This window comes from Cucumis sativus, chromosome 4 (assembly GCF_000004075.3).
Source record: "Cucumis sativus cultivar 9930 chromosome 4, Cucumber_9930_V3, whole genome shotgun sequence".
Lineage (NCBI taxonomy): Eukaryota > Viridiplantae > Streptophyta > Magnoliopsida > Cucurbitales > Cucurbitaceae > Cucumis > Cucumis sativus.
This window is the reverse complement of record NC_026658.2, coordinates 22590291-22651238: the sequence shown is the minus strand read 5'-3', so window position 1 is coordinate 22651238 and position 60948 is coordinate 22590291. Positions and strand designations below refer to the sequence as shown.

The following is a 60948-nucleotide window of genomic DNA, read 5'->3' as shown; positions in this document are numbered from 1 at the left end:
ATCATAACCCTAACCCTTCCATAACCCAACCCTTCCCCCAAACGGTCCCATATATGTTAATCACCTCTATAGTACATCATTATAACTTGAATTATATTCTCAAACTCTCTGACTTTCATATTTTTCGATCTCTAACTTGGACATTAGAGTGTGTGTTTTCCCAATATAAAAAATTGGTTAAACTTTGCCAACAAAATATTAACCTTAGTAAATACTTAAATTCACTCGCACACAAACAATTGTTATGAACAATATTTCTCAACCGCCATAGAAAAGGTTGATTTTTAGGGGAAAAAATAATACAAATTCAAAGAAGAACTAAAAAAGAGTCATGAAAATGAACGATACTTTCTTAATTCAACGTGGAGGATTCCACGTCGAAAGCATGGACATCTCACAACCTTTAACATAAACAATTACTTTCTTTGTCAAAATATTTTGGGACGAATTCTGATGTTATCTAATATAGTACCAAATTTCATCAACTCAAACAATAATTCAGTTAAAAATACTGAGATCTTACCAAAAATACGGTAAACTCAAAGTACAATATGAAAATGATAAACTCAAAGTACAATATGAAAATGAGATCTCACAGTCAATAGAATATACCTAAAATAATATTTTTGTTTCAATTAATTTTGAAATGAAATCTCTTCGATATTCACAAGTTTTTCAAATTTGATAAAACTAAAATTTAAGAATAAATTCAATGTATCTTTTTTATAATATTTTTGTTAAATCGGTATTGAATTTATTAAGAGCTTGTTAAATAACCACTAAACTAAAAAATTAAAGAGGATACTTTTTGATAAATTTCATAATGTAAATAACTAAGTAAAAGTTATATTCTTTTTGGCTATTGATTATTTTGATTATTAAGAGCTTATTGGATCGGTTTGTGATGACGACTAAGTTGTATGTCAAAAAAACCAGCTTTTGGCCTAAGGACCAGACTTGCCTAGTTCCTGTTGCTTCTTGGTGTGAGAATGCTCATGATCTTATTTAGTTGGTTTCCTTTCATCTTTCTTTTCTTTGTTTTGTGGTGTTGTTTTGTCTTTTTGTCTTGTTACTGTTCTTAATTTCGTTGCTTTGGTTGGTGTTTTTTCTTTTGGTTTTTTTGCTTTATTCATGTCTGTGTGAGCATTTTCCGTCCTTGTGCCTTGACCTCAGGCTGTGAGGTCCTCCTTGTTCTTGTATAATAATATAACATTTTTTTAAAAAAAAAAAAAAAGAACAAGAGAGTTAAGTTGTTCAGGTCAAGTAAAATGTGTTGAGTGCCTTCAATATCAAAACTTGTGTAGTGATGCGGTAATTGCAAAGTTTAGGATTTTTTATGAATAATACTTCTAATGATTTTTTATTAATGAGTAGAAAAACCTTTTTATAAGCGGCAAGTTTACAAGAGTTGTTAGAAGTTAGTTATTTTAGAACTAACTTAGAGATGAGTTAGTTATTTATATTACTAATCCAAGATACACAAGATTTAACTAGAGAATAACTAATCTTGAGATACAAGAATGATAATTCAAGCTGATACTCAAGAATTAGCTAAAGAAATACTAAAGAACTTAAAAGAAACATCAAGAAAGGAGGATGTTCTACATCAAAACCTTCCCGTAGGAAAAAACTTGACCTCAAGTGAAAATTAGGAAGCCAAAGAGAAGGAATCTGGGGCATGGTAAGGAGATAGGTCGACAACATTGAATGATGGGCTGATTCTCATGTTTCCTAAGAGATTTACTTGGTGAGCGTTGGGGTCGAGTCTCTCCAATATTTGAAATCGACCCATGCGCTTGTTGATCACTTCGGAATGATGACCAACAAAGAATCTTTATTTTCGAAGGTACACCATAACTAGGTCACCCACTTGATATTCCTTAAAATGTTTGTAAGAGATAGCGATTGTTTTGTAGGAGCCAATAGAAAGCTCTAAATGACTCTTGACTTCTTGGTGTAGCTTGGAAATACGTTCAGTTATTGCTTCAACCTCCACACTGACATCAACAACATAGGGTAGATTAGCTAAATCAAAAGTGACCCGTTGGAGACTAGTATATACAACCTCAAATGGAGACTTCCCTGTTGAGTGATTTGCCATGTGGTTGAAGATGAATTCTGCTTGAGGTAAAGCTAAGTCCCATTGTATAGGCTTGTCCCCACTAAGACACCGAATGAGGTTGCCAAGAGTTTGGTTGGTCCCTCTGTTTGGCCATCAGTTTGTGGGTGACTGGCGGTACTAAACAAACTGACGACCAAATAGAAGGTTGGTGTCGAATTTCTTCTATAGGGATCTCCAAAAATGACTCAAAATCTCTACATCTCGATCCGACACTATAGTTTTAGGAATTCCATGTAATCTAACAATTTCTAAAAAAAAATAAGTTAGCTATATTCAAAGCATTAGAAGTTTTTTTTACAATGGATGAAATGGGTCATTTTACTAAAGCAATCTACTACTATAAAAATAGAATAATGACCCCTTTGAGTTCTAGGTAATCCTAACACAAAATCCATAGATAAATTATCCCAAATAGTAGAAGAAATAGGTAAAGGAGTGTATAAACATGTATTTTGAGAATTACATTTAGTTATTTGGCAAATAGAGCATATTTTGATGAAGCTAGTAACACCCCTATTGAGTTGTGGCCAAAAGCATTTAGAGCTAATGCAGTCAAAATTTTGTCTCGGTCAAAATATCCGGCTAAATCCACTAGAGTGTGTTTCTTTAATTATTGCCTCTCTTAAAGATTTATGAGGAACACAAAACATCACTTTTGAAGAGAAAATTATTAACAATGTGGTTATCTTTACAAGGTTTATGATTAGAGCAATTTTCCTAAATACTTCTTAAATTAGTGCCAATATGGTACAATGTAGGAAGGTGATCAAAGAAAGTTATTTGAGATTAACGGGTGGTGAGAAGTACACCTTTTTTACTGAGAGCATCAGCAACCTTATTAGACTTACCCCGAAGTACATTTAATTACAAAATTGAATCTTTGTAAGAATTGTAACTAACGAGCATGCATTCTACTAATTATTTTTTGAGAATTTAAAATTTTGAGAGAAAAGTAGTCCATAGGCAAAATAAAAGTATTAGCAAGTAGATAATGGTCCCATTGTTTTAGAGCACGCACAAGGGCACACAATTCTTGTTCATATGTACTCCAATTTTGTCTAGAAGTACTTAGTTTTTCACTAAAATACTCTAAAGGGTGACCTCGTTGACTAAGGATAACTCCTATACCTAAACCCGAAGCATCGACAGTGACTTCAAATGGTTTATCAAAGTTTGGTAGTTTTAAATCAAGACGCTAGCTAAAGCTAATTTCAATTGACAGAAGCTGTCTTTTTCTATTTATCTCTATTAGAAACTGTCTTTCTTTAAACAATTGGTTAAAGGTGCTGCAATAGTGCTAAAGTTCTTTATGAACCTTATATAAAAAGATGCTAATCCTAAAATGCATTGAATATCTTTTGGAGATTTTGGTTGAGGCCAAAAACTAATAGAATCAATATTTTTTGAATCAACATAAACACCATTACAACTTATGATAAATCCAAGAAAATGAATGCTATAACACAAAAATTCACATTTTAAAGGTTAATTTGTAATTCATTTTCTTGTAAGGCTGTAAAAAGTAGTTGGATGTATTTTAGGTGATCTTTCTTAGAGGAGCTATAGATGAGTATGTCATCAAAGTATACCACAATGAATTGATTGAAAAAGGTTGTAAGATTTGGTTCATTAATCTCATAAAGGTGTTAGGGGCATTTGAGAGACCAAATGACATAACTAACCATTCAAACAATCATTCATTAATTTGAAGGTTGTTTTCCACTCATCTCCTGATTTAATTCTAATTTGGTGGTAGTCACTCTTAAGATCTACTTTGGAAAAGATGGAAGCCTTACCTAATTGGTCAAGGAGGTTGGATAAACGAGGATAGGGAACCTATATTTTATTGCAATTTTGTTTATAGCTCTACAATCCACACAAAGTCTCTAGCTGCCATATTTTTTTGGAGCAAGTAAAGCTTGGACAACACAAGGACTTAGGCTAGGTTGGATATGATCTTTGCTAAGGAGTTATTCTATTTGTTCATGTAATATTTTGTACTCTCTAGGGTTCATTCGATAATGTGGTAGATTAGGTAAGGTACTATCAAACATTAAGTCTACAGTGTGCTGTATATTTCTAAGAGGTGGCAGTGAAGTAGTTGGTTCCATGATATTTCTAAGAGAATTCCTTTGAGGTATTCGAAAAAGCTAGTGGTAGTTCCAACTTCGATTTTGTGAGGAGATTACAAGAAAATAAAAGCATCGAATGTGAGTTTTTTCTTTTGACCTTATCTTTGTTATTTTAGGGTTTTTTATGCATGTTAATCACTAAACTTGTTTAGTTCCAATTAGAACAAAATTTGATCCCAATTCTGCTACGCATGTCTACCGTTTCCATCAAATTTACCGTTGGATAACAAAATTTCTAGTAGCTTTTACTCTCTAATGAATTTATTAATTTTTCTCATTCCCCTTGTTAATCTTCCTAGAAATCTCTCTTGTACCTTTCGAGTGAAATTGAAATCCCCTCCCAAACATCAAGCTTCTGTACAAAGGTCTGAAAAAAGAGACAACTCAGACCAAATTTGGTTTCTATCTTGATAATGTGTGGGTCCAAGATGTGTAAATATACATCGATAAATAAAATATTGATTAAAAACTTATCGCCACATAATCTACAAGTCAACCAACAAACCTGTAGTCGATCCAACCATGGCAAGACACCTAGATATACGATGAAGAATAGCTCACACATGATCAAAGAATCATGCAGCCAAAACTAGCTCATGCATATTTAATGTTCGTCACGATAACAACATTCATCCAATCTGACCAAGATAGCATACTAAATACACGGCCCAAAATAGCTCGCACGTGATCCATATCCACAAGGAAACACGTGGCCAAACGGAGCTCACATACTTAGCACCTACCACGATAACATCATCCCTTAAATCCAACCATGAGAGCATTCTAAATATACCGCCCGGAATAGCTCACACGTGATCCATATTCACAAGGAAACACATGGTCAAACGGAGCTCACGCGTACTTAGCACCTACTACAATATCCACCTCCATCTTCGCTCTTATGTGCACATAGAGTCACCTATCATGGGTTAAACTAGCTCGAAGTCATATCACACTCCTCCACCACATCCTCACCTAGGCTCAGGTTATCGGATCTCCAGCCACGGCCTCTTTCAGCCCTGAAACCCCCTGACGACGGTAGATGGTGCTATGAAAACACATTCGCATAGTTTATGGATAAATCACCCTCATTCATAAATCACATATTTTATGCTTAAAAGCCAAAGATGATTAGAAAACACATTTTCATAAAGTAGTTCTAAACATACATATTCTTGAACCCATCATGAGTAAACACATCATTTAAGTATAAATGAAAACATAGTTATAAAAAGTTTAAACAATGATAGTTTCCAAGCAATCTCGTAAAATAACATGTATAAGTATAAAGAAAACTTGAAAACGAGTCACCCACAACCAATAATTTGATCCCCGCTTTTCCCACTTCAATTTGGCCTAAAATAATGATCAAAGTCACATCAATATCTTTATATGATACGAGGCTACAACTATTTGCGACAATACTTCCTAAGGCCGCTAAAATCTATTCGATGCTTCTAAGGTCCTTGAATTTACAAAGGGCCTAGGATTAGCCTGGATTTTCCACTTTGACCCTTAACGTCAACTTAAACTCTTAACATCATAAACACCCAACTTAAATCGAACTTAGTGAGGCTTTTAATCTCATTCGCTCTTATACTAAATATAAGTATTTTGAGAGATTTGGATACATTTCCTCATGAGTAAACAATTTTAACTCTCTTTAAACTCACCTAAACCATTTATGTTTCGAGTTTTATAGAGGTAAACACCTAAACGAACTCTCAGGTTAATGGAAAGCCCATTTCGACCTTTAACCATTCAACTCTAGAACTCAAATATCACGGTTAAATCCCATTTTACGCTTAAACTTAATGGGCATTTAGGAACTCGAACAAAACTCACTTAAATAACTTCAATGAAAGAAATATTCTCTAGCAACCTACAACTATCGAATTCTAACATCCAAAAAACCATGAGTTGTTCAATAATAGCACTAAACTTAAATAGATACAGAAGACCCAATCCATAATACTTAGATTCTTACCCAAAATTATGTCCAACCCCCAAATTCAAATCTTCTTGCGACTGGATAGCAGCTAAACCCTCCGAGGAATCCAAATCCAACACCTAAATATCGTGAGTAATATTATATTTAAGTCCAAGGTGAAAGGGTATCTGGAAAACTACAAGAAATCCAACTAGATCAGTTGGATCTTACCCCAATTCAGGGATCCAACGTTCGATCCACGACGTGAACAGCCAGGTGACGCCAAAGAGAGCGGCGACTGCTAGGGTTTGATCATCCGAACGGTGGTGACTGGTTGAAAATTGCGGTGGACGACGCGGTTTAGATGACGAATTGGCCGCTTCACGTGAGGACGAGATCGACCACGTTCTGAGCAGTGATTGGTGGGGACGCAGCGTTGGTTCGTGCAGCGGCGTCTAGTCGAATCGAGTGGTGAAGAGATAGAGAGGGATGCCGTAGACTCGTGCGTCGTTGGCGGCAGAAGGAAGGAAAAATCGTGAGGAGGGAGATTGGGTCGCGAGAAAAATCGAGAAGTCCGGAGGGGGCCGACGCGCGTGAGAAGAAGAACACACCTTTCCCTTTCCTTTCTTTCTTTGCTTTTTCCTTCTTTTTTTTTTAAATTTTAATTTTAATTTTAAAGAAACTGATACTAAATAAAATGACCATCAACCCCCTAACTTAAAACTACACCTCAAAATTGTCATTTCCAATATTATTATTAATGGTACTTTGTGAAAATAATGATAAAATAAAAGGGGGAAAAATGAGGGTTGACGAGTAAAATCTCATTAGCTTTAAAATCTTTTAAAATAATAGTTATAAAGAAAAATTATCAATTAATACTCATACACCCGTACATAGTACAAAAAAAAATATATTAAATTAATAATTATATCAATTTAAATATGAAAACTTCTAAAATTTATTCATATTTTTCATGATCTTTTATTTATATAAATTTCACGTGAAACTTCTAAATATTTAAAGTTTAGATTGATATAATTATTGTTTAATTGTTTTAATTAATAGAATACTCAAACGTTATGTTTTTATGGTTGTAATCTTACATTGTAACCGTTTTTTAGACTACTCTTTATGTCTATCTTGATACATAGGTCATACATATACAAATAATCACTATTGCGATCTTTCATAGATAAACTGTAATATAATTTTTAATATTTTTGTCTATTTTGCTATATTTAAAATTAAATTTCAAATAGGACTGCATTATTATTATAAGTTTAGTATTTTAGAATTTATATTAAAATTTTTTAAAATTGAGAATATTTAAAAATAATAATTATTATGATCCAATTTTTTAAAAAATAAATTGAAACTGTATATGTAATTTTATTTCTCAAACTTTCCAAAATTTTATTTCCTCTTTTTTTTTTTCTATTTTATGTTTAAATGATGGGATAATTATAATAAATAAAAATTTTAAGAATAATAACGAAATATATAGAAACCTTTAAAAACCAAAAATATCGCAAAACTTATTGGTGCTTTACAGATTCTTATGGTTTATCAATGACAAATCAATATTTGCAATATGATTTATGAGAGGTAAATTTTGACAGACTTTTCTATATTTGCAATGTTTTAAAAATATTGTTATATATGTTAATATTTTGAATTCAATGTCTACATTTGCAATTATACCCTTTTGATTCTTGTATTTTTAAAATATTCATTTTGGTCCTCACATTTTGATTTTGATTCATTTTGATCTCTATCCTCTAAAAAATATTTACTTTTGGTCTTAGTACTTTCAAGTTTGGTTATATTGGTTCTTGAACTTTTAAGAATAAAGTAAAAATGGAAATGAATGAAAAAAAATTGTTAAATTTTGTTCAATGCAACGACCAAAATAAATTTTTTAGAAGTGTATGGATTTATAATAATAAATAATAGCTTATTTACTTAGCCTAAAGTTTATTAAAGACTTCCACCCTACCACACACACATATATATATATGTATGTATATATTATATACATGTACATATATATCTACATGCACACACACATGTATAAATATAATTTGTATTATCTCTAGATACTTTAATAATATAGACAGGGTGGAATGCTATCTCTTATCCATTACAAAACATATATCTATATTTTCCAAATATTTTTATAAAAAATGATATTATAATATATTAGTAATTTATTAAAGTCATGTCAATGAAAATATCTAAATCTCAACTTGTAAAACTCTTAAATAAAAATATCTATAAAATGTTGATGTTAGATGAATATTTTCTAAAAGAATTATTAATGTTAAAAATTACATTTAAATTAATAAATAAATATTTTTTATTAAAAAGAAAGTTTAAATTTGTTATTATTAGTAGGAAAATTGCAATGGATGACTATTTTAACAATGATAATTAAGGATATAGCAACATTTTTAAAAAATTGTAAATATAACAAAACTATCACTAATAAACTATCGCTGATAGACTTCATATGGTATATCAGTGATAGACCAATATTTGCAACATGGTCTACCAGTGATAGACTTATATCATTGATAGAATTTGACAAATTTTGCTATATTTGTAAATTTTTTAAAATTGTGTTACATATTTAATTAATTTGAATTTAATTGCTAAATTTGCAACTATCCCTAGTTAGTATTTATCTTCATATTTTTTTAATATTTTACTTATATTTCATTATTCATCTCTTTAGCTTCTATGTCAATGTCAAAACCATACATATATGGAAATGTCAAAAGAAAATTTAAAACATTAGGTTACTAATTTATGTGTAAATAAAAAAAGAGAATTGTCAAAAATAGTAATTTTGACAAATATTTACCACATATAGCAAAAGTTTCAAATTTTATCAATAATAGATATTAATATGCTTCTATCAGTAACATTAGAAAACTGATAGAATCTAAAATTTTGTTATATCTGGTAAATATTTTAATTTATTTTACTATTTTAAAAAATGTTCAACTAAAAAATAATCACATCATTAAAGACTAAAAAAACGAAAAGAAAAGAAAATCAAAGTATGCACATTTATTGATACGTAATTTCTCCATAGATTGAAGTTTCAAATTTTTCGAACTCTCTTTTAATACCTAAAAAATTACAAAAAAAAAAAAACAAAAAAAGGAAAACCAAGACTTGGATAATACGAAAACAAGTCCTAAGAGTATGTCTAATAGATGTTGACGAAAGATTTTATAATTAAAATTATAAGAATCGATATTTAAACATGAGTTTGGAGAGAGTGAAGATAGTTTTATCCACTGATATTGTATTATTTTAGTTTTTATTATATATATTATATAAAAAAGCATAAAATTGAAGAAATAATTAGGATAAGCCAATGAAATGAAAGAAATGAAATAAAATTTGTGAGACATATTTTGTAATATCAAAAAGGAAGGAATTGAAGCACAAAAAAAGAAAAACAATTTTGGTTTGTAAACAAAAATGAAAATAAAATAATATAAAACATATATGAGGTTTAGCTACTTCTACCCATATTCTGTACGGTATGTCAGTAAAAGAAAAGAAGTGGGGAGTGAGTGTCATGGTAACTAATGATTGGGGGTTTAGATTCATATTCAGAAATATTTCTATGTGTCATCAAATGCCTCTTTCTATTCTATTATCAGCCACTGATGTCTATTCAGTATTCTCACACAACAACAGCAACAGCAGCAGTCTTTCTTTTTCTCTCACTTTTCCTACTGACACTTGAAATTTTCTCTTTTTTCTCCTCTCCATCCAAATACAAAAATATGAATAGCAGCTAAACATCAGTTGGCATCCACTAATCAACCCAAGGAGACAGTGTTTAGAGATAAGGTGTTACAATCAAAGATTAAAAAAAAAAAGAAAAAAAAGTCAATAATAGACAATCAACACAAACATTAAAGAAAAGTTTTACTACGTCTACGTCTATGTCCACTAAAAGAGGGAGATATTCATTTTCTTTTAAACTAGAGTAAGAGAGTTTATATAAAATACTCTAAGACTGTAAAGCCAAAGTCATAAATAATACAAGTACACGAATACAATAAAAAATATCTTCGTATTTGGTTACTTAAAGGTCTGATAATAGATTCAAGACATTTCAACGTAAGGATAAACCAAAGATTTAAGTTGAGTTTAGCCGTCAAATCCAAGACTAAAAGGCAAAAGTAAAGGCAATGATTGAGGAACAAAGCTCCAAAGTAATGGAGTTTTACCAAATTGTCACTCTAGTTGGTTGGTTTTTATTTTTAATTCTTTTTTCCTTTTCTATCAAGTGGGGTATGTGAAGAAAATGACCAGCAATTTGTAGGGGGAAGAAGAAATTAAAAGCTTTGAGTTGTGAGTGGGGACATGAATGGCCATGAAAGAAGAAGACATACCATCAAGCAAGTTGGCAAAAGATGGGACCAACTTTTGTGAACAAGAAAAAGAGAAAGAAAGAAAAAATCAATCTCTTTCCAATCTCTTTCAAACTCCCAACAATCAAGAAAAAGATAGGGATAAGATGTTAAAGCTCAATACAGAGCTGTCAATATGCTATACCCATTTATTGAATGGTCCTTATTTGATTATCTACAAATATGTCTAAGTCTAAATCTTCTCGTAGGTCCCATCTCATCATTCTATCCCCACCCACTCTCTCATTCTAGGTCACCCAACCCTCTGTATGTACATAACAGGAGAATAATTTCCTTTTTTTTTTTTACTTGCTTTTGCTTTTCTACCTTTTTCTTTCTTCATTTATTCACCTAAAAGCTTAAGCTAGTGAATGAACATAAATTCAATATCATATCATTTAACAAAGTAGATTAAACAAAAACACAAGTTCAAAGATTCAAGAATCAAGGAGTAGACATGTAAACAGCAGCAGGATAATATCAAAATCAACTTATTTTCAATTCATTGACAGTTTAAGAGATAGTACATACAAATGAGCTTAAGCTGGACAGAAACAAACTAGTTGATCTTATTTCGTAAAGCGTTCTTTGACAAAATTTTTTTGTTAAATACCTTGAATTGCAAGATTTGAATCTTGAGTTTTTAGCTGTCTCAACAATATACAGATTAATGAAGCTTCTTCCATTACTATTATGTAATATGGTAATGAAGTTGGAAAGCATATAAGCTGTGTACTTGGAGGGCAAGGAGGCAAGAATCTGTATCAGATATACACAAAGAACCAACAATCATGGTTTCCACCATATCGAGGAATGATGCTTCGCAATAAACCGAGAAGGAACCTTAGCTAACTGATAAACATGGATAATTTCACTTGTCAACCTGTTAACATCAGCAAAAGAAAAAGACTGTCAACGACAGCTACGTGACCGAGAGACACACTTGCGGTATCAGATTCAAAAAGAGGGAATGCAGTTTTAATTCCATAGGGTATTTGTCTTTCAATTTGGCCACCGTGCATTTACACTCGAAACTACGACTTGTAAAGAGAGCCACTAGTAGGGAAGGAACAAATTGGCCGACAACTATGCGAAAATTTTTGAAGGGTAAAGATTTAGATGACTTGGTACCCTTTTGGAGAGAGAAAAAGGTAGGTGCCTATTTGAGAAGATAAGGCATCATATGAACTCAGTTATTTCTTGTAACCACTCATTATGTCCAAGATTGGTAGAATCAGCAAAAAAAGGTTCTCAAACTTTCAACATGATTCATCCACTTACTCTCTCTCCCCCCTTATGCCCCAAACAAGGGACAGGCACTCTTGCGAAGATGTTAGATTTGGACAATAACTAAATTATTTTACTACCGACACATATAAACATCATTGATTACTATAAAAGAAGTCGTATCCAAGTCAGATTAATATTAATCACTTGTTAATGATACAATAAGAAAGATCCACAAGACTTACCCAAATTTCCATTTACAATATCATTGGTTATAGATCCTCCAGCAGTAGGACCACTAGCAGGGCCAGGTGCTGCTGCAGGTTGACTCTGCAAGACTGCTGAGGGACAAAATCTGAACACATTTATGGGCTGAAGAACAAAACAAGATAGAATTAGTCAGAATTGTTAGTAGGCTTTTTTTACAAGAAAACATCCAAAGGAAAAACTCCAAACACAATCTGATTTCTAACCTGTGAGGTAGGTTGCATATGATGGAATCCCATTAGACGAGCATACTGCTCTTGCAAAGCGGGATTCTGCATCTGATTTTGATAATTCATCGGGTTGAACATTTGCGGTTGGCACATCATAGGTTGGTTTGGTGTTGGAGCCACTGAAACTGATTGATCGACAATCGGGACCCGAGGTAATTGCATTGGGTTGTGAATTGAAGGCATTGAAGGTTGGGCCATACCCATGCCCATAGCCACTCGAGACATGTAATGTTGAACGCCGGGAAACATCATGGGCGCCATCCCACTTCCCATCCACATTACCTATTGAACATTAAGCAATTACAAAAGAAATTTGTGGCTTGTATTGTATGTAGAAAGATCAGTAGATTTTGTGGAATTCTTGGTTAAACTCATACCTGTAGTTGTAATTGAAGTGACTTCAAATATTCAATAGCTTCATCTAGCATTGAAGCTTTGTCAGTCTGTGACAAAAGGACTAATTACTAAAGAGTACAAGATTCAGGTAGACTGAAAATTTTGAAGTCACGCAAGTTGAATGAATTTGTTTCAATCATTGTTAGTTCCAGCTTGAAGTTGACATATATAAATTTATGACAAGTAAAAAGAAAAGGAAAAAATCCTTTACACGTTCTTTCTCGATTAGATCCAACAACTATTACTAAGGATAAATCCGAAAAGTTCTAGTTAGACTTTTCTATTATCGCTAATAACGTTGTAGCAAAATTTAATCATCAAGAAATAATAAAGAATTAAAAAATGGAAGACTAGATGTGGTATGCAAATACCTTATTACAGTGTGGAATGAGTTCTTGCAGTGCTTTCATCTTTTCATTTATCCTTTCTCTTCTCCTCTGCATTACAAGCAAGCTTTTAACATAGGATTCAGTATAGGAAAAAGATTGACAAATGGGGAACTTTTAATATCCTACCCTTTCTGAAAGGTTATGCACTTCAGCAGCACGGGTCCTGCGAGAAGATCCAGATCGTGGAGCTGTCTTGTTTCCCTCAGCAGATTCGAGTTCAGCAGTCTACAGAAAATGTTAAGTTGTGTTCACGTCTAAAAAGTATAACTAATGAGCCTAGCAATAGAAAAAAAGAATGCTTGATAATTTTACCTCACTTTGGCACTCGGATTCTTCTCCGTCTCGGCCTTTTCTTTTGTTGCCGTTACCTCCAGTAGATTGTCCAATTGTTCTACTTCTGTCCATACTACTTCCCGAACCGCCTGAGGATGAAGTGGCAGTTGGATCCATGGTCTCAGTTTTGTCCCTCTCACCTTGTGCAACCATCTTTCTATTATCTTCCTTGGAGAAACCAGCAGATAAACCAGCATTTCCAAAACCACTTGTTGAAACTCGGCTCAAATCCAGGTCATTTGGATTAGGAACTTGATTGCTACCACAATGGCTCGAACCAACTGTCATTCCCGAACAATCTCTTCCCTCTCCCTGTATCAAGTTTCCAGACTCTCTCCCCCCATTTGATGATCCCAGGTCACCCTTCAAGGGAGGCACAGGAACTTGAGAAAAATTCACCAATTTTCCTAAATCTCCTAAATCCTTGTTCTGCCGTGACGAATCTTGAAACTGAAATCTCGGAGGAGGCATAGTGTTCATAGGGAACTCTGCAAGAGATGCAGGCGGCTTCGAGTTTTTCTTCACAAAATTCCCAAAAGTAACATGAGTAGCAGTATCAAAGGCACCAAATCTTGTTTGCTTGTCATCTTGGAAATGTTTGATAGGCTGCTTAACAATCTCAATAGGATCAGCAGGTGGTAATTCGGAGAAGAAATTGGAACAAAATTCCTTCTCGAACGAATCATCAAGCGGATCTTGTATCCAAGAGACTGTCTCATCATCTTGAATCAAATTGCTTGAATTTCCACAAGACACATTACTCCTGTAAAGTGGTTGATTCTGTTTTTGAAATTGCCTTACTTCATTAGCAATTAAACTTGATTTTCTAGCTTTTTGGCTTTGTAAGACCACTTGACCATTTCTCCATAAAAGTTCCACAAGATCATCATGTTCAGGTCTGCAAAATCCCCATCCAAGCTTAAAGAAAAATACACAAAATACCAAGCTCAAGAGTATACCAATATTTTCCCCCTCTCTTAGAAATTTGAAACAACTAGATAGAGAAAGAGAATGCAAAAAGAGGGAGAGAAAAAGAGAGCCAACCCCATTGATTTCTTAGCTGGGGGAATGTCACCCTCAAAATTCCAATCAGGAAAGCAATAATTCATGGCTGCTTTGACACAGAATCTCTGTCAAAATGAAACAATAAATAAGATAAAGAAAATAACCCTAAAAATCACAAATTAGGAAAATATTCTTGTTCTGTTACAACAACACCAAGCTTTAATCCATACTTTGAGGCTTGAAAAGTAGAAAACAAGAAATCCCCACAAATTATTATTCAAAAAAAACTACAAAATCTAGGTTAGCAATTGACCAAGAAAAGAAATAAAATAATTAATAAAGAGATTTGCTGTCCCCATTTATTAAAACCCATGAAATTAAGCAAAAGAGTGAGAAGAAAGTCCAAATAAAGTAGTATTTAATGACACTTTTAATTAAATAATTTACACAATTGACTCTCTAAACCAAACAAATCATTAGAAAACACCATAACCATATCAACCCTTTCAAATAGAGAAGAGGAAACAGAATCTTGAAGAATTCAGAACACGAAACAGAGGATTCAGAGAGGTTGAAAAACAAAACAAAATTTTCAAAAAAGGGGCAAAAGCTGTCTGTCTAAATTGGGTAAAAACACATACAGAAACCGAAACAGAAACTTTCTTCCCCAAGAACCAAATCCATTATTTTATATTATCACCACAATTCACAACGACTTTAAAATAGATAAAAGACACAAAAAAGGGGTTTCAATGGAAACACCAAGCAGAAAAAAGAAGGAAAGAAGAAAGAACCCCTAAAAAAGGGAGGGGAAGCAAAAAGGAGAAAAAACCCAATAGCCATAAACAAAAAAAAAAAAAAAAAACATGACGAAAAGAAACAAAAACCTGAAGAAATCCCAAATTTCAGCTGGAAATTGAAGTGACCCTTTACTTAAAATCTGTTTCTTTCTCTTTGTAAATGAGCAAAAAAGAAAAACTCAAACTCCAGAGCAAATGCAATGGAGGAGGAAATGAGCAATGGACCAAAAAGCATTTAAAACCAATGGTGAAGGAAAGGGACGTCACAAGCAGAGGTCAGAGCAAAAGATTCGGTACTATAAGCAATACCAAGTGAGCTACACGGGAGGACAGGTGGCGAATTGTCAATGCGTCTGTGATTTTCTTGTAGGACCAACAGGTGAGCTTCAAGATCAATTTCCATGGAGGAAAAGCTAATTTATAAATTATAAGAATAATAATAATAAAATAAAATAAAAAATGTCTTGAAGAGGAAAATCTACATCTTCAACCTCATGGAGGGTGCAATCTGAAATTAGACAGAGGTTTGTGCCATGTGTGCAATGGCAGAAATAGTTTTTGTGTTAATTTTTTTTTTTTTATATATTTCTCAATGATGAGAGAGAGAGAGGGAGGGGGACAAATGTGGTCAGAAGAACAGCAATGACAACTCACCCTCCTGATTTAGCCTATTGGGAAAGTTATGTTATCTTTTAGGCTAAAGTACAAATTTTGTTTATCATTTTTCCTTCTTCTTCTTCTTCTTCTTTTATTTTTATTTATTTTTATTTTTTTTATTTATTTAGATTTTTAACCTTTCCTTTTGTAACAAATAAAATTGGAGATAGAAACTTGCATTTACTTAAAAAACAAAATATTGCTTTAATTTTTAGTTTTAAAAACTTTACTTAGAAAACCATAGTGTGAAGTAGAAAATTAACTAAAAAACCTACAGGTGAAATTAGTTTTATTTTCATGTTATTGAACTTTTAAAATAACAAATAAATTTCTAGATTCATAATTTTATATCTAACATGAAACTCATTTAGAAATTAGTGAATCTAACCAATAAATAACCAAATTTTGTATGTTAGGGATATTAAACATTTTGATTAAGAAGTTTATTCAATAAAAAAAATGAAAAGTTCAAACACATACTAATATATAACTTTAGTAGACTGTTTGACAGGAATTCTTCTAAATTATAATATGTTATATTTCGTAATCCCCAACTATAGTAATCTTATTTCTAACATATTTATTACTTTATATTTATCATTTTTTATTTGCTAAATTTTATTATTATTTTGCATTTATCACTTCAACCACAAACTATTATAACTAAATGGACTAAAATTACATAAAACTAAAATAACTAATTCATTATTTCAAACATCTAAAGTATAAATAATTAGTCTATTTTGTTATTTTTTACAATTTCTTTATATAATAATATATTTGATATAAAATTAATTAATTAATTAAAGATTAATATTTGAAATTTTTTCGAGAATAATAAAAGAATACAAACTATTTATATTTCACGACAAAAAAAACTACTGCATACAAAAAGTCATTAAACTTTGTTTTGGTATGATATAAACAATTGATCCATTTTGTCATTTTTATAATTTTACTTGATATAATTTTTATTGAAAAACAAAATTAAAAAGTTAAATAAGATATAAATTTGTAATTTGCAATTTATACTGTTTTGTAATTGATGACAATGATGTTAGTGCTATAAAAAGGTGATTTAAGCTTTACAACATACATACATATATATAGTGTTAAATTAGGCTTTGTGGATATTAAATATGAGGGAGAAAAAAATGTGATCATTTAACTTTTGAATATTTATGATGTGGTATCACAATTATAGTGTAAAATTATTTGTCACAATTGATTTGACTTAAGATTTATGTGTTGGGAATTTCTTTCAATTGTTACTAAAATTGTATATATAATCTATGTAAAAACAATTTTTTTTATTTACCATTTTCATACATAAAATTGAAGTTGTCCAATCCTAAAGTATACCTAACCTAAAATTATTTTTGAGTCGTTATTAAATAAAAAGTGTAAGTTCATAATTATACTCTCTAACTCGACATCAATTTGATAGGAAGAAAAAAAAATCATGTCAATTTTCTTAACTATAAATTTTATATAACAAATTTGAAAACAATTTGTTAGTTTTCAAATCTTGGACTGGATTTTTAAAATATTTAGAACGAGGGTAAAAAATAATGATAAAATTATAAAATAACAATAAAATTTTAGGATTTATCGATGTGAGTGTCTATTATGATATTGATATACTAAATAAAAGTCTATCAATATCTATCATTGATAAATTTTGAAATAATTTATATTTTTTTAAAAAAGTCTATCAGCGATATATGTCTATCAGTGATAATTTTGCTATATTTGCAATTTTTTAAAAATATTGTTATATCCTTAATTATTATTGTTAAAATAGTCATCTATTGCAATTTTGTTAGTTTTACTATTTTGTAATATTCGTCCAGTTTACATTTAAGTATATGAATCAAAACATATAAATATATATAATTACAGGAGCAAAGAGACAAGGAAGATCATAATAAGTAAGAGAGGAAATTAGCATTTAAAGCTATAGTTTTCAAATATGCAAAGAACATGCTTCCCTCACCTTTATTAGGTTTTGATTTTTGCCACTTCTTTTCTACCATCGATGATATATATATATATATATATAAACAAGTTCAACCAAAAATAGAAAGAAAAAAAAAAGTTTCACCAACTCCAATCTCAAGCAGTCTCAATCAATAAGGCTAAGATTGGTAATGTTTTTCATGGAGATTATACATATCAACCTAAAAAGTTCAAATGATTTTAAAGTTGTGAAACGTTTAACTTAAAAGATTATAATAAGTTTAGAATCTATTTAGTTTATACATTTCTTTCTTTTAGAACTATTCAATAGAATTTTTTTAAAAAATTAATCAATATATGGTATTTTAATTTACTAAATTTTTGAAAAATTAATTTAGATTTAGCGTAGGGTGAAATCTTAAAATATTTTATATATATTTAGAGGATCTATAGCTTCTAAAAATATCGAATAGGTTAGGTACGTTGGAGACTTATTAGACACTTTAAAGTTCATGACATATAAGACACAAAACTCAAAGTTTATAAATTTATTAAACACATTTTTTCTAAAGTTTAATTTACAGACCAAATAACACAACTTCCTAAAAGTTTCGAACTCAGTTTTATAATCATTTCATTTTTAAAAGTTGCATTTTTTTTACAACTTCTTAAAACCTAAAAAAATTACTATTTTAACGAAAATTCTTAACCATACTTTTAGGTAAGAAACAAAAAAAATTGTGTTTTTTTTAAAAACATTTTTAAAAATAGTAAAATAAATTAAAATATTTTAGCTATAGCATACTAATCACTACAGTAAAATTTATTAAAAATTATAAATATTTTTATCAAATTTGCTATTTTTGAAAATTTTTCTTTTCATTTTAGTTTTTATAGTTTTTAAATTTTTATTAGATTTAAAAAAAAAAAAACAATTGATAGTGATATTTTATAAGGTCAAAGTTTATCTTTTCATAAAAGTGTTAAAAATTATTTGTAATCTTCAAAACCGAAATTATAACTTAAGTAATACAACTATTTTGGGTTATTATATTTTTATATTAATGAATCTGTACACATTGATTTTACCATTTTATATTAAATTAAAATTTTATGAACTTATTAGTTGAACTAAATTGTTGTTAAGGATATTTTAGGAAGATTAGTGAATTGAAATGTAACATTTTTTTTTTGTCATTCTTGTTTTTAGATTTCAAACGAATTTTTTTCAAAATTAAAATACACTAAACGTATCTAACATATCTAACATAATGTTACATACATATACATACATACTTGTGTATCTCTTAAGACTATTAAATAAATAAAAAAAAGTGGCTTTATGCTCTTCACTTATACACTCCTATCCTTTTTTCACCCTTTGTTTGTTTGCTTCTTTTTCTTTCCTTTTGTTCTTATATTTTTGGAATATATATATATACTTTTCTTTATTTATTTTCATACCAGATATTTTTTTAAACAGTAAAATAAATTAAAATATTTACAAATTTAGCAAAATTTTAGATTCTATCACTAATAGTCTTCTATCACTATGCATATCAATGACTATCAGTAATAGATTTTGCTATAGGTTGTAAATATATTTTAAAATCTACTATTTTTAAAAATTCAAACTAAAAGAAAGTATTAAAAGATGAAATTTATTATATTTATCTATATATATTTTAATATTTATTTACAACCTATTTACAACCTATATATATTTTAATATAAAATGCCCATTTGGTTAAACTTCCAATTTTCTTCAATTTTGGTTAATTTTGGGAGACAGATTTTGCAAGTGAATATTTAATGAAAATATATGGCTAAGAACATTTAGGTAAAATGATTAAAATAGCCATTTTAGAATTCAATCATCAAAATCAAACAAATTTATAACTTTATAAACTAAAATAGTCATGAATAATTAAAAAAATATTTTAAACGACAAAACTTTTAAAAATATTTACAAATATAACAAATTATCACAATTTGTATGTGATAAACAACGATGATCGATCAAAATAGACTATCTTTCTAATAGACATAAATATTAGTTTATTGCAGTCAACATTAAATAGTCGATAACAGTTCCTTATACTTTAGTTCATTTTAGTATATTTAAAAATAACCCTTAACAAAATACTCATTAACATGTATATTTTTAAAAGCACAAAACTTTGCTTTCTTGGCTGTTTTCCCATTTATTAAGACTGAGATGGGAAGAAAATACCAAAATTTTAACAAGCCATCAAGAAAAAGAAAAAGAAAAGATATTTTTCTTTGTGAAATTGAAAGCAAAGACAAATAATTTTAAAGTGCTTTGATTGACTACCATAAACAAAAATTAATTGTTTTTCATATCAATAAAATTGTTTTTCATATCAATAAAATGTCAATTTTATATTTGAAGTTGTATAAATTTAAACCATATCAATTTAAACTCAAACTTGGGACCATGTTTAACTCAAACTTTGGAAACGATTTCAATTTAAACCTTGAACTTTAATAAGTATATCAATTTAAACTTTCAACTTTTATAATTATATCAATATAAATTATAATTTATTATTTATTTGAATATACTTATAAAAATTGATATTTATATAGTTACGAAAAATTAAGGTATGAAGTTCAAGATTTAAATTGGTAATTTAAATTGATATAATATGAAGCTTTTAAACTCCAAACTTCAACAAGAGTTCAAATTGATATTTTAGAAGGAGAGAAAGAGAAAGAAGAAGCACAAGCCAACAAACTATCTTGCAAGAAATGTGAAAGGTTGTGGAATAAAATTAAATTCTAATACAAACTTTGATATATATAATATATATATTCATCAATTAATTTAGAGCTTCTCAACAGGGAAACCAACAACAGGTTTGATTTCTTTGGCCAAGGAGCGAAGTTCATTGATTTCTTCATTGGAGATTCTCCAACCCAATGCACCTGCAAATTCAATAGCTTGTTCAGCAGTTTTTGCTCCCGGGATCGGCACGACGTTTTCTTGTGCTATTAACCAGTTCAACGCTACCTGATCATAAAGAAAACATTCCACTTCTCACCAAGATTCAACATTGTTATGATAAAAGTGAGATAGAGAAGAAGAAATCAACTAGCATAAAAGTCTATTTGATCTTTCCTACTCTAAACTATGCACAGCAGACTGCAGACTTTGAAATCGTGTCATAATGAATTGGAGTTGCTCAGATTTAACAAACACAAATGAAGAATTTTAGGGCTGATAGATTTTACTAAATACTGAGACTAACCACCATTATAAACAACCTATATGCATATAGAAGAAACAAATCTTGGGTTGTATGAATACTATTTTTTTCCCCTTATAACTTATAAGGAATAGAAGTTCAATAGTGATTTGAATTTGAAGTTTGACGTGATAGAAATTTCAAATATGCATAATATAAGGAGCTGCAATTGATTAGTGTTTGAGAATGATTTTGTCATTACTTTTAATGATTCAAAATCAATTTTGAGAAAATGAATATTACATCTAAAAGTGTAAATTTAATATTAAATTAATTGGGAGTGATTTGGTTTCTGAACTCGACAAAGGTGACTAATAATTTTAAAATCACCTACCAAAAGTGTACTAATTTCACATTGTGGTTTCTAACTTCAACAAATTAATGGCTTACAGTTTCATTAGATGAAATATCAACTTTCTTAGAAAGTGTGGGGTTGGGGGTTGTAGTTGCAAATTTAGCAATTAAATTTAAATTAATTAAATATATAGCAAAATTTTAAAAAATTTACAAATATAACAAAATTTATCAAATTCTATTAATGATATAAGTCTATCAGTGATAGATCATGTTGCAAATATTGGTCTATCACTGAAATACCACATGAAGTCTATCAGCGATACAAGTCTATCGGTGATAGTTTTACTATATTTACATTTTTTTAAATGTTGTTATATCTTTAATTATTATTGCTAAAATAGTCCTCCATTGCAATTTTCTTTTTCCTATTTTTACTGCACAATAGTAATTAATAGCCATGTTAGGAATACAAAAGGTATTGTAACATTTAAAAAAAATTGTAAATATAGCAAAAATAGCTTTGTATCACTCATACACTTGAGGTGATAGATCAATATTTGAAACATGGTCTATCGGTGATAGACTTCCATCATTGATAGAATTTGATAAATTTTGCAATATTTGCAATTTTTTTTAAAAATTGTTATATACTTAATTATTTTGAATCTAATTGTTAAATTTGCCACTATCAATTTTTTATTCTTTTAATTAGGCTTACCTTAGCCTATAAATTATTTACTTTTTTAATATAAGAACAAAATATAGTGGTTTTTCTCTCGGTACTCGAGTTTTCACGTAAATTTGTGTGTTCTTTGTCTCTACTTTCAATAATCTTGTATACTTATGCAAAACGAGCAATTACGACATATTTCAGCACAAAACCGAGAGGAATGGAAAAGAAAGAAGAGGAAACAATCATCAATAACTAAAACTGATCTCAAACTAACGTTCAACATAAGAGGCAAAAGACTTACCTTAAAATTTTAACTCAACAGGGAAAGTTAAGGAGCTGACCTGTGTGGGTGTTTTATTGTAATTCTGTCCTATGTCACGGATCCGGTTCAGAAGAGGTTGGAGCTGCATATTAAACGAATGCTTAAGAAACAGAGTGAAACGTGTTACGGATTTGTTTAAAATTTTAAGCAGCTCGACCTTTGCTAAAAACTCTGGAGTATATATTCGGCCTCGAGGACCAGTTGGAGGATTTTCAGGAGTGTACTTTCCCGTGAGAACGCCTGCATAAATTTACATAACACGTTACTCATCTCTGCACTAGGAGTATCAATCTCAGAGAAGGAGGATGGAATAAACAAACAAAACAGCCAAGTTAACTTAGAATTACATAGAAAACTGTATGCAATATGGAAGCTTATTTCCTTTCAGTCAGATGCATAAATTGACAGGAATAACGTTAAGTCAAGTCAGCTCAAAGGACAAAGAGAAACCATATGATATTTGAGACAACCTGGGCGGATTTACCTTGAGCAATAGGCGAATAAGCAATTAAGGTGATTCCAAGTTCGTCACAGGCAGTCTTCACACCGTTCTCTTCTGGTAGTCTGTATATAAGACTATAATTGACCTGGTTTGAAGCTAGTGGAATACCTCTTTTCTTGAGCTGCTCATAAGCTTCTCGAAGTCGCTTTTCTAGATTGTGGAACCGTACAGAGTGTTTCAGTTCAGGAATAAGGAAAAAACACTGAGAAAGAACAGTTCTATTCTCTCTCTCTTTCTCACACACACACAAGTTTTTACTGCAATGTTGGCACAATCAGTTATTGGAATTTGGAAAGACAGAATTAGAACCTACCGCTGTAATTTGAAACACCAACTGCCTTCACAAGTCCCTGCTCAACAGCATCTCCAAGACCATCAATATACCCTGAAAAAGGATATATTAATGAACTAAGCTTCTTCTTAATCTGAACGACATAAAAACATATGGCCCACAATCTTTATGGAGTCAAATGTTCAGAAATTCAAGCTTCAGGTGTGAAGAACCTTCATTTCCCCATACTCCAGGCCTGAGAGCCAAAACCAACGAGTTAGGAACTACGTAATCAAAACTACTAGTAAAAGAAGGCCATTAGAAGAGTCAACAAGCACAGACCAATGAAGTTGATACAATTCGACCGATGCAAGACCAAGGCGAGAGAGGGAATCCTTAAGTGCGGATGTGACACTTTGACGACCAAACCTCCATGGCAAAGCAGCAAATTTTGTGGCAACTTCAACCTCAACTCCTGGATCCTGTGCCTTCTTTTCTTTAATATATCTGTAGCAACATTGGGAACTGGAAGTCTTAGGATACCTACGAGTCTACATAAGTATAGACTATAGTCATATGCAAGGAGGGGCAAATAGGGGAAGTACAGAGGAGTTAGTTAGGAGAGAGAGATTGTATATTCCACTATCGAAAAGTAAACGGTGAAGGGAGAGGTCTCATTTTGAGAAGTTATTAGTGATAAGAGTGAAGCCCTCTCGAATAGCCTAGGCTGAAACATAAACTGGGGTAGCTACTAGCTTCTAGTCAACAGTTCTGGGCCTTCGGGCCACTTTATTCAAATACAATTTGTAATCTCGTTTAACAAATACATAGCTAGTAGTTGTTTTTAAGACACCGAATCATATCCAAATGTACCTTCCTAGAAGAGTTTCTGAATTTATAGCACCTAAAGCAAGCTGCCAAAGAATAAGATTAATGCATTTGAATTAGCCAAGATCTTCTATGGAACATTAAGATAATAAGTGAAGATAACAGTGTATTTATATCCCACTGAGGAGCCATAAACTTCAGCAGTATCAATGAAAGTAATGCCACTGTCAACACTGGCATTAAACGCAGCCTTAGCAGCCTTGGTCATCACATCTGAATTACCACAAAAAGAGAAATCAAACACGAATATACTCTACCACTATTGGAAACAAAATTCAATCAAAATATTAGTCACCAACGCCTAAATCAAAATTAGAAAGGAAAAAAGAGTTGAACCACAGTGATCTGAAGACTTTACAGAAAGATTTTATGGAACATGTGTTCAGATCACTGGGAAGAGGAAGAACCTTATCCATGGGCTGTTCTATAAGGTTTATCCCAAGCAAGTGTTTTAAAAAAGTAAAACCAATTACCCCTTACTCTTATCAAAGTTCTTACAGTGTCAACTCCTTCCATCAATATCAACAAAATTTATACAGAAGGACTTTGAAGCACTTTTTAGAGGAGTGTCAATCAAGTGTTCTTCCAAAAAGAAATATTTTAAAGTGATTTCAAGAATGTTCGGAGTGAATTTGAAATCACTTTAATGTTTGGTTTTACACTTCAATTCTCATGGCATCAAAATTGATTCTGAATTGTAGAAGGCACGTTTAGGAGTGATTATAAACCTAACAAAAAACGATTTCAATAATTTGAAAACCACTCCCCCTTGAGCACTAACAAAGAGAGATAAAACACATTGGCTAAAAGTGGTTTTATTATTTTTCGAAAGTGAATCCAAAAATACTTTCCAGCGCTCCAAACTCATTTCTAATGTCATCCTACAAATTATAGGAAACAAGCAGCTCCAGTATTTGATATACCATCAAACAACTAATGAAGAAAAACGAAGAATCAATATCAAAAGCAATAATTCCACATTCCAATTCATGGAACCTACCATTCCATCCAAAGTCATTCCAGTAGCTGTTATCTCCCCAAGACCAAGCTCCAATTCCAAGCCTACTGACTTTGAGTTCCGAGCCACCCAGTTTCACCTTCTCTTCTTGTGATGTCAATGTGCCAAAATCCTTAGACCCCAGAGCCCTAACTGTGAAAATTCCAGTGCGATTCAATGGAGGAATTGATAAAGAAGAAACGGAACATAAATGCACCGCCATAGCTCAGGCAGTGGCAAAAGGTGAAAGGCAAGTGAATAGAAGGTTTGAGAGAAGCAAATTAATGGCGGTAGAAGATGTGAGCGAAATATGAAATGAAGGAAAGCGGTTGGCCCAAAACCACATGATTGTCTGTTGGAAGCAGGAGCACGAAAACGCTTTGTAAAATGTCATTTCAAATTTGGTTAGATGACGGTTTCCACTTTGTTTCGTGGCTTTAATCCTTCCATATTATTTTGCATTTCTTTTCCTAACGTTTTACACATGTTACTTCCTACAAATATCCAATTCTCAATTTAATTACTACGAACATTTACAAAATATACCAAACTTTTACTATCAATAATAAATAATATTTAATATTATATTAAATATTGAATATGTTTTACGTGATGATATGATTAGCAGAAGTTTCTAATCATGGATTGGGTTGAAGACATTTTAAACTCAACCTTTGAGTTGTAAAAGTTGTGGACTCAAATATCCATTATTAAAAGATGAACAACTCAACCTTGAAAAATTAAATTAACTCGGGTCATTTATGTAATTTCAGTTTTAAAAGAAAAATAAAAAATAATATGCAAAAACTTAATTTAACTATTTTTGTATACATAATTAATATTAAAATCTCAATTTCTATTTATATAATCAAAAATTTTCTTTCTCTTTAGAAGAAGAATTTGCAAAAATAGCAAAAAAAAAAAAAAAAAATTATGATAATAGAACCTACGTCGCAATATTTTTTAAATTTGTAAAAGTAGCAAATTTAGAAGTGATGACCATTTGATAGTCGTATGATTACCGTTTGACAGTCTTTTGATATCACTAATTTTATCATATTCGCAATATGCAAAAAAATTGGTGTCATTAACTATTTTTTTCTAAATGTTTTGACAATTTGATGCAACTTCTCTTAAAAAAACTATTTTTAGTAGTTGACCTTCGAAAATAAATTTTTAAGAACCATTAATGGAATTAAATAAAACTAATATATATATATATATATATATATATATATATATATATATAATTTTAAAAATAATAAGTTCTGTAAGTAAACGGATGAATTAATTCAACTCATACACTTTTGTTTATTTGAACTCAATTCAGTCTAAATAGATTGATAATCCATTCCAAATATGGCAAGAATTGGATTGAGTTGATCGATTTTTTTCAGTCATCTAATTTTTTAAACACCTCTAGCTTTCATGTTGCTATTTTATTATATTTAAAAACGAAAATTGAATGATTATGTCGTTTAAAATAATTTTTCTAAAAATTTAGATTTAGATATTCTTTTAAAGTTATTTCTACTAAAAGTAAAAACTCAACGACCAAAACGTACGTTTTAAAACAAGAAATTAAGAACGACGTGAACTTATTTATTTATATATATATATAAATATAAAAGTAGACTTCATTAATACAAAGAGTCCAACTCAAAAAAAGTTTTCTATATACATACATAGAATAATAAAGATTGAAACAAAGTAATACGAAAATAATTTGATCCATAGAACTCAATTATCGTCAACAATTCTCTACAACAATTTCCTTAATTGTCTAGTGAATTCTCATATACATAAATTAATTGGAATCATTATGTTATATTACTATACCACAATTTCGTCATTGGACTTCCATATTTATTCAAATTTATTTTCTATATCAAGCCTATAACTTTAGTTTCTATATTTTATATAATAAATTTAATCTTTAATTTTGGCTCTTGAAATTAAAGAAAACCATCAAAAAATAGTAAAGAAAAAAAAAAAAACTATTTACATGCCTTATAAAAATTAAGTGTAATGGACTTTGTAGTTTTCTTTTTCTATTTTTGAAAAACATCATAAAATTAATTCTTTTATTTATTATGACAAAACATAATATGTGAATACATTTCAAACTATTTCAAATTTTGTTGTAAAAAAATAAATTATCTCACGGGATAGTTGCAAATTTAACAATTAAATTTAAATTAATTAAGTATATAGTACAATTTAAAAAAATTTGTAATAGCAAAATTTGTCAAATTCTATCAATGATATAAGTCTATCACTGATAGACTATGTTGTAAATATTGGTTTATCACTGATATATCATATGAAATCTATCAGCGATACAAGTCTATCAGTGATAGTTTTGCTATATTTGCAATTTTTTTAAATGTTGTTATATCCTTAATTATTATTGCTAAAATAGTCCTATATTGCAATTTCTCTTATTTTAAATAACAAAATGTTTTAATATATTATCACGGTTTATTTATAATAAATAATATAGATTACTGTTTGGGTCTATTATCTTGGTTTATCACGATTTATTATCACCGTCGATAGAATGTGATATTTTAGTTCATTTTGTTTATTTTTAAAAATAATCCTTCCTCAACGGTAAGATTAAGATTATTTTATTAAGTAATGCATGAACTTAATTAAAACTGGGTACATATACTTCAAATTATAGAAATCAAAATTGTTGGTTTTTTTGTCATTAAAGAATTAATAAGATTTCTTTTTATTATTTTGTTAAGAAAAATATTATTAATTATATTAATAGATAAAAGATTATCCTTCTTATTATGAATCTTTATCTTAATCTTCTTAAAATAAGATCGGAAAGATATACTGGTTTTTTCTTTAAAAATGGTGAAGCTTCTGCATGCAGGGTTGACGATTTATGAACTTTTTATTCAAAAAGATAATTTTTGTGGAAGTATAGCTTGTCGAAGATGTACGATGATCACCTTCTGTGATATGAAAGTTTAATAAGGAATTATTGACTATTGTGACCACAGATGAGTTGATAAGAAATATGAGAGAATGCTGAAATAGTTACTGCTGTCAATAAATTTGGGGAGAGTTTGAGTTTATCTTCAAGAAGATTCAAGCACATATTCAGGAGAGCATACCTTTATTTAAGCTTATGCTTTAATTTAAAAAGAATTGTTTGTAGGGATAAGTTGATAACTTTTTTAATCTTTAATAACATTTCTTATTTGAACTAAGAAGCTCTTCAAACAAAAGTGATATTTACCGAACTGGGTTATCAAAGTCTAACCCAAGTCTTATGTGTTGTTTGTTTTTCTGTTATCTAGTTATTCTCATAGTTAATTACATAAGATATAACTAAAGGTTATTATTAATCGAGATAGTTGCAAATTTAGCAATTAGATTCAAAATAATTAAGTATATCGCAACATTTTTTTTTTTTTTTACAAATATAGCAAATTTGTCAAATTCTATCGATGATATAAGTCTATTACCAATAGACCATGTTGCAAATATTGGTCTATCACTGATATACCATACGAAGTAAGTCTATCACTGATAGACCATACGAAGTCTATAAGTCTATCAGTGATAGTTTTGCTATATTTGTAATTTTTTTAAAATGTTACTATATCCTTAATTATTATTGTTAAAATGGTCCATCAATTACAATTTCTTATTTCATTTCATAATATCGATAAATATATCAAATGAAACCTTTAACTTTTAAAAATGAAAAGGATGCAAATACGACTTAATCTAATTTAGAGTCTTTCAAAAGGAAGACCAAAAAGAGGTTGAAGTTTAGAAGCGAAGGAGCGGAGTTCGTGTATTTCTTCATTGGAAATTCTCCAACCCAAAGCACCAACAAATTCAATGGCTTGTTCTTCATTTTTGGCTCCAGGGATTGGCACCACATTTCCTTGTGCTATCAACCAGTTCAACACCACCTAATCAATAATTAAACCAACAGTACAGGTTACATCTTTATGAAAATAATATTTACACACACAAACATTAAATTTTGGAATTTGAAACTATCTTCATTGAAAGTTATAAAATGATAATCATCAACAAACTTTACAAAACTACCCTTTCTTTCTCTCTCTTTCTTCCTGATCTTTGCATATATATATTTCTCTTTTTCCCTTCCACCCTCTTCTTCTTGATCTGTAGCGAAATCAAAAGTTTCCCCTCCCAACACCCACTCCACAAGCTTTGACAAGCCCTTCTTCTTCTTCTGCCCACTTTTTCTTCTCTCTCACTTTACTTTTCTGTTGTGTTGCATGCACAGTGCGCAAGCACCGAATAACATAACAAGAGAAAGCGAAGCAAGAGAGCGCATTCGTGCTCACTTGATGGTTTCATTTTTAGTAATTTCATTCGAATTTAACATCCACAAAGAGTAAAAGATGACTATTTGGATCTTCTACGAAAACCTCTAAAGTCTAAGAGTGTCATAAATTGATCTCCCCTATATTTAATCTCTTTACAATATTTTAGATACCACGATGAATTAAACAATCTACTTCGTTACACACTAAAACATACCATTCAGAAAAGTTATCAAATAAGCTCTAAAAACGGATATGCTAAAGGTAGAGATAACACGCATCAACAAAACAAATAAATAAAAAAAGAACAAACATAGTTAATTGTATATACAAAGGAAGTAAAGTAAAGTAACTAGTGTGGGGGATTTATTGTACTTCTCTCCTATGTCCCTTATTAGATTCAAGAGTGGTTGAAGCTGCACATGTAAATTAATTAAAAGGTTTAGTCACAAATAAATAGAAAATGCCGTGGTACCTTCTTGTTTAATTTTGTTTTGTTCTTCGTAGATTTAAAAAAATATTTTTTTTTTCTTCTAACCTTTGCTAAAAACTCTGAAGAGTAAACTAGGGATCGAAGGCCAATTGGAGGATTTGTTGGTGTGTACTTTCCCGTTAGAACGCCTGTGATTAAGAAACCAAGCTTTCAATAAGAAAAATATCTAAAATCTAAAAATGAAAACAATTCAACAAATAATTCATTTAGACGATCGTTATAAGATATGAATCATGTTCAATCAAAGAGAAGGACAACAAAACAACGGTTGACTCACATGTATAAAAATGACAAAATCTTTTAATCATGGCAAAATTCAAAATTATAACTTTTTCTTTTTACTTAATTCTCATAATACCATATTAAAATTATTTACATTTTTTAAAAACTTAATTAACTAATGTATTTTAGGTTTTTCAATATATTCTTAAGAAGAGGTTGAAGAAAGATCCCAAAGTTTCCAAATTGTAAAAAGAAAAAGAAAAGTAGAGACAATTGTTGGTGAGGTATATATCTCTCCTTTAATTAGTAATCTAAATATATTTGCCAAATAAAAGTGAATAAAAATGTGTATGTGCATCCAAACAATATTTGGGTGCATTTTCGGTTTGTAAGGGTAGAAAAATTTAAAAAATATTTATAAAAAAAAAAAAAAGAAAAAAAATTGTTATTGAGAACTCCAATCGAACCACTAACTAAGTTCAACTGCAAAAATTGAGTATCTTAAATCACCAACTCGATCCAAAAGTTTAACCTAAGTGGGTAAAGGTGAATTTAATTCTATATAATCCAACAAGGTGGAAATGAATATTAATTTGGGAGTAAAACAATAATGAAGAAGTTTGACCGACCCAAAAGACACTTAAGCTAGTGGGTGAATATGAATTTAATATTGCATCAATCATTGAAGACATTCAAGCCACAACCGGTCTATGGACAAGCCGATCTTCACTTTTCAAAAACTACTCGTCTAATACTTTTGCTTTAAATTTACATGCTTTCGTTTTGGGATAATCGGGCTGCCCTCTAGCCTTTCTATTCCCCCGCTTCTTATAATCACCTTTTATTATTAATAAAGTGGGACTATAGCTGATGCTATGATATGTCCCCCATGTGGAGATATCCTTGCATCAGCTATCCTAAAGTATCTTTATAAAAAAAAAATCAATCATTGAAGATGCGACTCAGAATATACGTGAATGAAATAATTTTCTATAAAATACATTTAGTGTTAGGTGTGGAATTAATTACCTTGAGCTAAAGGTGCATAAGCAATCAAGGTGACCCCAAGTTCATCACAAGCAGCCTTCACACCGTTCTCTTCAGGTAATCTATATATGAGGCTATAATTCACTTGATTTGAAGCTAGTGGAATACCTCTTTTCTTTAGTTTTTCATACGCATCTCGAAGTCGCTTCTCTACATTATAGAAAATGAATATAAGACATAAACACAACATGACATGCATGCATGCATGCAGTGGAAATTTATAGAAGAAAATAGGATACATATACGACCAGAACTACACACTTTTATTAACAAATATATTTCATTTTTATAGGACAACAAAAATTATAAAAGGTTTGCCATCACATTATTAATTAAGTTTGTATATATACCAAAATTAAGATTAGAACATATACCATTATAATTAGAAACACCAACACCCTTCACAAGTCCTTGCTCAACAGCATCTCCAAGACCATCAATATACTCTGAAAAATGATTTCTTTATGAACTTAATTAGGCTTCTTCTTCACAATCATATGGTCATTAAATCCTTCAAAAGAAAAAAAAAATTCAAATAACTTTCAAACTACTTTGAACAAACCTTCATTTCCCCATATTCCAGGCCTGAAATTCAAAGGGATCGATGAGTAAATAACTACAGTAAAACAAGAACATGAGAAGAGAGTTTAAAGAGCAGCGCATACCAATGAAGTTGATACAAGTCAACCGATTCGAGACCGAGACGACAAAGTGATTCTTTGAGAACACTTACGACACTGTGACGACCGAGCCTCCATGGAAAAACCGCATATTTGGTAGCAATTGTGATCTCAAATCCAGGATCCTTTCGCTTTCTTTCTTTAATGAATCTAAAGAAAAACTTGGAATTGTTTTTTATTAGAAGGATTTCGAGCAAGTGGCTGCCACTAATGCATAACCTTAGGGGTCGTTAAAAAGTGACATACTTTTTGCTTTGTAGTTTATAGAAACATAATTAAGCATTTGATAATTACTACAAATTCGTTGATAAAGTTTCTTGTTTTTTGTTTCTCATCTTTTAAGAGAAAAAATTGCTTGATAATTGTTTATGTATTTCTTAGTTCTAAATTATTAAGAAACTAAAAAGAAAAATTGTTATCAAAATAATCTAGTCTCTTAAAAAGATAAGAAACAAAACGAACAAGATAAACATAAATATTCCTAAACTGATTTTATGGGTGTTTAGAACACTGATGAGAGTTGGTTGTTATAGTTAATTATATGTTATATATGATAGTTTGTGTTTAGAGTGCATATCATTTTAGTTTTGGAAAGAAAATAGGAAATGTAGCAACAAAAGAGAAAAATATAAATGATGAGTAAATAGTAAATGTTATATCAAATAGTTAAAAGTGTAAAGAGAATTAAAATAGTAATATTATGCAGTTAATTATAGATTATTATAATAGTTGTAAACACTAACTGATATTGAAGTCTCAAACGTATGCAGTGTGCTGTAATAGAACAATCCACCCGTTTAAAGTTGTTTTTCAAATATTCCCTTAGTGTTTCAAACAATACCTTCCTAGAAGAGTTTCTGAATTTATTGAGCCTAACGTGTACTGCATAAGAAAAGGAATTAACGATTTCAATTAGCAAATGTCACTTTTGGAACATAATTAACAACACAGACCTCGTTTGTTAACTATTTTGTTATTAGTTTTTTTTTTTAAAAAAAATTAAGTTATAGATACTGCTTCAGCCTTCAGCTTTCTTTATTTGTTATCTACATTCTACCAATAGTTTTAAAAAAACAAGACAAAAGTTGTTTTGTTTTTTTTTTTTTTTTAATTTGATTAAGAATTTAACTATTATGTTTAAGAAAAATGCAAATCATTGTAACAAGTACAACAAAAATAGGCATAATTTTTTTTTAAAAAAAGAATAAAATTGTTACCAGACGAGAACTATATTAACAAAAATAAAATAGTGATATATCTCACTGGAGCGCCATAAATTTCAGCAGTATCAATGAACGTAATGCCATTGTCAATACTGGCATTAAAAGCAGCTTTAGCAGCTTTCATCTTCCTATCTGAAGTCACACGCCAAGAAAGAAAATTTCCAAACATCAATTATTCAATCCAAGTATACGTTAGCAGATACGACATTAATCACTATCTTAACATCAATTTTGGCTTTGTAGTTTATAGGAACATAACAACTCTCTCTCCTTTCCTTTCATCATTTTCCAGGAAAAAAAGAAAACAACAATTTCTGTATTACCAATCTCAATCTCTTCTTTCTCTACATTAACTTTGGTAAGAAATTTTGTTTAACCAAAATAGTTAGTGAATAGAAAAAAGAAATCAAAATACACATGATATATTATTATTTTGAGAGAGAAAGAGCTAGAGATGAAATGTACCATCCCAATCAAAGCTATTATTATTCCAATAGATGTTATCTCCCCAAGACCAAGCTCCAATTCCAAGCCTACTTACCTTCACTTCAGAACCCCCCAACTTGATCACTTTCTCTTCCTGTCATTACATACATACAAAATTTATATATACCACCAAGCTTTATAACATTAATTAAGCTTCCATTTCCTAACCTTTGTTTTGGTTTTTGAGTTAAAAAATTCACAAACCATTTACACTCCATAGTTGTAAAAAATAAAAAAAGAGTATTTTAAGCATAAATAAGAGATGTTAGATTATGAAGGGCAAAGTATTAAAGAAATATATTACCTCAAAATTAGGAGCCACTGCCCTCGGCCTCACTGGAGAAACTCTATTATTGCCTTTCCCACCATTTATGGAAAAGAAGCAGCAGCAGCAGCTGTAATAATGGAAGGCCGAAGCCATGGTTCTACGGCGGCGCCACCGCACGGTTTAAGAGATAATAGAAGTAATAATAATGTATTATTAGTTTCAGTTTGTTGAAGAAGAAATTGTTATCATATATCATTGTTTTGGATATTTTTTAATATTTGATGGAGACGGTTGGAAAATACAAAAAATAAGAAAACGTGGAGGAAGGAGAATGGTTTGTCAAAAAGAAAAACAACTAGAAGATCAGAGGTTTCATTTAAGACACAAAATTATCTTGTGGTATTTCTTCAAAGGGATCTTTTCTTCTTCTTTTTGTTTTTGATTTTTAATTTTGATTTCGATCACAAATACCCTTTTGTTACGTGGTTTCATCACTACCCTTGTTTTAGTTTACTTTTCTTTCTTTCTTTGAGAGATGTAAAATAAAGAGGATTTGATCACCTATGATATATTTGGCATACCTTATTCCTCTCTTGATCTCCATGTTTAGTTGGGTTAATGATCAATCAACCAATTCGTTGAAAAGGAAGGCTTCAACTTCAACCTTGGTCAAGATTGAACGTAGCTTGGTTCAAGTCTATGATCTAAACTATTTTATTTTCCAAGGCGAATTTGGGTCCAACCTTTATGGTTTATGACTTTGAAATTCTGTCTTTTTCGTGAGACTTTATAATTTTCCAAACTCTTTTAGAGTTTCTTCTTTTTAATCTTTTAGTCCAAAATAATTCACAACATCCATTTTAGTATTAAACTGTTAGTTGGTTGATATACATTCGTTTTAGTATTATTAAGTACATGAATGATATAACTTAGTGTATCAAACATATAATATGTATCAATGTTTACTAGTGAAGTATATTAAGTGTATCAACAGAGAATCTCAAGTGTATTTTAATCAATTGAGTGTATCGGTAGATATAGAAAGTGTATCAATACATCAAGGGTATCAAACATATGAACTGTATCAAGTGCATTGAATTTTTCAAGTGTATCGGTGAAGTATAAAACGTTTATCAGTAGTGTATTTGGTGTATCAAACTTATAGAGAGAGTGTATTAAACTCATCAAGTGTATGAACAAATCGTAACAAATGTATCGACAATGCAACAAACGTATTATGTTTAGTGCATCAATGTATTTAATTGATTGAGTGTATTTGCAAAGTTCAACAACATATCAAGTATATCAAACAAATTATGTGTATCAAGTGTTATTTAGTTTATCGAGTGTATCAGCAAGAATAACAAGTGTTTAAAAAACACATCAAGTGTATCAACAACACATCAAATAATGCGTAAAAATGTTTATAGTTCTAGAGAGTAATTTTGTAATTTTGCATTTTCCAAATGTGGGGTAGACTTGAATTTTGTCATTTTTGGACAAAAATGATATGTCCTGGACTTAATTTATAAAACTAATTATGTTATATTTGGAAGAGCTCCTAATTTTTTTTTCTAAATTAAGGACATATAGTTTTTTTTTTAAAAAAGCTTGGGAAAATGTCTCAACAATATAATATTGCAATACCTTTATGAAATAATAGAATAAGTATTAAAAAAAAAAAAAAGCTGACAAGGTTTATAGATAATTCAATAAATTTACTCCTTATAAAAATTTGAATTTTCTTAATTAGTTGAAAAATTAAAAATTTTGGAACAATTTACAAATAAACTAGCAAAATAATATAGTTAATATATTACATTATTAGATCTGAGATAACAAATATAAAGCTTAATAGTTAATATAATCGAGTTTAAGAACTAATTAAACTGCAAACCTATATATACACACACACACATTTATGGAAAAATATAAACTTAAAGTGAGTCTATTTAAATAATCTTTTGTTTTATGGTAAGCTGATTGACTAATCATTGAGGTTTGATTTCTTGTGTGAACTTTTTAGTCAGCAAAATATAAAATTGTTTACTTGAAATTTCCCTTAACTAAAGCCATGCATGCAGTGAAAAAAATCTCAAATAATGTTGTTGCTTTGTGTTATTTATTTTATTTATTATTATTAGTAAAGAGAGAAAATGGGTAAAGTTACATAATGTTTTAGATTATTATATAAGTTTTAAGAGAGATCAAAATAATTTACAAAACTCCTTTTTTTCTATTAAAAAAAATCTAGTGAAAATCATCGTAATTTTATACTTTTTTTTCAAATACATACTTTAATTTCAAAATGAATGGATAGATAGGTGAATATCGAAATTAAGAAAGATTACTAAACATGGAAGTAATTTAATTAAGTACTTCTTTTATGATTAAGTAGGATGTATAAACAATATATATAGTAGGTAAGAAAAGGGTATATATTAAACCCTCCAAAAAAAGAAAATTAGGGTTACACAAGACCAGTGAGAGAAACATAAAATAGTAAGAGTTTTTAAACTAACATTTCCTATTATATATCATCCCATCACCATACCCTAACTAGTATAATATTTTTGCCCAAAACCCAAAACCCAAAACCCAAAAACCCCACTCCTCCCATAATAATGCAAGTGTTAGTAATAGTTAATAATCAAGCAGCAGGCGCAACATCAACTCTATCGTCGTCGTCGTCGTCGTCACCGCCATTTTCCCAATACACACAACGACGACAAACGGCTCCGTCGAGGTGCTGGGAGAAAGGAGAAGAAGGAGGAGCCATTTGCAAGGCAATTACTACCATAATTTTGGCAAGAGGGAATGAGAAGAAAGGAAAAGGCGGATGGATGGATGATGAGGAAGAAGAAGAAAGGAGAGAGGGTATTTATAGGGTTTATGCGTTTAGGAAGGGACAAATCTAGGGAATGATTTATAGTAATGTAGTTTGGAATCAGAGCAGATTCTTGTAAAAGAGAGAGAGTGCTTTTGTGGGTGGTGGAGAAAAAAAATGTTTGTACTTATTTGTTTATTTGTTGTTATTTTGATAACAAATTTAAAAGAAAAAGAAAAAGAAAAAGAAAAGAGGGTGTGAGTGGCTTTTATTTGTTTAGTGAAAGAGGAGATAGAGGAATGAGGAATGCATATGGAGGGAAGTTGGACTACACAATTATACACGTGGACGTGTAGTCCATGCACACTCCTAACTCTTACTATCTCGTGTGCATCATTTTACACCTTGGATATATTTCTTTTTTAATATATGTATATTCTTTTCTAAAATAACTCATTTAAGAGATACTTTGTCTTTTGTGTCAATTTTCATCCATTTAATCACAAATTTCATATCCTCTATATATTTTAATAAAGTTAAAACGTAGGGCATCGGTTGGATTTCGTGTAGCTTCGGAGACTCGAGTCTCGTCAACTTTACGTTTGTTGTATGATGAATAATTGTTATGAATAGTAAAAGAACTTAAAACTATTTACACGTAAATAAACTTAAATGAGTTATAGAGAGTTATACTATATATTTGAAAATGTATCATATATATATAATTGGAACTATTATTAATCATGCAAAAATATATACACAGGTAGAGTGAATTATCATACAAATCTTTTCATTCTTTATTTATTTTATTTTGCAGATTTTTGTATATTTTGATATGCTATTAGTAGTAGCATAGAAGTTGGATATATAATTGGAAATGGGAACCATATAGACAACATATATTGTACATTAATTCTTGGTTCCATTGGTTGGGTCACTTGTTCTATTAGATGGTTAATATTAAAGAAGTAGCAATAACCTATCATTTTCTTCTTTGTTTTCACTCCAAATAAATCTACACATTTCTAAATTATGTTCTCTCTTTTATATCTTTAAATTGGAAAGCTGTAATCTAACCTTTCCCTTTTCAATTTCATTTACCAAACTGTGTGACTTTGAGTGCTTTTTCTCTCTATCTCTATCTTTTATCCTATTATTTTGTTGTCAAATTAAAGATATATGACTGATCCAGCATCTTTGGAATGTGGTATTGTGAGAGTTATGTGTTAAGTTGTTGGATATAAAATGGTATGTAACTTTTCATGCACCTACATTGTGTCTTCTCAATTATGAATGGTTGCATCATTTCATGAATAACTAAAAATTTTAAAAATAATATGACTATTTGAATTAAAAATTTCTAAGAAAAAGACAGCAAAGTAGTCAAAAAAATTTTTTTGATAAAAGATTAATTTACACGTGAATTTTTTCAGATTTGTGAAAGTTGAACAATTACAAATATAACAATTAGATCCAAAATATTAGAAAATATAGCAATATTTTTTTAAAAAAAATTACAAAGATAACAAAACTTGTCGATAGTCTATCAACATAGAAGTTTATCACGTATATACGGTATTACAAATATTTACTTATCATATATATACTTGTAATTTTTTAAATATGTTGCTATACACACACAATTATTGTATCCCTAAAATTGATATCCATTAAAACTATCCAAAATAAATAGGAATCTTAAAAAAAAAAAAACTAGTTAGGTGAGGTATAGCTAGTTTTTTCTAATTCATTATATTATTTAAATGTAAAATTACAGCATATAACTCTATAATCAATCACTAAAGGCAAAAGGGGAAAAACAAATATTTATTCTCATAGCCACTCTTAAATAGTATAGATTTATATATAACTACGTTTTAAGAAAGTGAATGAAGTGAAGTGTCATGCTTTCTCGAAAAAGAAAAAGAAAAAAACTGTCCTGCTAAATTTTAGATTGAATAAAATGATTTATATGAATATGGCGAAGGTAAAACCATAATAATATTTAAACGTAGGTTTTATTATATTTTCTCAAATTCCAAAATCTTAAATAAAATGTCAATAGTCCAAAGTCTAAACTAAATAAAATGTGATGATATAAATACAATTATTCTTTTCTTCCATAGTTAATTCTAGCATATTTTTTTTCTAATAAATCACAACAGTTATAACACAAAGATTTTTTAGTTTCCTTTCCTTCAAAATATTATAGTATACAGAGTTGATTGAGAAATTGTATCCATATTCTCTTTGTTCCTATCAAATATTAGGTGGTGCAACTCATGTAGGCAGCGCAATAGAAGCAAGATATTGAGGACAGTGATGGTGGTAAGAGTCATTATCAAAACCTACAAATGAAGAGATTAAAACCACTGCTTACACCTTCATAGTTATGGTTTGTATATTAAGAGGTAATGTTATTCTTTTTGAAAAAAAAGGAAGTCACCCATAAAAACAAACAAATCAAGTTTGAGGAAGGTCTCCAAATACAAACTTTATTCAGAAACTAAGATAAAATTTAAAGCAATGACTACAAGACATTAGATATTACCTTAGAACAAGAGATGGGACACTCTTTCTTCATAATGCAACCAGCAAGACCCAGCTTTTATAAATATGAAAATGAATTTGGACAGGAAAAAAAAAACTCAAGTAGATGCAATTAGAAGAAGTCAAACAAACAACGAAGTCAACTATGGTAGATGATAATTATTTTCACTAAATTTTCTATGACGTGATAACAGCAATTTTATATTCCAAATCCAACTGCCTATCAAGGAGTGACTTGAGCCTAAAGATTTGGAATATTACCATGCCCTTTAATTGAGCCTCGTGTGAAAGACTTAATTAATTCTAAACAGCTGGATTGGCCATTGGGCAAAGTCCAAAAGAAAATGGAGCGTTAGAAGTGCAAATAAATCCAACGTATGTAGAAATGATAATAAGTATATAAATGAAGATAATTATCGCCATTGGTTTGAGATTTTCTGGGTGGTTCCAAATGCAAAGTTTATACATGAATGGAACAATATCATAGTATTGTAGAGACAGATGAAAGTTCTGTTGTCCTTATCTCAGTAGAGTTGAGCACAAGAAATAATATGAGGTGTGTACCACTTTTTCCAGAAGTTGCCTATTGTCATCTAGTCCCAAGTTAAAATTCAAGGGAGGTTTGGAAGGAAGTGAAGAGCAATCCAAGGAGGGGTAGGAATGAAAAGTAATATAATAACACCTTAAAAGAAGATAAGAAAAAGTAAAATGCTTCCAAGTAATTCATTGAAGATCAAAGAAACACATTTAAGTGCAGAGAAACGAGAAAAAACCAAGCTAGGAGTAGATAATACGTTTGATAATTCCAAAGGATCTCAATCAAGTTTCACACCAGAAAATGAAGCACATGAAAGCATATTTCAGTGCTCACTGCAAACAACAATGGATAATAGCTGCCGAAGCATTGAATTATTGCTCAGCAAGCCATCTCAAACCCGACAAACAACCATAGTATTCTAGATGCCTAAGCTACCTAAGATCTGTGATGCATGAAGTAGGCGAAATAAAGTGAGACAAGTACCATTGAAATAACTTATTCATTTAAGAAATAAACTTCTTGATTCAGATTTAACATGAATCTTAGAAAAGTGACTGTAGTAAGTATTTACAGGAGCAACTGTCAGAGAGGGAAGAAAAGAATAATAACCGGGGAATGGCAGTGAGTCCTCTCATTAAGTTCCAGTTCCACCATTGCAATAGTGGACACCATTACTGTATGCATTATTCCGTTTTATGTTTAGTCCCTTTAACCCCCATATTCTAATCGTATGGTCATCACTGGCCGATGCCAGCATGTGCGGGTTTGTAGGATTCCAGCTCACACAATTAACTGAACCAGAGTGACCAGGTAACGATTCTATAAGCTCCCCGGATCCTCTGTGCCATATATATACCTACAGACAGCAAGGAAGAACCATCAATTAGGGCATAAAAAAGGGTATTTAAACAGTTTAGGAAAGGAGAAACTCAAGATCCTGAGGAGATTTACGTTCTCAATTTAACTACGTCACCAAAGTCGTTCTTTGTTCAACTAGCATCGCTCTATTCAAACACAAATGCACAAATACAGACTTCTCCCTTGTAAGGAAGCTGTCCAGATTTATACATCTCAAAGAAATTTCTTTTACAACTAAAAATAAATCAACATAAAGCATCCATGCTTCCGCATCCCCAAGATGTTTAGTGCCCAAACATTGACATGCTGCTGGCATACTCATCCAAACATAACGTTGTAGATAAAAATAAAATAAAAATCTAGGCTCAATATAGAAAGGAAGTATTCACGATTTTAGAAGGACAAAAGGATTTGCACACCTGTGAATCCTCACTACCACTTGCAATAAAAGCTTCCTCAAGTCCTCCAAAACAAGACCGGATAACAAACCGTGTGCGCCTATGACCTTTATACTTTGATACAAGATTAGGTTCACCTACTAAACTCCATAGATGGATTTCTTGATTCAGAAGATTAACCAGCAAGAACTTATTATCCTTGGACAACCTAAAAGAAGTTATTATTTGATCTTCTTCAATCCATTTATCAATTTTTGCCTCCCTATCGAGAAGCAAAATTGCATTTTCTCTGCATATAGTAATAATTTTCTTCCCATCATCTGTTATTTCTAAATCTGATATCTTCAAAATCCGTTGCCCTTTCCAAGAATCTAACTCTTTGCCATCTAAAGCCCACATGCAGATACTTTTGTCATTAATACCAGCTAGTATAGACTTCCCATCAGGAAACCATCCACAAGAAACCAACCTAGCGCCAGCCTTTTCATAAACATGGAGGCACTTGCCGGAAGAAACATCCCACAGCCTAATAGCCTCCTCCACCCCACAGGTTAGCAGCTGACTATCGTCGGGACTCCATGAAACCAAGGAGACAGGTTTTTCGTGACCAGATAGTTTATGCTTTAGAGAGACCTTACCATTGGAGTTTACCTACAGAAAACAGGTACCCACAGATTAGATAGGCACAGAAGATACCAAATGTGGCAATGATTCACAGGGTACTTGGTGATATTTGAATGCATGAGATATTGGCCTGAGTCGCATGGTTAAAACACCTCGTGATAAAGTTATCATATGGAATTGAAATGATGTTTTGGTTTGGAAAAGTTGAATGTTCTCTTATTAGTAGGAAAAAGGAAACCACTTTTGGATCCCTCTCTAGTCTATCCAAACTGGTACATACTTTGTTGCAAAGCAAATGAGACAGTACAGTAAATCATATATTTTTCGAGCAATTTTCTCCTAAAATATAAACCAAGTTACTACTTCAATTAGATGCTTTTAGTTTACTCCAAGAGATGTCTATTGTCAATTTAGTTAAACAATATTTGATAAAATGCAAGACCTTTTGCCGCAAAGCATCTTTCAGCGGAGGCGACTATCGGTGTGAATTGAGTCTAAAAAAAAATTAGAGACACACAAGTCGCAATCTAAACTCAAATTTCCCCATGCCACAATCATATGGATAATTAGATGTAGACTGAAAGACTACATAACTCAAATACAATAAACTAATCCAAAGTTTATTTCCAAATTGGTCCAACGCCCAAAGGAAAGTCCAGAGACTACAACAAAACTACTGCATAACTTTAAGCCACACACCAGTCAATGGCAAATAATGGCATAGTAGATAGAACTGAACCACCAAAGATATTGTCTTCAAATTTTCCAACAATGGCGAATAATGGCATAGTAGAAAATTTCAATCACCGACTTTAATGACTTATGTCTTAGTTTCAAGCCATACAAATGATTCAAATATTTACAAGGGCTATTGATGAGTGGATGTAAACCCAATCTGAACATATAGATTATTAAACCACCAATTCACCCAAAAGCTTAAGCGGGTGGTTGAAGGAAAATTTAATTATATATCACTAACACTTCCCTCACTTGTAGACTTGAAATATTTGAAAGGTCCAACAAGTGAAAATCAATTTTAATTGGGAAGGAAACAACAATGAAGAGGCTTGAACACTCCTCCCTGAACGACCTGTTCTGATACCATATTAAACCACCAATTCACCCAAAAGTTTAAGCCGGTGGTTGAAGGCAAATTTAATTATATATCACTAACGTAGATAACTCTCAAGTAAAATTGGTTCTGAAATTAAATTCTCAAGAGGAGAGTAAATTTTACCAAACTTCATAAGCTTGATGTGTGTAGTTCTAAAGAAAAGGGAGAGGTTTGTTGAAACACCTAATCAAGAAATGGTCATAGAACTAACGACTTCGATGAAAGGATATCTTCTTCATGTAGCCTTCATTAATGTATTAATGAAGTTACCTCTCTTGGAAACTATACTCTTCACGTAGCCGTGGGGTACGTTTTTCATTTCCATTCATCTAATCACCATGGACCCAGTGGTCAATGAAGCAAGAGAAAAAAATTAACGTACCCCAAGGAAATTAGTTCAAATCCTATGTTGGCCACATACTCGAAGTATTAAAATCTAACAAGTTTTCGAGTAATCAAATATCATAGAGTCAACCAGTTGTCACCTTTGATTAGCTTAGATCTATCTAATGTGTGCATCAGTTGACCCAAATACTTACAAATGTTCAAAAATACTAATCACAATCATAATCACATCATTTGGGTAAATATTTCTCAACTGGGATGGTAGGATCATAAAGATTTCTGCAGGTCAAACCATACAAGCGTTTGCAAGACCATCAGAGCAAATGAAGAGTAATTACAACAATCCAAATGAACATAGTTCACTTAAACCAGAATATTGATAAAGTGATAGTGATAGTGAGTATACCTCCCATATGATTGCAGATAGATCACTAGATGATGAAGCTAAGTACTTCCCATTATGAGAAAATTGCAAGAACCAAATTTCATCACTATGTGCTTGTAACACCTGCACGAGACATAATAAATGCAAAAATACTAGATTCAGCCAAACAGATCCAAATACATTTGTAGTATTATGACATGATATGATGATAGAATCCAATTTGTTAAAGAACTGTACTTCTTAAGTAAATAACTGATTAAATATCAAATTCAGCGGAGAGCTTCCCATGCCACAACTTATCTCTTCTTAAGTTGAAACTCATAGCTTCTTATATGATAGGAGAAAAAACAAAACGAAAAAGTATTAAGAGCTAGGATGCATGTGCATTGTTTTTGCTTGAAGTAAAAACAACCATTTCTCACCTGCAAAGTTTGAGAAGGTATCTTATTTTTCCCACAAGTATGATCTGTATACAATGACATTTCTTGATCTGAAGCATTGTGATAAACACAAGAGTCTCGTTGCAACAAAAGAGCCTGTTCGACTAAATGTTCCAACCTATTTTCAGGAATCATAATTGCCGGTGGAAGAAGCTTCTGCAATTCCTCCAGCAATTTTGCCCGAGACTTAGCTCTCAAATGCTCTTCACCAGGTGAACCAATTAAACCACCCAGTGAAGGAGACATGATGAAGGATGAAAGTTCGTGTATTCTATTGTTGTTAATAGAAAGGGGAGCTATCTCAGTCCTCAATGTCTTCAAAGCTTCCATGACCCTATCAGCTTGTAAAAGCTCCAAATATTTCTGCTCTAGTATCAAAATGGAGGCAGATTTAACCATGCTTTCATTTGATAGACCAATTTTACGTAATGTATTAATGCTTTCATCCCAATTTCCATCAAGAATGTGTTGCATAAATATATTTACAGTAGAAGAATGCAGGGGTATTCCGGACTCTTCCTCAAGGAGAGCGCTGCTCTTCTTGTAACCAAGGGAATATAATGCATTAGCAATTATTCTCACAAACTCATCTTTTCTAATAACTCCTCTCGAACCAATAACCTTGCGATTATCTCCTTCAGACGGTAGGGGTCTGGCCATCAATTCCCTAGAAGAACCCCCTACACGCTCTAAAATGGATGAACCGTTGGAAAGACCCCTTAACTCTGTAGAGGCTACTTTCATGCGTTTCAAGGCTGGTTCTTCATCCTCCACACCTCCCATGAAAGGTTTAGCTCAGTCCATATATATCTACATAATTGAACAAATGTCAAATCAATTTCCGTTTTACTTTTAAACAATCAAATTAGCTAAATGATTCCAAAAGAGCACATTCCTAAAACTAAAAGAGTCAAAAGTTTGGACCTAGTGCCTCTTCCATAATAAAGAGAGAAAAAACTAATAACAGAGAACATACGAACATATGAACATGAACATATGAAAACAAACACCCTCTCTAAACGTGAATATTCATCAATTTCCAAATATGCTATCATCAGATTTCAAGTTATTGGTTTTCAGTTGAGATTTCTACGACTGTCTGAAAGATCAACGTCCTATCAAACCAGCATAAACCATTGATCTTTTAAAATGGTTGCTTGCCAACTGAACTGAATAATACAGCTCCATCAAGCCTTCTTCACTAAACTGCAACTATTTGCTGCAACTGCAATGCAATGATTTCAAACACATGAAAATTACCATGTTCACAAACAATCATTAAAAGGATCCCATCTTAACAAAAAGAGTTAAACTTCCATTTCATTCATATAATTTCCCCTCAACAACTTCACTTCCAATAAGCAACAAATATCTCAAACTACTCCAATACATTTGCTCAAACAATTCAACCAATCCATTTCCACAAACAAAATTACAAAAATACAAAACACAAGAGAACTCATATGAAAACACTATCTTAAGCAAGCAAGCAGCAATCTAACATGCGGCAAAAGGCCCAAAGTTCTCATCACTTTGACTTAAAAACAAACATTATTTGAAGTTCATCAACTAGATTTCCTGCATTTCCAGTTGGCAGTGCAATAATAATCAGTGAATCAACTAATCACAACAAATCCAAAATCCAAACAACAACAAAAACAAGGAATTGAAGCACCCTTCCAAATCAATAAAAGAAACAATAATGGGGAAATCCTTGCCTAAGAATTACACAACCATGAACCAACCAAGTAGATTATCAACCAACCGATGATCGAAGGCAAGATTCTGGAAAAATAAAGCAACCCCAGAAAGAAAGAAAAAAACAATAAGAAAAGGAAGAGGAGGGGGAATTTTGAGGAGGAAGAGGAGAGAGCAATAATGGAGGAAGATAAAAGAAAGGAAAAAAGAAGAGTTAAGAAGAAGATGGAGTGAGAAGGGTCAGACTCAAAAATGATAAAATATTTATTGGAATTGATGAATTGGGTTATAGTTATAGAATGAAGAAGGAAAAAGGAAGAGTCGGTAGCATTTGTGTGGGTTGGAACTTGGAAGAAGAGAAGCTCAGTGGATTTGTGTTTGGTTAGAGGAGGAAACCGCTTCAAAAGGTTTTCGTATAGAGCGAAAGAGAGAGTTGAAAACACAGAGAAAAATGGAAACATGGCCGCCATGGGAGGCCTGCTTCGTTCTTGGTTTGGGCCTTCACATAAATGGCCGAAACGAAAAACTAAGCAACTGTTCTATTCTTCCTTTATAGCTTTAGATTGACATTCGTCACTCTTCTTTTTCATTATTTCGTTCAAAGCTTTTCGCTTTAACCAATTTAAATTTTTTACCATTACTTCAAAACTTCTAAAATACTTCATTATTTATCCTTTTTTATTTTCACTTTTTTTTTATTTTTTAATTTATTGATTTTTTTTATATATTTGTTGTATTTTCAAATCTCAAATTTCATATATTTAACTCCAAAATAATTTCTTTTTTCTTTTTATTGTTTAATGCATGATATTCCAAATTAATATTTGATTACTTGATTTGGTTTAATTTATATACGTTCCTAGTTGAAAGTTAATCACTTCTTCGTTAAAATTTAAGTACATACTGAATATATTGATACTGAAAGTTGTAAAATCTTCGCGCCATCATAGTTATTTTTTACGCAATTTTTTAAATGACTTACTTACTTTCTATAAATTTAAACTAAAATTTTAGGTTTTGTTTGATAATCTTTAAATTTTATATGTTGATATCTACTTTTTATTAATTGTTTTCAAAAACCTATCCAAATTTTGGGGGGAAACTGTAGTTTTCATACTATAAATTGAAGTGTTTAAGTAACAAATCTTTAAACTATAATTAAGAAGTTGGGAGGAAATTAGCATAAATTTAAAAAAAAAACGATATTAAATGGAGTCTTAAATCATTCAACTTTAAAATTATGTACTTGATATAATATATACACACGTGCGTACGTTTAACGACATGACTATAACTCAATTGGTTAAAACATATATTTTTTACCAAGATGTCAAAACCTTGAATTATAGTTTTTTCTACATCATACAACTTATCGATAAAGTACTTTTTAAAAAACTTTCAACGATACCTGGGTATCTAAACTTTTGATTTGTGTCGTTTTGTGTCCATGACTTATTTTATATTTTCTAAACTTCCTATCCTTAGTATTTATATTTAGATATTGAATCTTTTTAAACATAATTCAATTATATGTATAAAAGAAAATAGTGAACATGGCATTAACTTTGGGATCATTCCCACATTTAAGTTGAATGACATATCAAATATTAAATATAAAATCTATCGTATATTTGATAACATTTATGCTTTTGTATTTATAAATACAAGCGTTTAGTAATTTTTATGATTTTTTGTTTCTTGGTTTTAATAAATGTGTAGCCAATTCAAGTTTAATGTTTTTTGTTTTTTGTTTTTTATAGTTTTATCGACAAAGAAAAAAAAGGATAAAATATTTATAAATATAGAAATAGAATATGTCGATGATGGTCGATCATTGTCTATCATACAATTTTACTGTACTAGGTATGATAGGGCTGGAAACGGTTCAATTCGGTTTTGTATTTTTTAAAAAAACTAAGAACTATTCGGTTTGGTTCAGTTTTCAATTTGGTTTTGTTCTTTAAATTAAAAGGAGTTTGATTTTTAATTATGTTTTACTTTTATTTTTTAAATATATAAACATTAAAATAAATATAGGTAAATTTTCATAAATATAACAAAACACCAAAATATTCACGGTCTAGTGTAACAAAATTAAAAAGTTCATGAAACTGGTAGAAAATTTTCATAAATTATAGATTTGCTTTTAGTACTGTGATCGATCACTTGTCTTTCTTCTTCTTCTTTGCCATTTTCCATATTTTCTTTCTTCTATTTTTATTCATCTTCTTTTTCTTCCGTTCTTTATTCATATTCTGTTTTTTTTTACAACTTATTTTCTATAATATCAAGATCGTTTAAATATCACTTTGATATGATCTAATTGATCGCTTACCTAATCAACAGATCGTTTAGATTTGAAGCATTTTTTTCATCGTTAAAAAGAACTACACGATTGTGTATAATTTCTTACACGATTGTGTATCCTTTCTTACACGATCACGTATCATGATCGTTCAGAAGAAGAATTACAGAAAGCATTTTTTTCATCGTTAAAAAAACTACATGATTGTGTACCATTTCTTTCACAATCGTGTATCTTTTTCTACACGATCGTGTATCTTTTCCTACATGATCATTTAAAAAAAGAATTACACAAAACATTTTTCTCATTGTTAAAAAGAACAATCGTGTATCATTTCTTACACGTGATACATGATCGCGTATCATGATCGTTTAGAAAGAAGAATTACGCACGCACATGTAGTTGGTATTGATATTACCTATACAATCTCGTATCATGTATGATTGTTTAGAAGAAGAATTACACGCATGCATGTAGCATATTAATCGCGTGTTGGTTGAGACATTTTTTGTATTTCTCATTGTAGACATGTGTGCTTTTTTCTTTTTTAAATTTGTTCTATATACAGTAAATATTTTGCCAATTTGCTATATTTTTTTTTTAATCCTATAAATTTTAATACACGATCTCGAGCATATCATGCATCATGATGCCCCAAGATGAAAGAATTCTAACTTTAATTCATTTGATATCGAACATACAATGTACAAAGATGACTTAAGATGAAAGACAGAAGTGTAGATCTACACGATATCGGCCCTTAGTTACACTGAGATGTCCCAGGATGAAAAATTATGCCTTTAATTCATTCGATCTTGATTATACAATACTTTTATATGAAAGAATTCTTTATATTAGTTATTGAATGTTCAGCTTTAGTGGCACCAAAATGACCCAGAGTGAAAGAATTCTATCTTTATTTTGTTCGATCTCGGGCATACATTGCCTCGAGATTTTTCAGGATGAAACACTTTTGCCTTTAGTTATTCAATCTTGGGCTTTAATTGCACTAAGATGGCTCGAGTTAAATAATCGCAAAAAAATATAGAGATAACCGTGAAAATGACAAAATAATATAGTACAATTTGGAAAATAACAAATTTTAAATATAATTTGATTTTTAGCAAAATCGCATGAGGTAGATTTTTTTTGACAAATTTTCAATCAATTTTACCCCTTGATAGTTTGAAAATCATTTTTTTCAATTAGATTGTATTTGTGCAGCGTAAAATAATAGAATATAACACATAATTACGATTAAAGTGTATTTGCATATCATTCAATTTTATAATAAACATTAAATAGATATTTATGTTTCAGATTGATCTCATTTAACCAATGTATGTTAGATTCATGCCTTCAATTTATAAGAAAATATCATATTTGTACATCAAAAGTTTAACAAATTATTTTTAATAATATCTATTTATTTCATACTTTTTAATTCACACCATAAATTCAAATCATTGATAATATTATTCCTTCAAGGTCCGTTTCATAACCTTTGTTTAATTCTTAATAACATGTTATTATATCTTATAAATACATAATTTTTCATATAGCAATTCATTATATAATTTATTTCATCGTACGTTTCTTAAGGTTTGGTTAATTCTTACTAATATCTAAAGATATCATACAAATTCACAATTTTTCATATTCATCTTTAATTGTTTTCGGATTATATATATTGTAATAAATATTTATTCTACACATGTTTTGGAATGCTTTGATGGCAGCTGTCGACTTTATTGTTCGTCTGTCTTTCAATTACTTTACATTTATCCTCTATCGTTTCTTCTAATGGCAATGCAACGTGTGAAGTCTCTTTTTTATGGTAGATGAATAGAATTTTCTCAATATATTGACTATCATGTGGTTAATGTATTTGTTTCATGCTCATCTTCATTTCAAGTATTCTTACAGTGCATTCAAGATAGACTTTTTCCATCTTTAGATATTTTTGTGTGTCGCATTAATCTTTATTGGAACGAATGCAATAGTTCAAACCTTATTCAGATTGTTGAAGACAAAGGCGTTTGTCGACTTATGTTGATTATGTCGAAATTTTCTGACAATGATTTTGTTGTGGTTGTTGATTATGCACCTGCTGGGTCGGTAAAAAATACAACGTGTTTGAACAATGAAGTAAATACACAGCAACCTACACACAATGTATCAAAAAAAAAAATTTACCGTTTTATACTATTTATGTAGGATAATACGTGTTTTTTTGCAGTGTATTTGCATGCAAATAATGATGTCAAATATCACATATAGTGTATTTGTAAACTACAATCAGTTTTGGAAAATATTAACTATGATATTTTCAGGATTGATAAAATTTTTCCAATGTCCCCTAAATATATGTCTATAATTCATAATAATTTTTTGAATTTTTAGTATTTAAATCAAATTAATTAACATTTATTTATTTAATTCATAAAAGATGTTTAACAAAGATTTCCCTAAAAAATGCTAAAAGATTTTCAAATGTTCTTTATTCATTAGATTTCATAATATTTTGAATTCAAATATTATGAAATCTAATACCTAAAATAATGACAATCACTAATTGAGTATTTTTCGTATGATTTATATTTTAAATTATTTTAAAAAATATATTAATTAATAAATAGTACGTATGATTAATATAAAAAATGGTTATGAGAAATATTTCATCCCTCCAATCATGCTAATTATGATTATACACTTATTTTAGTTGATTTTTATTAAAAAAATAATTTAATGTGCCTCTTGTATCGAATAATTATTTTTTCACTTCGTGTTTTTTAATTATGCTAATATTCATATTTATTTTAATTAGACGTTTTATTTCCAATCACCCTTGCTATGCATGTCTAACTCAAGAAGTATAATATTTGTTTTACAGATACGGTGTATTTGCATGATACAAATAATGAGACCAAATATCATACCGTCACAAATATAGTATAGTTGCAAACTGCAATCAGTTTTGCAAAATATTAACTAATTTATGATATTTTTGGGATTGACAATATTTTCTCAATATCTTTTAAATATATGCCTATAATTCATAACCAATTTTTAGATTTTTAGTATTTAAATCAAATTAATTAACATTTATTTATTTAATTCATACAACTTATGTTTAATAAATATTTCTCCTAAAAAATTGGGGGATTTTCAACAATTCCCCAATCTAATCCCTAAAATAATGGCAATAGCTAATTTGAATTTGAATTTGTTATATTTTAAACAATTTATTATATACAATAGTTTCAAATATTTTATATTTTAAACTATTTATTAAATAATACATAATATATATTTTTAATAACAATTTGAATTTGAATTTTATAATTTAATTATAATATTTTTACAATTATTTGAATCTTCATCTTTTGGGTTTTATTAGAGATTGAGAGAGGAGAAGCCGATTAGACAAACACAATGAGAGAGATAAATTTTTTCTTACAAACAAGAGATGAGAAGAGCTCAAATGAATCTCAAATGTACGAAGAACTTGAAAAACTCACCGATTTGAGTAGACGAACTCATTGATGCATATTTTGCTAAGATGTATATAAGTTTTGAATTCTTTAGTGTAATTTCATGATTTTATCTTTATTATAATATCAACAATGCTCCCTTTTGAATTCTTTGATGAATTGATGGTTTCAAATAGTTTTCAAGCTTTCTATAGGATTTCGAATGAAAGAAGGAAGTAAGCGGTCGAAATCCAAGAAAAAAAATGAACACAGGAAGAGATTTTAAATTTTGAGATTTCCATTAATAGCAACTTTTCTAATCTTTATGTTTTTAGGGAAAAAAATTTATGTAGCATATATGTTAGCCCAAAAGTATAAATCTCAAAGAAAATATAAATCACAAAGGCATGTAGAATTTATGAAAAATGATCGCGAGTGTGACTTTTCTTATTTTGTCATGTGTCATAAATATTTTAGATTTTGTTACATTTACATAAATTACTCAATATTGAAACTATTTACAAACTAGAATAAAATCTATCAACCTCTCCTGAGTCCATTTAAAATTTTTTGTTATATTTTATAGCTTTATTTTTTGTTTGTTATCCATAACAACTCTCCTATAATTTATTAATTATACAATATGTCAAAGTCTAAGGTTCAAGACATTGATGGATAACACAATTTTGTCATAGTTTACAAATGAAATACATTCTGCCTCACACACACACACACGAACCTGCAGTGTCTTGGATTGGATCTCATCATATATTAAACTTAACATTTGTTTCGAAGATTGTTAATGTGATGGATGAAGGAATCCATTACGATGCCACGAAAACCTATCATACTTCACACACTCAAAGCTTCAAAAATATGGACTACAAACATAACCAAAAATTGAGTTGTAAATTACTTGTAAAATATAGCCAAAAAAAGAGAAAGGGTGTTGAATGAACTGAGCATTTTTATTAATGGAGAATGACTTCATGATGCACATTGAACAACTTTGAATGTCAACTTGGGAAGAAGCAACTGAAGGAAGTATTTACATAATAGCAGAGCCAACTATAAAAAGAAAGAAAAAAAGAGTTACAAATGGGTGTGAAGAAAAGAAGGAAGCTTTTTGTTTTCTTGCTTTGTTTTGTTCAAGATGTTCCCCCATTGGTATAATGGACACCATTACCATTACTACTACTGTGTTGTTCAGTATTTTTGAACTTAACAACATCATCCAGCTCCCTTAATCCCCATATTCTAATCGTATGGTCGTCACTCGCCGATGCCAACATGTGAGGATTTGTAGGATTCCAGCTCACGCAGTTTACAGACCCTGAGTGTCCTGCCAATGCCTCTATAACCTCCCCTGTCCCTCTGTGCCATATGTATACCTGCCACAATCCATGAACCAACAACCTTCGTCAAAACTGAAACTGAGCTCTAACTAAAAAGAAATAAAAGAATGTACAAAGGCATGAACAAAAAACCTCAAACTATCTATAAAAACAGATTCCAATCCAAAAATGATATGTCAATGTGAGTTTAGCTTAACCTTAATTCACATGATCTTTTCCTTAGAGATTAGAGGTTCGATCCCCAACCCACCCCACAAGTTATACCCTTCCTTAGAAATCTTATTAAGAACACCCATAGAGAAGCATAAAATCTCACATCGTTGACCCTTCCAAACCTCCTCAAAAAAATTATACTCTTCCTCTCGAGCTGAACTTGCCACAAAATAGCAAAAGAAACATCATTCTACCCTATGGCAGACACGACATCTTGATATGTTGTATGGTTGTGTTTAATGTAGTGGAAAACTAATGTGACATTTAGTATGTTCTCGTGAGGGTAATATATCAACTTCTTGTTACCATAAAACTAATATCATTAAAATGTTAAAAAATTAGAATTATCCTTTAATAAAAAAAACAATGATAACCAAGAAACGCGAGTTAACGAAAATTTAGAGAGGTAAGCTGAGCAAAAGAGAATTTATGACGGTCCCTGCAGTATATTAAGTTAAAAGAACAAACTAAGAACTGTACCAGTGAGTCCTCACTGCCACTTGCAATAAAAGCCTGGTCAAGCCCTCCGAAACAGGACCGAATAACAAACCGGGTGCGCTTGTGACCTGTGTATGTTGTAACAATCTCCGCTTCGCCTTCTAAATTCCACAGATGGATTTCTTGGTTCAAAAGATTTACTAGTAAGAACTTATTATCCTTTGACAATTGAAAAGAAGTTATTATTTGATCCTCTTCAATCAATTTATCGACATTCAACTCCCTGTCGAGTAGCAATATTGCAGTATCCCTACAGATACTGATAATCTTCTTCCCATCGTTGGTTATTTCTAGATCAGATATCTTAAGAGTTCTTTGACCCTTCCACCCTTCCAACTCGTTCCCATCTAACTCCCACATGCAAATACTCTTATCGTTAACGCCTGCAAGTATATGCTTTCCATCGGGAAACCAGCCACAAGAGACCAGTCCAAGTCCAGCTTTTTCATAAACATGGAGGCACTCGCCCGAAGTGACATCCCAACGCCTGACAGCTTCCTCCACCCCACACGTGAGTAGCTGACTATCATCGGAACTCCATGAGACCAGAGAGACTGGTTGCTCATGACCTAACAGTCTGTGCTTCAAAGAAATTCTTCCATCTAAGTCTACCTAAAGACAAAAATGAAGAATGGAACAAAAAACGTTCAGACATGGAAGTTAGTGTGAAATAGATTTTCAAATGAATATATATTTGAAGATATCTTTAAAGGTCCTGAGCTCAAACCTTCAAGCCAAGATCTTAATAACTTAAAACCATTGTTGTTTCATAAAACTCGACCTTGGTCAGTGAAGCCTCCTCAAAAATTACATTTAGAAAGAAAGAAGAAGATTAAGTACATTCAAAGATAATCTGTAAACTAATTCTATCTTCAAGAATGATTCCCTTGGGGAGTCTGCAACTGTATGTAAGGATTTCTGTAACTATCATTTAGGCCTTGTTCTTTCGGATTAAGCTATAGCTAGTTAATTTCTTTGCGACTCTTTATGTTAGTCTGTATCCCTTTTTTTCATATAGCTAGTTAGATTCTTTTGTCACACCATTTACTATATCCAGCTAGTTTCTTTGACACACAATCTATAGACTAATTTTATGTAATTATTCTTGAGAGATTAAAAAGTGATCATCACAATTACCTCCCATATAATTGCAGATCGGTCGCTGGACGAAGAAGCTAAGTATTTTCCATTATGAGAAAATTGCAAGAACCAAACCTCATCACTGTGATCTTGTAACACCTGCTCAGATCAAGAAAGCTAAAATATTCAGCTAACAGCAGAAAGAAACCAACTTGAAAATGCTTCATTGCATCAATTATGATTTCATATCAATCGAGTTCTATGAATGAATATGCTGAGAATAAACTATAACTCAACTGTCCACAGAAAAACAAAAACTATATGCGTCACAGAGAGAAAATTAATGGCTTTGTAGATGTTGGAAAGTATTATGAATAAGTTCAGCATTTTGCTCACTTAAACGATAAGCTTCAACTCGAACCATTTTGACCAAGCTGTAGAAGAATTGAAGCCAATTCTCACAGTTTTAGTTTTGTCTTTTCAGAGGATCCCTTCTTTGTCCTTGGTCATATACTAGTATAGTAGATAGTTTATTTTTATAATACAATATTTGTCCCTTGATTGTTACATAAATGCATTTTACCAGTTCTATTTTCTTTACTTCTGAAAGCATCTAAATAATCCAATTGAAGACAATTGGATGCAAGGAGCTGAAAAAAAGTGATGGAATCACATAATGAGGTCATAACTTATTTTTCCAAATCTTAATCACTGATCATCTCAAAGGGATATGTAGCAATAGAACCTCAAAATAATTATCCTTAATATTCTTCACTAATTTGTGCCCCAACTGGAGTGTTTCTATCTATGGTGTGGACATGGTAACTAACTTAAAAGAAGTGTACAACAATTTTTCAACGAGAAACCAAACTTCGAAAAAGTTATATTATATAGTTTCAGCAATCAAATTAAATTGTACCACGAGATAACCCTGACAAAATAATATTCTATATATAAGAAAGAGTTTAAAAAATATGAACTCTATGCAAGAAGATAGAGACTAAATGGAAATGGATACAAGCTCACCCAAAATGTTTTAAAAAAACATTTCTTACCTGTAAAGTTCGAGAAGGAATCTGATTTTTCCCACAATCATGATCTGTATACAGTGACATCTCCTTATTTAAGGAGTTATGGAAAGTGCAAGCATCTCGTTGCAACAAAAGGGCACGTTCAACTAAATGTTCCAATCTTTTTTCTGGTATCATAAGAGATGCAGGAAGAAGTTTCTGTAATTCCTCCAGCAATTGTGTCCGAGACTTGGCCTTTGCACTTCGTTGACAAGATGAATTGGCTTGAGCTCTCATTGACGGAGAAACCAACCAGGATGAGAGCTCACGAATTCTTTTTTCATTAATCTGATGTGGAGCAATCTCAGTCCTCAGCGTCCGTAAAGCTTCTGTGACTTTGTCCCTCTCCACAAGCTCAAAGAATTTCTGCTCCAATACCAAAACAGAAGCCGCTTTGACAATGTTTTCGTCTGATAGACCAATGGTATGCAAAGTTTCAACACTTTCATCCCATTTTCCATCATGAATTTGCTGCATAAGCACGTTCACAGCTGGAGAATGTAAGGGTATCCCAGACTCCTCTTCTAAATAAGCACCAGTTTTCTTATAACCAAGAGAATACAATGCATTGGCTATAATTCTCACAAACTCAACTCTTTTGATCACTCCCTTTGAACCAATAACATCACCACTGTCCCCTTCGGATTGTAGGGGGCGAGCCATCAAATCTCTTGAAGAGCCCCCTAATGGCTCTACCACAGATAAACCGTTCGACAGTCCCTTCAATTTCTCCGATGATACCTTCATACGTTTGGAGGCTGGTTCTTCATCCTCTAAACCGCCCATGAAATGCGCACCTCAGCCCATATATAACTATGATGAACGGATAGACAGATAATTTCAAAAACAAAAAACGCCCCCAATAAATTTCAAACTCACTACACTTCACAATGCAGCCAAAGTAACAATCATAAAACTACACGATACCCATTTTGAAGACAGACAGCCACAGTAACAGCTCAATAAATCAAGATTTACGAACAGAAGCAAGAACATGGTAAAGAATTTTGAACCAAAGCATGTTTTTCAACAATTTTCTTTCCCAGAAACCGCAACCTAAAGCACTGTATCTGAATCTAAAGACATTTCAACCATCCAGCTAAATCAACTTTCACTACTTCTAAAAAGAGAAAATGGGACTTTTTAACAAGTAGATACAAATTGCAATCAACGGTAAAACTATATGGCTAACAAGAGAGGAAACGATGTCGTATGGCTAAAGCAAGCATAATCAGACTATAAAGAACATGAATCATCGTAATCTCAAACCTGATGAATCGTGAACCAAAGAAAACACTAATCATCTCATTACAATATCATTTCGCAATCAATCAATCGAATAGTTAGCAACAAAATTCCAACCCAAATACATTACCGACAGAAAAACAAAACAAAGATATTCAACAGAAGAAATGGGCAACATACCGATGGTCTAAGACAGAGATTCTCACACAAGAAACAATCCCAGAAATTTCTTTAAAGGAAAAAAAAAAAAGAAGCAAGAAAGACAAAAGTTCTCCTCACGTAAAGGGAAAAAAGCAGAAGCCGAAACCGGCGATTGAAGAAGAGATGGACAGAGAGAGAAAGAATCAGAAAAAGAAAAAAATATTTGGGGAATCGGATTTGGGAATTGAGGGTTTGGTGGGGATGATGAGATGATGGGTTAAAGAAGACTAAAAGAGATGATGGAGAAGGGGAAAGAAAAGGGGAAAAGGGGAAAGAAAATACACAGTGGGTTTGGCTTTGCGTGGAGGAAACCAACTCAGAGAGAGAGAGAGAGGAAAGGGTTCTTATGTAGTGAGTGAGGATGAAGAATGGAGAATTCCAACAAAAGAATACACAGAATGTGGAGAGACAAGAGAAAGAGTCGTGGGCGCCATGGAAATGGAGCTTGGGCCTGGTTTCTTGTTCTTCCTTATTAGGGCCTCCTCAAATGGGCTTCTTCTTTGACCATTTTTCTTTGAGGGATTTGTTCAATTTTGGGATAGATGTCACTGTTTTGGAGTTCTTAGGACAACTCCTTTGATTTTAGAGTTAAATTAGTGTTTTGGTTCTTTGAATTAGAAGTGTGGGTAGATGAATGATGTTGTAACGGAATCGACAAATAAATAATGTAAAACAATAGAGAAGATCGACACAAAGAATTACGTAGTTTACTAATAATGTGTTAGTTACATTTAGGGACATATGAAAAACATTTTCATTACATAAAATGTTACCAAATTTATCGAATAAATAATGCCTTAGTTAAAGTGTCTATGTAGCATACTTATATGAATCAAGAGCAAAAGAGGAAACGAATTAAATAAATAACTAAAACATCTTGTAAACAAATGTCTTAGTTACTTTTGAGTTTGTTATTTTGATTTGGATTGAATTAGTGTAATATTGCAAGATTTCACTTAAACATTTTTTTTCTTCCATTTAACAATACACAAGGTTGAAGATTCAAATATCTACCCCTTGGTTGATCATTCATTGATCTAAGTAAATATTGCCTTGAAACTATAGATAAAAGGAGAACATAATAGAATTAAACGTCACATGTTCATGTTGCCTTTGTGGTGGATGGTATTCTAAGATGTGTAAAGAAAAACCCCAATAAAACATTGTTTACGTTCTTTTATGTATAAATCATCGATATTATTCTAATATTATTTTCGTTAAGACGTATTCCATTAGAAACTTCTAAATAGACAAAGAGTTAACAAAAAATCACAACCTTTGTTGATAAACAATAAAGATTCCAACGATGGTTAAATTAGGTTTGTGTGTTTCTACTCCCTCGTATGATTACTAAAATTTCACATGCAACTCTCAATTCTCCTCGATATTTGATCTTCGTCATATCAAGATTAAACTTGAAATAGGTAAGTGATGGTGGAGACTAGTAGGGGTATCCATTGTACTTTGGTTAAATGTATTTTGAGCTTGAAGTGGTAAACCAAACGTAATTGTCTTGTTTTGTTATTTGGATTTTATACACTTTTCTACAATACATGTATTTGTAAGTATAAAAATGAAAGAAAGATGAAAATGGTAAGTGTGTCCAACTGTGCCCATGATATAGAAATCCAATTTAATACAACTAATAAAAATTTAAAATATGTAAATACAAATATTAAATATTATATGCACAAATAAATATGATAGAAAGCAAAATCGACAAGTAAATGTAACGTTACATTGTATTAATACAAACGCAATCCACTTTTAATTATGCATTTGAAAAATTGTCCATGTGGTGTGACGATTTAAATTTTTTTTAAATTGTGTTTTTATTCCTTAGATAACGAAAAAGATAGCTTAATTGGATCGAAATCATTTTGGTGAAACTTAAAGTAAAAATTGATATAAGCCATCAAGTGATCATTTATATGAACATAGTAAAGGTAAGTTCATAAGTTAGTATGTATGAGCGACAAAAGATTAATAAGAACTATATCCTTGAAAAAATCAACAACTAAGCTGAAATGGCAAGTTGGATTATAAAAGAACCAATTCCACTAGAAAAATCTACACTCAGAATAAATATCTTTTTTTTTTCTTTTTGTTCAATTCTCAAACAGTGGTTTGAGGATAATAAAATTAGCATTGTCCACAAAATGAATAAAATTGAAAGTAAGAAAAATGGGAGAAGAAATTGAAGAGAGAAGAAGAATGGTAATAGCGATGAAAGGGCATCCAGGCACCGGCAAAAGCACTTTGGCCCAAGCCATAGCCTCTCTCCTAAAATTCCCTCTCATCGACAAAGACGACGTCAAGGACTGCGCCGCTCCCCTCGCTGCCGCAACTACCGCCTCACTCGTCAACGATCTCTCATACGACGTCGTTTTCCGCCTCGCCTCCACACAGCTCCGCCTCGGCCTCAGCGTTGTCGTCGATACGCCTCTTTCTCACCGATCTCACCTCTGCCGCCTCGCCGACGTGGCTTCCGTCTCCGGCGCCCGGGTTCTGATTGTCGAGTGCAGGCCGTCTGATCTTACGGAGTGGAGGCGGAGATTGGAGAGCCGCGGCACTGATGATCAGACGAACTGGCATAAGCCGTCCACGTGGCGCGACATCGAGATGCTTCTGGAAAGTTACGGCGGATGTACGGAGTTTGATGTGGGCGATGTGCCGAGACTGGTGGTGGACACGACGGCGCCGGTATGCTTCGATGAGATTGTCTCCACTGTTTTGGATTTCATTGTATCTAACGGTGGTTCTTTCGGTGCTCCGTTGGCTACCGATAGATGAAGCGAAATTGTTAGTTAAAATAAAATCTTAATTTTGCTTTTTCTTTTTGTAAAAACAAATAAATATGAGTTAGTAATTAAGTATATAAAAATATTTTTAGATAGATATAATACAGTCTATTACTACTAAAAATTTGATTAAAATTTTACTCAATTATAGTTTCCTGTTATATTTGTTAATATTTTTTTAATCTTTATATTATATTTATAAATATTTGATTTTGTTTAATAATAGGACTTAAACCTTATTGTTGTTAACGTATTTAGATTTTTATTTTAAAAAATAATTGTATTTTCTTCTAATTTTTTACCGTGGTTTTTTATTTTTAATAAAAAAGTTAAATACTTTAAATCAAATTCTAAACTATTTTTTAGAAACTTAAAACTTTGAATTGGTTTTGAAAACTTCAATAGAATAATTTATTATAATAGAACTACCAAGTTTTGAAATGGACTAAAAGTTCAAATTTTCATTTAGGTTAAAAAAGTGATTTTGAAATGATTAATTTAATTGAAATTGATTAACAGTTCAAATTTCCATTTATATTAAAAAAATAATTTTGAAATGATTAATTTTACGTTCGTCATGTTCTAAATTGTTTAAATTTTAACTCTTCGTTGTATTATTCTATAAAATTTGTAACAATTCAATCATTCAACTTTTGAACCGATAGTATAATTCTCTATTTGAGGAAAATACCTCATTTCATAACCTAAACGATTCATATAACAATTATGGCCAAACTTTATTCTAGAATGACTCAAGGGACAGAGAGATTGTATTTTTATTTGAATGAAAAGGGAAAATAATAATATTAAATAAAAAGAAAAAAAAACTCATTGACCCACTGCAAAAGTGAAATCTAAAGTGATTTTATCTTATTCTATAGACTATAGTAGTAATAAATTATTATATCCACATGAATTATTTCATTAAAAAAAAATCTAACTTAAATTTCCAAACGTTTATAATTATTGCATTTGCACTTGTAGGTTGAATTAACTTAATTATTGTAATTGATCCTTCCAAAACCAATTCAATTATTGCATATCCACTTTTAATTGCATTTCTTTAAAATATTAAATTTGG

The 60948-nt window shown here is 30.8% G+C and overlaps 5 protein-coding genes and 1 long non-coding RNA gene across 13 annotated transcripts; all 6 read right to left on the bottom strand.

Moving 5' to 3' along the window:
• Positions 1-4622: 4622 nt before the first annotated feature.
• On the bottom strand, positions 4623-6849 carry LOC101206238. Of its 2 annotated transcripts, none has more exons than XR_180872.3 (3): positions 6416-6849; positions 6242-6324; positions 4623-5302 (listed from the first exon to the last, which is right to left on the bottom strand). It is a non-coding gene; the product is annotated as an uncharacterized LOC101206238 (long non-coding RNA). The 2 variants fall into 2 exon arrangements; XR_180870.3 differs by having other exon boundaries at positions 4623-5283.
• A 4313-nt stretch (positions 6850-11162) lies between these two features.
• Positions 11163-15780, bottom strand: LOC101205993 (transcription factor PIF5). 2 transcript variants are annotated; one of them, XM_011655687.2, is made up of 9 exons: positions 15580-15780; positions 14510-14595; positions 13445-14363; positions 13259-13357; positions 13115-13180; positions 12725-12790; positions 12324-12629; positions 12096-12222; positions 11163-11506 (listed from the first exon to the last, which is right to left on the bottom strand). In XM_011655687.2, the coding sequence occupies exons 2-9, from the start codon at positions 14572-14574 to the stop codon at positions 11502-11504; spliced, it is 1653 nt and encodes a 550-aa protein (XP_011653989.1). In that variant the 5' UTR covers positions 14575-14595; positions 15580-15780; the 3' UTR covers positions 11163-11501. The 2 variants fall into 2 exon arrangements, with proteins under 2 accessions (XP_011653989.1, XP_011653988.1); XM_011655686.2 differs by lacking the exon at positions 15580-15780 and adding an exon at positions 15358-15512.
• Positions 15781-20577: 4797 nt separating this feature from the next.
• LOC101205532 (uncharacterized oxidoreductase At1g06690, chloroplastic) lies at positions 20578-25498 on the bottom strand. Of its 2 annotated transcripts, XM_004149470.3 has the most exons (10): positions 25109-25492; positions 24230-24321; positions 24094-24134; positions 23563-23727; positions 23454-23476; positions 23263-23334; positions 22932-23099; positions 22605-22687; positions 22467-22529; positions 20578-20920 (listed from the first exon to the last, which is right to left on the bottom strand). In XM_004149470.3, exons 1-10 carry the CDS (start codon positions 25326-25328, stop codon positions 20735-20737), a joined length of 1113 nt encoding a protein of 370 aa, XP_004149518.1. In that variant the 5' UTR covers positions 25329-25492; the 3' UTR covers positions 20578-20734. The 2 variants fall into 2 exon arrangements, with proteins under 2 accessions (XP_004149518.1, XP_011653986.1); XM_011655684.2 differs by having other exon boundaries at positions 22467-22687; positions 25109-25498.
• Positions 25499-28758: 3260 nt separating this feature from the next.
• LOC101208824 (uncharacterized oxidoreductase At1g06690, chloroplastic) lies at positions 28759-36868 on the bottom strand. Of its 4 annotated transcripts, XM_031883774.1 has the most exons (11): positions 33886-36863; positions 33561-33675; positions 33136-33227; positions 32714-32754; positions 31858-32022; positions 31755-31777; positions 31567-31638; positions 31175-31342; positions 29969-30051; positions 29784-29846; positions 28759-29046 (listed from the first exon to the last, which is right to left on the bottom strand). In XM_031883774.1, exons 1-11 carry the CDS (start codon positions 34000-34002, stop codon positions 28861-28863), a joined length of 1125 nt encoding a protein of 374 aa, XP_031739634.1. In that variant the 5' UTR covers positions 34003-36863; the 3' UTR covers positions 28759-28860. The 4 variants fall into 4 exon arrangements, with proteins under 4 accessions (XP_031739634.1, XP_031739633.1, XP_031739635.1 ...); XM_031883773.1 differs by lacking the exon at positions 33136-33227 and having other exon boundaries at positions 32616-32754; positions 33886-36868; XM_031883776.1 differs by lacking the exon at positions 33136-33227 and having other exon boundaries at positions 28903-29046; positions 29806-29846; positions 32616-32754; positions 33886-36866.
• Positions 36869-40235: 3367 nt separating this feature from the next.
• On the bottom strand, positions 40236-46140 carry LOC101205295 (WD repeat-containing protein 26 homolog). The gene is made up of 5 exons (XM_004149469.3): positions 45647-46140; positions 43911-44738; positions 43510-43611; positions 41042-41671; positions 40236-40620 (listed from the first exon to the last, which is right to left on the bottom strand). The coding sequence occupies exons 2-5, from the start codon at positions 44709-44711 to the stop codon at positions 40399-40401; spliced, it is 1755 nt and encodes a 584-aa protein (XP_004149517.1). The 5' UTR covers positions 44712-44738; positions 45647-46140; the 3' UTR covers positions 40236-40398.
• Positions 46141-52351: 6211 nt separating this feature from the next.
• On the bottom strand, positions 52352-57447 carry LOC101205055 (WD repeat-containing protein 26 homolog). Of its 2 annotated transcripts, none has more exons than XM_004149468.3 (5): positions 57046-57447; positions 55606-56433; positions 54608-54709; positions 53453-54082; positions 52352-52795 (listed from the first exon to the last, which is right to left on the bottom strand). In XM_004149468.3, exons 2-5 carry the CDS (start codon positions 56404-56406, stop codon positions 52553-52555), a joined length of 1776 nt encoding a protein of 591 aa, XP_004149516.2. In that variant the 5' UTR covers positions 56407-56433; positions 57046-57447; the 3' UTR covers positions 52352-52552. The 2 variants fall into 2 exon arrangements, with proteins under 2 accessions (XP_004149516.2, XP_031740079.1); XM_031884219.1 differs by having other exon boundaries at positions 55606-56393.
• Between the last annotated feature and the right edge of the window lie 3501 nt (positions 57448-60948).

Bases quoted from the DNA above. Each gene is read 5' to 3' on its own strand.
- LOC101208824 (XM_031883773.1), bottom strand. From the start codon at position 34,002: ATGGCTTCGGCCTTCCATTATTACAGCTGCTGCTGCTGCTTCTTTTCC. The intron at 32,755-33,560 runs GTACATTTCATC...TTTCTTATGCAG, and splicing joins TAATAGCTTTGATTGGGATG to TACACGTTAGGCTCAATAAA. The intron at 29,047-29,783 runs GTTACTTTACTT...ATTATTGATTAG, and splicing joins ACAATAAATCCCCCACACTA to GTGGTGTTGAACTGGTTGAT.
- LOC101205532 (XM_011655684.2), bottom strand. From the start codon at position 25,328: ATGGCGGTGCATTTATGTTCCGTTTCTTCTTTATCAATTCCTCCATTG. The intron at 24,135-24,229 runs GTGGGATATAAA...ATTCTTTGGCAG, and splicing joins CTGAAGTTTATGGCTCCTCA to CTTGCTTTAGGTGCTATAAA. The intron at 23,335-23,453 runs GTTCTTCACACC...ATCCTTTTTCAG, and splicing joins TGGAGTATGGGGAAATGAAG to GGTATATTGATGGTCTTGGA.
- LOC101205993 (XM_011655687.2), bottom strand. From the start codon at position 14,574: ATGAATTATTGCTTTCCTGATTGGAATTTTGAGGGTGACATTCCCCCA. The intron at 13,358-13,444 runs GTAAAATTATCA...CATTTTCTGTAG, and splicing joins AATCCGAGTGCCAAAGTGAG to ACTGCTGAACTCGAATCTGC. The intron at 12,791-13,114 runs GTATTTGCATAC...CTTTTGTCACAG, and splicing joins TCATTCCACACTGTAATAAG to ACTGACAAAGCTTCAATGCT.
- LOC101205055 (XM_004149468.3), bottom strand. From the start codon at position 56,406: ATGGGCGGTTTAGAGGATGAAGAACCAGCCTCCAAACGTATGAAGGTA. The intron at 54,083-54,607 runs GTAATTGTGATG...TTTTGTCTTTAG, and splicing joins GATCTGCAATTATATGGGAG to GTAGACTTAGATGGAAGAAT. The intron at 52,796-53,452 runs GTACAGTTCTTA...GGATTGTGGCAG, and splicing joins GTGGCAGTGAGGACTCACTG to GTATACATATGGCACAGAGG.
- LOC101205295 (XM_004149469.3), bottom strand. From the start codon at position 44,711: ATGGGAGGTGTGGAGGATGAAGAACCAGCCTTGAAACGCATGAAAGTA. The intron at 43,612-43,910 runs GTGAGAAATGGT...TGTCTCGTGCAG, and splicing joins TACCTTCTCAAACTTTGCAG to GTGTTACAAGCACATAGTGA. The intron at 40,621-41,041 runs GTGTGCAAATCC...TGCTGTCTGTAG, and splicing joins GTGGTAGTGAGGATTCACAG to GTATATATATGGCACAGAGG.